Source organism: Aricia agestis, chromosome 7 (genome assembly GCF_905147365.1).
Source record: "Aricia agestis chromosome 7, ilAriAges1.1, whole genome shotgun sequence".
In the NCBI taxonomy this organism is placed as follows: Eukaryota; Metazoa; Arthropoda; class Insecta; order Lepidoptera; family Lycaenidae; genus Aricia; species Aricia agestis.
This window is the reverse complement of record NC_056412.1, coordinates 18,772,875-18,833,822: the sequence shown is the minus strand read 5'-3', so window position 1 is coordinate 18,833,822 and position 60,948 is coordinate 18,772,875. Positions and strand designations below refer to the sequence as shown.

Here is a 60,948-nt window from a genome sequence, read left to right as displayed (position 1 = left end):
CGAGCTACGAAGTGCATCTATGATGCTACGAGCTACGAAGAGCATTTATGATGCTACGAGCTATGAAGTGCATCTATGATGCTACGAGCTACGAAGAGCATTTATGATGCTACGAGCTATGAAATGCATCTATGACGCTACGAGCTACGAAGAGCATTTATGATGCTACCTTGGGCCTAACAAAACGATTAATTATTCGTCCGCTGTCTTTGAGTTTCATTTGACATTTCTAAAATAAGCAGTTGTACAGTTATTCTTACGCCGGTTGCCATGTTAGTTCCCGAACCTCTGTGGTAGGCATCATGTACACGTTCAGAGAATATTTGCAAAAAAATATTCTGAATAAAAAAAATGAGTTTGAGTACAGTTATTCGCTGTGTATTTTTATTAGTAACAGGTTATGTGTTTAGCAAGACCGTCTTAATCTTTGTATATAAAACTCAAAGGTGACTGACTGACATGGTGATCTATCAACGCACAGCCTAAACCACTGCACCTATCGGGCTGAAATTTGGCATGCAGGTAGATGTTATGACGTAGGCATCCGCTAAGAAAGGATTTTGATCAATTCTATCCCCGAGGGGTTAAAATAGGGAATGAAAGTTTGTATATAATAATACTTTTCAACGCGAGCTAAGCCGCAGGCAAAAGCTCGTCACATATAATGATATTATATGTATTAAAACTGTATAACATAATGATTATAAAATTAAGTAGTAAAGTAATTTATTCGCCTACCGACTAAGCCTACCCTCGAACATTAAAATAAAGATTAAAATATATTGTAGTGGGACCGTTGTAAATTAATTTTCGAGTTAGTCTCTCGGGTGAATTAAACGAAGCAAACGTTTCATTTAACTCCCCTCATTAAGGGAATTCTATGCCGGCGCCGCATTCAAATCAAAATGGGGCTTTTCTTTATATTAAAAATCGTAATTTCGGCGTGTAATGGAATGCCAACGTTTAATTCAATTTTTTCATTAGAGTTTTGTCCATTGATAAGCTGCACGCACGTTGTGATGGGACGCAACGGGGAGGATCGCATTTTCATACAAGGTGTTAGAGCACTGCAGCGCTTTAGTATAAAGCAAGAACATTATTCAAATAATTGGTGCCACAGAAAAAGTTGTTTTCATTTACAAGTGTATTCATGCCGCAAAATCTCAAAGATTTTTTTCACCTGTATGTATTATTATTATTTTATTCATCTGTATTCAACGTGCGCAATAAAGGTAATGATAATAATAATAATTGGTGTCGCCAATCTGAAGCTTGTATCATAATATTATAATTTACTTGCCATGTGCTATCAATTATACAAGGAAAGTGCTATCTACTGGCGTCACAAATATTAACCTAGATCTCAAAATTTGTAAGGTCCAGAAAACTGATTTTTTGACACAAGTAACTTCAGTTCATAAAGATTAAATGCTCAAGACGAAAACACGATTACTCAAAAAATGCTCGATAGTTTCTTTTTACAAAAAACCTTGTTTTAGACACATTTTTGCTTGGATCTTCGAAGTTTGCTGTCTTTTCTTTAATATTTTTTAATATCTAAAAAGGTATTGATAAAACCTAAATTTGCTCAAAACACTTTTTTCATAATCATTATAGTTCATCTTTTATTCAAGTAAAACTAACTCGGCGATGATTCCGCGCCGTCCTTTTTCACTTGGCATATGAAAGACGGGCGTGAGTGTGAAGAGAGAAGGACGATGTTTGATTTTTAGAGTCAGGTGAGCTCTTAATAAATCACCTATAATTCCTTCTTGTTCCTAATCGTGTACCTACTTTAAAAAAAAAAAAAGCCTCCGTGGTCTAGTGGTTAGAGCGTCGCTCTCGACTCCGGAGGTCGTGGGTTCGAATCCCGCGTTGGAAACATGTTATTTCCAAGTTTGGTTAGGACAATGCAGGCTGATCACCTGATTGTCTGACAAGTAAGATGATCCATGCGTCGGATGGGCATGTAAAAAGTCGGTCCTGCGTCTGATCTCTCGCCAGTCGTGTCGGTCTTCCGTCCCACTGGGTTATGAGAGTAAAAGGAATAGAGAGTGCTCTTGTGTACTGCGCACACACTTGGGCACTATAAAAAATTACTCCTGCGTACCTGGCCTGGTTTCAATGAAACCGGCCACCGTCACCGAAACCGGTGTGGGGAGTATTATTATTATTACCTACTTTAAACTAATTTCAATAAGACATAGCTTCGGAGGAATATTGTAGAATATGGCGATGATGTAAAATTAAAGATAATAAAGTAGATATATTATTTTGTCGCCGGCAAGTTATCTAGCTCAGTGAGCCGGAAAATATCGCGCGGTAACCTTAACTTCCCATACATATATTTCCATGCATTATAACACTACATGTATTTCAGTGGCCACGAGATTGTCTGTTTTTATTTTATTAGTAGGTACCTAAGCAAGGATATTATGTCTTGTGAGTTGTGAAAGATATACCTGTAGGGCTAGCATAACAACAGTAGACATAGGAAAGAATCGACTTACTGACAGATTTTATCGACAAAATGGCGGATTTCCATTGCCTAACTGTCACTTTGTCTATTAGATATGATACTGAATGTACTGTCACTTCTTGGTAGAAATTCACCTTCAATTAAATAATTATACTTTCCTTGCACTTATTCCACTCTATTTTAATATATTTATTACAAAATTGTTAAATACACGACCGGTTTCGAAAAAAATCATCATCAGGTATATGTACCTCATGATGATTTTTTCGAAACCGGTCGTGTATTTAACAATTTTGTAATAAATATATTAAAATAAAGTGAAATAAATGCACGAAAAGTGTATAATTATTTAACTTTGTCTATTCCTTCGTAGAAAGAAACTGTTTCCATGGTGACCATGCTACATCTGCAGATGTTATGCTATGGTCAGTTTCCGGGTTTTTTGACAGGATTTGTTTGGTGGTTAATACTTTAACACTCGCTTATCAAATAGAGATCATATAAGATAAGGTTCGTTCAAACTCAGAAACCCAGAAATATATACACAACGTATTTTCCTCGCTAAAGTTGCAACGTACTAGACAAGGACTGTACTTTGCTTAACTACAACGCTGGATACCGAGGGTAAGGGGGATACAATAATTTATTTATTTATTTTGGGAAACCAACAGCTTAAACTTGCAATACAATAGAATCGACATTATAGATAACTAGATGTCCCGCCGGCCTCGCCCGCGTAAATTAAGAATTTTACGGAATCCGTACATTTTCCCATTAAAAATAGCTTTTATATCCCTACTCCCTTCACTTAGTCTACTCTATATCTGTGCCAAATATTGCCATAAAAATTGCTCCTGTAGTTCGTAATTTCTAATATTTCCCCCGTTTTTCCATACATAGGATACTTTTTATCCTGGAAAAATGTACGGATCCCACGCGATAAACTAATTTTGGCGCAACGGAGTTGCGGGCGTCATCTAGTTTAGAATATTGGTATGCATAAACGTAAGCGCACATGTAGACGGACGCAGCTCGGGGCAGGCCGTAATTACTATACATTTTATGACCTCAAAGTACTATTAGCCCTAAACTAGGGACTAGCCCTAAAAACTTTTGCGACTCGGTGTGAACTAATTAAGATGTCGTTAAGTGCGGCTTAACCAAATTCCTCCGCGTCATGTTCCACCTTCTCAATGATGTCCTTAAAGTTTTGAAACTTCGGAAGTAGGACCTCTTTTTAGCTGTATCATAAAATGTCAAAGAGTTCCCAGAATTCATTTAGGCTGTTTACACACACGCGGCGGCGCCGCGGTTCCCCTCCATTACTCATCCTTGGGTTTCTATTTGCCCTTACACACGGCGCCGCCGCGGCGGCGAAAACCGCTGCCGCTGCGGCGCCGTGTGTAAACACTCTTAGACTGTGCCGAAGCCGGCCGAACTGAAACGATGCTATTACGGCTTTTTACGTCGCACTGCTGTGCCGTTCGGAGTAGGGGTAGTTAGGTATATTTTCGTTACGGAATTTCTTGATTCGGTGACCGCGCTCAAAGCCCGCGATAAAAAGCTATGCAATAGCATAAGTGTCTAAGCACACTATGCCGAAGTTCCGCGGCGGAAATTCCGCATGCTTACGTCAGCAATGTCAAACGCATACAAAATAACGCGACGGAATTTCGGCACGGTGAGTCATCGGTAATTTAAAATACACTGCAGGCGGAATCAAGCCGACGCGGAAATTCGGCTTAGTGTGTTTAGACACTAAAACTTTCTCTTAACGCTGCTACTTTCATAGTGAACTCTATACACTATACAGGGGACTCATACACACCCTTAAGTACTATCACCCTGTTTTCTTACACCTTTTTTTTTAATGAAATAATAAGGCAAACGAGCAAACGGGTCACCTAATGGAAAGCAACTTCCGTCGCCCATGGACACTCGCAGCATCAGAAGAGCTGCAGGTGCGTTGCCGGCCTTTTAAGAGGGAATAGGGTAATAGGGGAGGGTAGCGATGGGAAGGGAAGGGATTAGGGTAGGGGATTGGGCCTCCGGTAAACTCACTTAATTTTTGATCTCTTGGTTTTCTGTGAGAACGTGGTATTTTTCCGGTCGAGCCGGCCCATTCGTGCCGAAGCATGACTCTCCCACGTATATATACTGTACCTTATATTATACTGCATATCGTTGGTACAAATCAAACAACGTAAGACCGTAAGCCTCACCGCACTGATACGTTTACTTACGGAGTTACGTGGAGTATACGTGACTCTTATTAATTCTGTAAGTTCCCCAACTCGGAGCTAATCAAACTCCTGGGAACTAATAACACACTCCTGCGGCGGAATTACTGTTCACTTTTGACTTGTTATTGTTACTTATTAAAATTAAGTTGATATGTTTGAATTATTCCTTATCCTTGCCACAGACCGGGGCAAGCCAAAATCTTTTCGTTTTCGCTTCGTTATAGCACAACAGACATATAATTCTGTCTACTCTGGTTATAGAGTCGCCGATGAAAATGTACATATGCAATTGACATAAGCGTTCGTTAATATGACGTTGACGTTCGACTCGTCTTATGTCAATTCCATACATTTTGATCGGCGATTCTATAACGAAGTGAAAACGAAAAAGTTTTGGCTAAATAGCCAGTTATACTATAATAATATACAGGATGTAACAAAACTAAGTGATAATACTTTAGGGTGTGTACGTGTTCCTTGTAGAGAGTTCACTGTGGAAGTAGCAGCGCTGAAAGACCTTTTTTTTCACTTTTGTATGGGGAAACTCGTGACGCTGGGGCGCTTGCCCATACAAAAGTGAAAAAAAATTTTGTTCTTTCAGCGTACTTTCCCAGTGAACTCTATATAAGGAACTCGTACACACGTATATAATATGTGTATATTTCTTAATGTCCTTACTAATATTATAGTGGGAAAGTGTTTGTTTGTTACCTCTTCAATCTTTACGCTTAAACGGCTGAACCGATTTTGCTGAAATTTGGTATGAATATATTTTGAGCCCCCGGAAAGGTCTGACATAGGTTACTATTTATCCCAGAAAAACGTGCGGTGGTCGGTGACCGCGAGATAAATGAATTTTGGCGCAACGGAGTTTCGGGCGTCATCTTATCTATAAGTACTATATAATATAATTATTTACTAAGTATTATATTACATAATTATAAAGCGGAATTGTTTGTTTGTTTGAATGCGCTAATCTTAGAAACTACTGGTCCGATTTGAAAAATTTTTTCAGTGTTAGATAGCCCATTTATCGAGGAAGGTTATAGTCTATATTTTATCACGCTAAGACTAATAGGAGCGAAGAAATAGAGGAAAATGCGAAGAAATAGAGGAAATAGAGAAAAAAACGGAGGAAATTATTTGAAAGGGCTTATCTCACGAACTACTAGAGCAACTTTGCTGGTATTTGGCACAGATAATAAGTAGACCACGTGAAGAATCATAGGCAGTAGGCTATTAATTTTTGTGGACTAATTCGTGAAATATCTTATTTTTGCGGGTGGAGCCGCGTGGAACATCTAGTTACTCATAAATCCTAATATATATAATTTAATTTAATTTACGTGCCTATAAACAAAACCGTACAATTTCACAATGCCTACATTAATTTCAATTAACTCAATACACGCGGGAGAATCGTAACTGATTGAACTAAAAATTAATTACTTTTTGACAAGTTACCTTTATCCAATTACGACGAAAGTTATTGCAAGTTCGACAGTTTGGCAGCCGCCTCTGGGCATTTAATCAAAATGCATTCGATACGATACCGAAGTTAGAAGAAAATATAAGAAGTCTGAATTATAAGCCATGTCACTTCGAGAGGTGTTAGGTTGAAAGCTTTTCATTTTTGCCCTGAGTACATAGCACATGTACTTGAGTAAATTGCATTAAATAGCTTCGACAGCGATCTTATATTCAGGGGCATACTATAAGACTTTTTGACCTGGTGTACGATAATATTATGAACTCGATATTGAACTCATGTCATGTCAATTCCATACATTTTTAATCACCGATTGCTTAAAGAAGAGATAAAGACAAACTAGTTGGCTAAGACTCCAGGCATCGGAAGCATCACGTTAGGCACTACAATGTGTAAAGTCGAATCCAATACATTTTTGTTTTTTTTTTTAAATTACCGAATATATTTAAAATTTTGACCAAAGGCTCTGATTGTCGAATCCACTGATCACACATAACCGGGCAAGAAGGCGAAACTTCTTAAAACTTCTTAATTGAAATACCTTAATTTCAGGCCGAAGGTTGCAAGGACTTACGGTTCATTACGCTGTGAAAGTGTTAAGTTTCTTGTCGGTTCTTCTCGCTGGGTTAACTCCCGAACCTGCGGTGAACTTTATTGTAGACGTAAATTGAAAAAATATGAAAAATAATATCTTGATTTCAATTGCGTGAGACGTCATGCAAGTCTGTCGATTCAATACAAATTTAGAAATGCATCTACGCGTCGCGTTGCGGTCTGAATTGACCCTTAGTGTCGCGTCACTCCACTTCAGCGTAGTTTTTTTTTTATGAAATAAGGGGGCAAACGAGCAAACGGGTCACCTGATGGAAAGCAACTTCCGTCGCCCATGAACACTCGCAGCATTAGAAGAGCTGCAGGTGCGTTGCCGGCCTTTTAAGAGGTTAATAGGGTATTAAGGGGAGAGTAGGGATGGGAAGGGAATAGGGGAGGGTAGGGAAGCGAAAAGGGTAGGGGATTGGACCTCCGGTAAACTCACTCACTTGGCGAAATACAGCGCTAGCGCTGTTTCTTTGTAACGCCGTTTTTCTGTGATCACGTGGTATTTCTCCGGTCGAGCCGGCCCATTCGTGCCGAAGCATGGCTCTCCCACGTATCGCTTAGTGCGGTCTTGCCTTTAGACTTTTGTGCTGCGCTGAGCGTCGTCGCAAAGTGTGTGCGAACTTTAAGTCACATATTTTGTCGTAATTTAATCGTGCAGAAAGGCGCTAGGGTCGTCGTCTCCCTTCACTGCATTTATTCTCTTACTCTAGAGGATGCTAGAACATATAATTGGCGAGCGAGCACGCAAGGGGGATTCTGTAATTATGTAAGTTACATTACAGCTTAAAGGTAACGCAATAATAACTTAATTACTCGTTACCCGACTGCAAGGAGGAGAGTTGTGTTTTTCGAGTATGTAAATGGCGTATGTTGTAATTTATATTTTATATATGACACGATCTAAAGCCTAAATTACATTACAGAGTATTGGTATCATAGGACTTGTTCAAAAGAATGCTAAAAAGGCTATAGGCAACTGGCAAGTCAACGCATAACGCGTTGCCTATAGATTTCATAAGATCGCTTGGTTAAAATGGACGAGGAATACGGTGTACCAGTTTTTGGACTGTTTGGTTGGATGAGGCCTGAGCGGGGAGGGTGACACGCTAATTGATCAATGGAGTCGTTATTGGTGAATCGCTATTAGATGATGAGTGTTGACATGTTATTGGTAGATATTGAATACAAACGCCTATTGCCCAATCGTCATGAGATCTTAAAATTGTTAACTGCCTAAGCGAAATAAAGAAAAGAAATTTGAATATCCACAAAAAACCGTCATAATAGTAACCACGTGGACGTGGCGGGAATCAAAAAATAATGACGAAGACCCTTGCGAGACGTTTCTCACGGAGAATAGCGAGATGAAAGTCTTTATGGGTCGTAAATAGAAAATTACAGTTCGGTCCGAGTCAGGGTGGTCAGGGTCAGCTCGGAGTTAATATTGAAGTCGGTGACTCCGCAAGACGCCGCTTCATTAGGAAACGTTGGAAGAATGTTCGCAACATTGTTAAAACGATTGTGGTCAAGCCAAATATGCCTGTCATGATTTTGGTGGACTTGATTTTAGTAGAATACTTACACACGTATTAATAAAATTGGAACAAACATACCTATTATAATAGGTATGTTTGTTCCAGTTTTATTGCATTATTACTTGTACTAATATGTGGCATTATGGAATATTTTAGTTTTTTTATCCAAAAAAAGAACACCTAGGTACTTGAGAAATCATTTCGTCATAATTCTTTTATAAATAAATAAATTCTTTATTGAGAGCTTCTAAGGCCCAAATTGTTAGTAACAAATATCTTAAAAACTAGGTTAGTGGGTAGTATTTTATAAGTTTTGAGTGACATTTATTTTCTAACAATCTATCCAAATCTATTTTCTGGATGTTTGAACACAGCGGAAAATCTGGCCATTTTTTTGGGTTTTCGAACGTTCATATTATCTTATTTAATTGTCCCTATGTTTTCTTTTTCTTCATAATTAATTAAATAATATTAACTTCTTCATAATTTAATTAATTATGAAGAAAAAGAAAACATAGGGACATTGTATTAGTGGCCGTAGATATTCAGGAAAAAATTATAACTCTACTAGCATTATCCAGGGAGGAAACAGGGGACAACGTTTGTATGGAAAAAAGGGCGGTGACTCCTCTTAAGGTGACGTACCAAATTTTTCTCTACATCAAACTTACGTAACTAATGTAACCAATCAGGGGCCCTATTCATGTCGCTTCGATCGCCGGCTGCCATTCGCGGTTAGGGCCTGGTTACACCTATAACTGAATAGAGTGGCGAACAGTGCAAAAAGACAATTTGGTTGGCCGAGAGTCTCGCCACTCTACTTGGTCGGTGTAACAAGACCCTTAAGGATAGGTTAAACAGTACGCTGTACGAGCAACCGAAGTGACAGTAGGCAGCTACTGTGCCTGTGTACTCGCACGAGAGCAGCTCGACTCGCCTCTCTGGGTCACACGGCACACCATGCACGCTGCTGACTTCGCAGTAGACGGGCGATGAGTGTGAGAGGAGTGAATTAGCTTAGTCGAGTTGTATCTTTGATGGGGTAAGGCGAGTGGCGACTAAAAATCTTGTAGTAACACGCACTCGAGCAACTCAATGCACATGATTGTAACTCGTATGATGCGGTCACACAATGCAAGTAGCTGCACCTCAGTGACTGACTAGGCCATCTCGCATGTCAGCTCGCACGGTGTAACCCAGGCATGGCAGGCGCCCAGTGTTAGCCTGCGCTCGAAGCGACGTTCGATTCATGGGAATAGCCGCCCTCGACCTTGAACACACCGCTATATCTCGTCGAAGATACGGGCTTATTGATGTTATTACGGTCAAAGGCAAACCGAGCCAGCAGTATTTTTCAAAATACTTGAACCTACACCTAAATTCTTTATCGGTTATTGGTAGATACCAAATTATCTTGGGGCTAAAGTAACTTTTCTATTATAGAAATATTGGTTATGTATTTCTCTTCTTGTTAAGTATGTATATAGAAATAACTAGGGTGAAATGTGGCGGGCACATCAGTCTTGATCCTTAAGTTGCTATAATAATAATTATACTAGCTATTGGACCGAGCTTTGCTCGGTATTCGATAAAACATTAATAAAATGATATTTTCTAAAAATGATTCCTAGCTATATACTAAATTTCATGAAAATCGTTGGAGCCGATTCCGAGGTTCCAATTATACAGTGTGTAACAAAAATAAGTGATAATACTTTAGGGTGTGTACGTGTTCCTTGTAGAGAGTTCACCGTGAAAGTAGCAGCGCTAAAAGGCGAATTTTTTTTTTCACTTTTGTATGGGCAAGGGCCCGAGCGTCACGAGTTTCCCCATACAAAAGTGAAAAAAATGTTTGGTCTTTCAGCGCTGCCACTTTCACTGCTGCTGCCACTTATATATATATATATATATATATATATATATATATATATATATATATATATATATATATATATATATACAAGAATTGCTCGTTTAAAGATATAAGATTCTATTATGGGTAGTAACTCAAGTTGCATTCCATAATTATTTAGGGTGCGAAGTCAGAAATCAAAATTGTATTTGACAATATAAGCAATCCTCAAGTATGTTTGTCACTTCTTCTCATACTTTCTAGAAAGTGAAGTTTGAATTTAGAAACCAAATTATAATATTATGCAGCGATGAGTCTCATTGTTCGCGTTTCTCACTCAAACTTCGCTATCGTAATTAGGTGATTACCGAATGCAAAAAGTCTAACTGCCGCACTCATAGTGGAACATTAATTACTTAAATGTAATTAATTCAAAATTTTGACATAAGCCCCATACATTATCTGACAAACTCTCCATTAAATTGAAGGTTAATCGTAATTAAATGTCTCTGAGTACGGCGGTAAGTACTCTTATACTCAGCGATATAATAGCAAAACAAGGTTAGCAAGTCTAAAATTGGGAGGAAAGAAATAAACAAGCACTTAAATGAATAATTATATTCTATTTTATAAAAAAGATAAAAAAATGTTTATGTAGGTAGGTAATACTCAAAAATCAAAATCGATATCGACATCTAATGACAAAATCATCGTCACGATTACTTTAGTCACTGCACGTACTTTACACTTGGATAGAGACTAGAGTACATAATATTATCAGGAATGCCAAAAACAATAGCGTTAAGGTAGCATTGTGCACTTTTTTTGGGTTAAGTAAAAAAATATATTCACGTGACATAAGCGAATATAGAATATTATAATATTACTGCAATGTTTTAACGCTAAAGGCAACGCCAGCATAGCAAAAAGTTTTGTTCGACATAATATTTTGATTTTGGTTGGATTGTTTATTGTATGTGCTAGTTAAATGTATGTGCTCGGACCTTAGTGTAATATTCCCGCTTGTATTGGGACAGTATTTAGTAGCAAAAACATGTTTTTCCGAAACACCATCCACCGGTGTACCTAAAGCTACGACAGAAGTAGGTGCAGATAGTCTGGTTACATTGCTCCAATGGCAGCTTCTTGGCTTCCGCGGCGATATCTGTAACATGATAGTGGTAGCATAATGTAAACATCCTCTTAGTATTATGGACATTGAACATAATATTATAGTTAATGTACTAAGGCCAGGTGTAAAGTGGCTCTGAGAATTCTGGACTGATTTTCTACTTTAAAGTATCAGAAACCACTGATTTTTGATAAGAAATTCGTTGCCGTAAATGACAAACGGTGGTTGAGCGCGTGGTGCTCAAGCCGGGTGTCGCGAGTTCGAGTCCCGCTGACAGAACATAAAGTTTTCTAAGTCTCTGGGTCATGAATGTGTATTAAATAGGTTTATAGGCAAATTCTTGAATACATTTTATAGTTAATCGCCTAGTACATTTGCAAACATACAATTTGCCCCTACAGCAAGCCCCTGCATCGTATGGTCTATTATACACATAGTAGACCACACAGGCAGGGGCTCGCAAGATGTACGGTTCAACCGTGAATATCTGTAGCGAGGTCACGCCGCGAGGTTTTGAACAACACGAGAGCGCTAAGTTACATCGTCACTGGGATCAAGATACAGACATACCTTCACTGTTGTAGTTGGTGCATTCACAAACATTTCCTTCGCACGACCCGCGCTGAAAGCCCAACGCGCGACAAATTTTGTTGCAGTCGCCGTTGTTGCAGGCGCTGAGATCTAGCATGAAGCCGACGTCAGTTTCGGCTGAAATAAATATAGTCGGCTGAAAGAACATCAGTTATATCCGAAGTACGATCCAGTCATACTTCGGATATAATGTCATCCATTTTAATTTTTAATAATTTTTTTGTTGAAACTTTTTTTAAATTGTTGACGATAGGGTTTTTTTAAGAATTATATAAATTAGAAACATAGAACACAAAAATATTTTTCCAGCCCTGTTGCTTTACACTAATCCTCATACTAGGGACACATACAACATACATTATACTTCAGTATTGTCACTTAATTTTCTTACACTCTGTTTATTATTCGGGAAATCTAGTACCTGTTTTGCTCATGAAGTTATCACACTTGCAACGGTCGCCGACGCAAACGCCGCCGGTGAATCCCAGACGACGACATGTTTGTTCGCAGGCGCGGAGGTTGCAGTCTTTGAGAGTGTTGCTGACTTCGTGCGCGAAGTTGCTGCACTCACAGACGTTGCCGTCGCACGACCCGTGGTCGAAGCCCAATGCGCGACAAATTTTGATGCAGTCGCCGTTGTTACAAGAACTTAGTTCTAGAGAATGACTACAGTCTGTAAAAAAATGTAAATTTATTGGCTAATTGCATGTAAAATACAAAGATAAGCACGAATTATTAAAAGTTTCACATAGTGCTTACCTGTCGACTGCATGAAGTTGTCACACTCGCAACGGTCGCCGACGCAAACGCCGCCGGTGAATCCCAGTCGACGACATGTTTGTTCGCAGGCGCGGAGGTTGCAGTCTTTGAGAGTGTTGCTGACTTCGTGAGTGCACTCACAGACGTTGCCGTCGCATATCCCGCGTTTGAAGCCCAACGCGCGGCAGATTTTGATGCAATCACCGCTGTTACAGGAATTCAACTCCAAAGTGTAACTTACACCATTTTTAGAAGCTGAAAAAATATGTATTATTATAATTAGAAAATATTATATATTACGTCTTAAATATAATTCAGTTTCAGGATACATCCGACTTTATACGCAAAGTTATGAACAAAAACTTAGAGATTGGCAAATTAAATATACAGATTAGTGACCTACTTCAAAGTTTACAAAAAAAACTTTGAAAAAAAAAAATACATACTTACCAATCTCAGGAAGAATCGCCGCCGAAGTAACAGCAAAAGCCGCGAAGAGAGTAACAAGTTTGGTCAACATGTCTGTCCACTGTTGCTCGTAGTCCCTAACTGTGGTTCAAGTGGGTTCCGAGTCATAGTTTATTTCAAATTAGAACGGCCGTAGGGAATTTACCGGGTTCCGAGCCCATTGATATACCATGCATAATGACGTCGCATTACTTAGTGATCTCGTATCATCAGGATCTATCAAAATGTTCAAACAATTCTGGCATAATATTTTAAATTTAAAATTATATAATATAGAAAAGCTGGCAGTAAATTATCGAAACATTTACATTAAATATTAATAAATATTTTGTAGTCGCCAGAATATAAATTGTGCTGACTTAACATAGTTTTTTTTTTTTATCTATGGACGCTTCACACCACCTCAGTCTGGCCCCGTGGTAAGTACCTGAAGGACTTGTGTTACGGGTACCAGGCAACGGAAATATATTTAATACTTTTATACTATACATATATTTAAGATTTTTATTATATGATAAACATCCATGACCCAGGAACTTCGAAAACTTTTTGTTCCGTCGTCGGCGGGATTCGAACCCGCGACCCCCGGCTGAGCTACCAACGCACTCACCACTGAGCCACAGAGGTCGTCAAATCGAGATTTATTATGAGTGTCCTATTAAGCAAAATGTGTCCCCCCCCCCCCCCCTAACTTCTAAAGTAGGGATATGATAAGTCTAAAAAAATATATGATGTACATTACTATAAAAACTATCAACGAAAATTGGTTTGAACGAGATCTAGCAAGTAGTTTTTTATACGTCATAAATGGTAAACCTTAAACCAACAAACATTTTTTTTTATCTAACCTATGCGTGTGGGGTATCTATGGATAGCTTTTTAAAATCTTATTGAAGTTTCTAATATTTCTTTTTTCTAGCCTGAATAGTTTGCGAGAGAGACTCTTCCAAAGTGGTAAAATGTCCCCCCACTAACTTCTAAAGTAGGTCCCTACTTTAGAAGTTAGTGGTACCAACTACCAACGAAAATTGGTTCGAACGAGATCTAGCCAGTAGTTTTTTTTATACGTCATGGTAAACCTTAAATTAACTTTCATTAAATCAACTGAAATATAAAAATAAATCAAAAACCTTTTAATTTCATAAAAATAAACCTTATTGCTGCTGCGGAATCCTTCATGGGCGAGTCCAACTCGCACTTGGCCGGTTATATTGTTATACAAGTTTACGGGTGCCATGACGTCCCTACATAGTTAATATGAATGATACGTCAATGTAAACGTAATCGGTGACTCACTGTGTTAGAAAGAGGACACATAAATGCAGACGTAACATACTCTTTGACCAAATGGTATTTATTATTATATCCGATATAAATTCTTTGAATTTTAGGGCGCCATTCCTTACATGCGGATCATTACCCCGCGCGCGGTCCGCATGCGGGTGACAACATGATCCTGTCCGCGCGCGTGTTGCCCGATCCACACGCAGGCGATGATCCCCATGACAGGAAAAGTGCCCTTAGGGGCGTTAGGGCCTTGATTACATCTACCGAGTAGAGCAACGAGACAGTGCAAACAGAAAATTTGATTGGCCGAGAGCACTAGGTTCTAGGTCATCGCCACTCTACTTGGACCTTTTTTTTAAGTCGGGAAATGCCATTCTGCTACTAAAGCCAATGACGACCGCGCTATATTAAAGTGGATCCATTTATACACTCTTATAATATTTTCTGCCAGTTTTCGAAACTCTAAAGATTTTTATCTTCCGGACAATAGCCCCATACAAAAGCGCGGCGTTCTAAACTGATACCGGGTACCACTGGGATGTATTGTACGATGCAGTTCGAACGGATTATAGAGTTTTGACAAACGGACGCCAGAGTAAACAGAACTAACGAGTAGGCCAACTCAGAAGAGATCTCGAAATTTGTACGATTGACATAGTACGTCATAACTCATATCGGCCGGCGCGCGTCGGCGCCACGTACTAATGCGTTAGGGCCAGCGGGGCTAAAATGGTCGCTTTGTAGAATCATAATATGATTAATTTTCTTAAAATTGCAAAATGGTCACTCTGCTCGCAATCCATGTCTACAGATCGACAAGGCTTTATATGAACGTGGCGAAAAAAGGAACTAACGCTGCCATCATACAAAAATTTCATTTTATGACAGTTCTCCTTTACGTGCAGCGCCCCCGCTCACGTTCATAAAAAGCCTTGTCGATCTGTAGTAATTCGTAAGTAATTCGTACTAATTTGACATTTGTCAGTTTAACAGTTTTGAAAATTCATTTGCTGAATTGATTGACAGGAATTGCTAAATGCGACCATTTTAGTCCCGCAGGCCACAACATTGCAATGCGGCGTCGTATCGCAAAAACAACATCGCACAGAAAATATGTGATGCGATGTCGGAGCGCAAAATTTCATCGGAAGTCACTGTCGCACCAGTTCCACGATGCGTTCTGCGGCGTCGTAGATTTTTACGATGCGACGCCGCAACGCAGCGTTGTGGCCTGGCCTGGAACATGACGTTGTGACAGGTGGCGCCTAACTCACTATATTCGCCCGTTTGTTTAAAAAAATAAAAATAAAAAATGTTTTATTTCTGAGTAAATTTGAATCAAATTTTTTCAGAATGTCTACCTGATGCCTACCACCGGTTCGGGAACTACCCCGGCGAGAAGAACCGGCGTAAGAAACTCGCACGGGTTCCACTTTTTACTAAAAAAGTGAGAGAAAAATTATTCTTTTAAAATAAAGTTTACAATTTTGTAACTTAATATTAAAGTTTGAAGTCGAGTTTTTTTTTATTAAATAAGGGTCAAACGAGCAAAACGGGTCACCTGATAGAAAGCATTTTCCGTCGCCCATGGACACTCGCATCATCAGAAGAGCTGCAGGTGCGTTGCCAGCCTTTTAAGAGGGAATAGGGTAATAGGGGAGGGTAGGGATGGGAAGGGAATAGGTAAGGGGATTGGGCCTCCATTAAACTCACTCACTCGGCGAAACACAGAGCTAGCGCTGTTTCACGCCGGTTTTCTGTGAGCCCGTGGTATTTCTCCGGTCAAGCCGGCCCATTCGTGCCGAAGCATGGCTCTCCCACGTCAAAAAAGTAGAGGTACTTAATTCTGCCTACTCTGCCGACGCGTTTGGTTCGATATTTACGTGTGAATAAAATTTTACCCTTTTATTACACCAGTGTTTTTCAACCTGTGCGTCGCGAACTCTCAGAAGGTTGCGAAGCTTCTCTAGGGTCACCAGAGGTCGAGAGAAGTATTTCAGTAAAAAAAATAAAGAAAAAATAGTGTCATAAACGCATAAATCATAATATTATTATGTAGGAGATTTTTGAACAAGCATAATATTAAATTAATAAAATAAATATTTAAAATATTTTTTCATACCAGTCGCATTATGAAAAAGGTTACAATTATTGTATTTCGAAACTTATCGAAATTAATTTACACATCGAAACTTTATTATTTAAAATCACGACCTGCATTTTGCTATTCAGAGAAGGGAGTTATATCGACAAAAGGGTTTATTTAGTTAATTATTATTGACTTTCCATAAGTCATTAGTCATTACTCAATATTATTGACTCGTTAGCTCATCGACATTAGTGATGTAGCCCGGGGCTGCTATCAAATGTCCAATATCGGCTTACATGCTAATGCCTCGTAAATCTTTTATTGATTAGCTGTATCCTCTGTTATTGTTTGTGGGAAAGGAAAACATTGTGAGGAAACCCGCACATGGTTGTGTTTAAAGTTAAATAATTCCTCTGGACTAGGCCGACACACATTTTATTTTTGAACTATCCTCATTACCTTGATGAATGGCAGTCTCCCACTGTGTATTTGTCGTGTTTCTGCCACGCACAGTGAAACTGTGCACTGTAGAACGAACTGGCAGTATTTCGGGACCATCACGCGACCTGCAAATCTTCAAGAAGAGAGCATATTATTAATAATCTTAAAAGACCCGCAATACACGTTTGCCTCCAGTTTTATATAAAAAACACATTCAAAATGGTCCTGACTTTTACAGTAATATAACAAGCTTTTATTTAGTTTTACCTGTCCTGTTATCTGTCCGTCTGTAATAAAAACATAATATAAGTTAAATTTGTTCTCTTTCCCGGTTTCCGACTGAGCTGAACTTTTGCACGAATATGCAAATCTCGTGACAATGCAATGATGACGTGTAGCTGACGTGATGACGGAATTGGATGGTGGACACGTGCGATCCATAAAAAAGATTAGCACTGGTTTCAGGAACTTCAACCTCAACATAGGTTACACGATCAGTATGGCATCAGTTCAGTCCATCAGTCTGAGACGGACGCCAAAAGAAGAAACCGGAAAGTACGCAATAAAACAATGATTAGTCCGTCAATCTAACGGGTTACGCCATCATTCTGCCGTCAGTCTGGACCAGATTGATGGAGTGGATGCCAGACTGACCATTGACCGTGTACGGTGTAACCTATGTCTAAGTTGTCGTCTTCGTCTTCGGCGCTGGAGGACTGAGGAGTCATTAATTGCTTTTCAGTCATTTTAATAGTAGGTACAGTGCTCCCAAAGTGATATTGCGCATAGAAATTTTCGTAATTTCCCGACAACGGTCGTATTTCCCGAGTGTTGGAAGACGTCGCTGCAAGCGCTGTTTTATACAACTTTAAGAAAAACAGCGCTTTGCAGCGACGTAGAGGCGCCTGACGTTGCTTGGACGTTACCATGGTAACGCCATGATGGCTTCCCGGTGAGTTATAGCTTATGGCACTTATTGACGGATTTCTATTTCCTTTGAACAAGGTGCAAAATGCAAGTTTCATAGATTCGGGTGTTTTCGTAATTATGATAATTAGAATTTACGAAGATTTTCATGCGCATTATTAATTTGGGAGTACTTGATTCCGCATTTAACTAAAAACTCAGTGCAGACTCAACGAGATAGGACTATATTAGAGGTAGACAATATATATAAATACCAAGATAATATTTAATTACTTCTTTCTATTCATGACGAAATTATGGAGACATTTAAGGCGGGAATTAACATCGCTAAGGAGAATTGATTCGATTCATCGGGGATTATCTCCTTACGAACAAACAGTGACGTTATCTCCGTATCTCACTCACGAAACAGGAATGACGACGTATTACAGACAACGCACAATTTTAAGACCGCTCTGCAAAAATGTAAGACGAAGAAGGTCGCAATTGTTTTGAAATTGTTTTTATATAAGATCTAATGGGAACCCTTTGCTTTTTTGGGAAGAAATAGAGAGTTTTTGTGAGTTCCAATCTTAACCTGCCACCAACTTCAATGAAGAATTAGTATTCAGAGTACAAAACCTACAGGTGAGCCTTTTCCTTTATTTTATTTCTTTTTTTATTTTATGGTGAAAATATGAAGTTAAGAAGCCAAGATCATGAGATCTTGGCTTTTTTAACGAATTTGCGGTTAACAACTTGTAGTATATTTTAGGATCTGGGATCAACCTGTATATATAAACATGGCACTGGCATGTCGTCAAGGTTTAACAAGTGTTGAAGTGTTATCTACGGTATAATATTTGCAATTCGCAAGAAATCACTTCGTTTTATCACGCTCAACACTACCCGTGAAATCTATATATATAAAACTCAAAGGTGACTGACTGATTGACATAGTGATCTATCAACGCACAGCCCAAACCATTGGACGGATCGGGCTGAAATTGCGCATGCAGGTAGATGTTATGACGTAGGCATCCACTAAGAAAGGATTTTGATAAATTCCAATCCCAAGGAGTTCAAATAGGGGATGAAAGTTTGTATATAATAATACTTCTTAACGCGAGCGAAGCCGCGGGCAAAAGCTCGTACAAATATAAAAAGAAAACGTTTGATTATTTGTTTAGAAATTACAGGAGTGATTTTTATGAAATTTGGTACGTAACATAACAGCAGAGCTCTTGGAAGTACAAGGATACTTTTTACTACTGAAAATGTTAAAAATTTTGCAACTAAAACCTGGAATAATAATATGGTTTATACCTGACACCAGAAAAAACATTTTAAAAACATCACACAAATTTTGCCATATTTTATTTTTTCTTTTTTTTTTCGGAGTTCCTACAGAAATAAGCGTATCGGCGATCCAAAAAGAAGTAACGGACAGACACATATTCGCATAGGTACTTATTATATTAAGTTTAAATACTGAACCATCCTGTAGCGTATGTTGTTATGGTTTAGTAATAATTTTATCTACAGTCTATAACTGTATGTATGTATTATTTGCTGTTCACAAGAATTCCCACATTTGATCACAAGTGTTTCTTTGTTAAAATGTTTAACAAAGGCGGTGTAGTGTTAATATTCGCTATCATCATTTTCATTGGATGTACAGGTATTTTGGTATATTATTATTGTCATATTATTCTCCTTACTAATAAAATTAATACACAGCGATTTACTAAATAAAGTCTGCTTGTCTATTGCTACAAAGGAAAAGGAAAAGCAGACAAAGACAGCGGACCCAGAATAGTTTTAAGCTGTTTAAATGTTTCCATTAAGGAGGAGGTATATTTTAAGACTTTGTTGGAGGTATATTTTAAAACAAAGTCTTAAATATACCTCCTCCTTAATGGAAACATTTAAACAGCTTATAACTATTTTAGGTTCGCTGTCTTTGTCTGCTTTTCCTTTTCCTTTGCGCTAAAAAATTGTAATTTGCAATGCTTAAAAATGCAGCAACCGCATCTCGACTGCAAGATGCCGTCTGTGGCCGGCCTAATATTTAAGTTTAACTGTTTTCTCTTCTAGAGGTACACAGCGCGACCATAGACCAGAACACCTGTAGGATGGACTGCGACGCGGTGTGCCAAGGGAAAGGTGTCGCCTCGGGGAAGTGTGTTCATGGGTCATGCCACTGCGCAGGAGGTGGGTCTGAACCGTGAAATATAAATTAAATTGCGTTCATAAATAAATGTGTGTTATAATTTAATTTTTTTTTATTTAATCTAATTGGTTTATTTGTTGATGACGCCCGCTTTTCCATTGCGCCAAAATTCGCGCGGGAATTTTCCGAGATAAAAAGTATCCTATGTCTTTTTCCGGAACTCAAAGTATCTCCATACAAAATTTCAGCAAAATCGGTTTAGCGGTTTGGGCTTGAAGAGGTAACAGACAGTCGGACAGACAGACACACTTTCGCATTTATAATATTAGTAGGTATGGATATGGATGGAAAAGGCCTGTTTAACCACTTCCTGATAAGTGCCTGATAGGCTATCCACATTTTATCTGACAGATACTCCATAAGTACTCTATCTGTTAGGTAAGTTTTTTTTTAATGAAATAAGGGGGCAAACGAGCAAACGGGTCACCTGATGGAAAGCAACTTCCGTCGCCCATGGACACTCGCAGCATCAGAAGAGCTGCAGGTGCGTTGCCGGCCTTTTAAGAGGGAATCGGGTAATAGGGGAGGGTAGGGAAGGGACGGGAAGGGAATAGGGGAGGGTAGGGAAGGGAAAGGGTAGGGGATTGGGCCTCCGGTAAACTCACTCACTCGGCGAAACACAGCGCAAGCGCTGTTTTACGCCGGTTTTCTGTGAGAACGTGGTATTTCTCCGGTCGAGCCGGCCCATTCGTGCCGAAGCATGGCTCTCCCACGTTTAAAAGTTGTGGATAGCCTATCCGGAACTTATCAGGAAGTAGTGAAACTTAATAAATTATTATGTTTTATTTCAAGTTTTTTTCCTACTTGCGGCAGAAGCATGTATGTTTTATTTGTCACTTAATACACAATAAGCGCACAACATTTTAACAAAATCGATCTAGCTACAGGTAACAGGTAAGAAACACGTTACACATTATGAAAAACATATATTTTTTTTTAATTCTCTTCTCTTCTTTGTCGTTTTCTTTATTACCGAAGGTCGCGCCTGGAAAAGTTCTCCTCTGCTTTAGTTGTTAAGCATTTTGTTCGATCTTCTGCTTCTCTAAGAGCGGCTGTTATTTTCAGTCCAGTGAGTGTCGTAATTTGTATTTTTTTTTAATTAAATTGAATAATTTTAACAAGTCAGAAGCCATAGGTACGTATAATATACACGTCATAATAATGTTGTCCTTGAAATATTTTACATATAATGGCGAGCATGTTGTTGGTGCGATAACCCTCCGCACGTAGGGTTGCCACTTGCCAGGTCGTCAAACCGAAAAACCGGACGAATTAGCTTAGCTATTACTAACAGGTCTCGGAATATTGATATCGATATTTACACTTAAATTTTTTCTGTTGCATAGGATGTAGAATCTTTATATTAGTAGGATTTTTATATAAATAATAAGTGTTGCAAAAGTCAGATTCCCTATAATTTTGACCGGACACACCATTAAATCTAGACAGTAAGGCTTTATCCGGACTCCTACCCGCAAGTATGTGGGTCACTGCAGCGTCCGAAGATGGTGGTGGAAGCAGCCCCTACCCACTCGGCGGGATTGCGTGAGCCTACAACGCGACTCCGCGGCCGTTTATCGGGACGCCTGGCAAGTGTCAACCCTAGTCGCACGCAATCAACTCAAATTTACATGCCCGATATGATCGCTGAGTTTCAGTAAACATTTGTTTACTGGTTTAAGCTAAGGTATGTTTGACATTTTCGACTTTAATCTGTAGTTTCAAATATGTAGTATCGATTTTAGTCATTGCATTTGATAATTTTGATTGCGAAGTTAGATATCAATCACATTTACTTAAAAACTCGATACAGAACTCTAATAAATGACAGACACACATACACTTCAAAATTATAGCATCCTTCTTTTTTGCTGCGGGGTTTAAAAAGTATTATTAGACTTAACGCCAGGGTATTTTGAAAGTAGTTTATCTATTCACAAGCTCTTTACTGAAAAATGTACTAATCAGCAATATTATTGATAAGATAAACTCCGGTCAAAAACCTTAGAAACTGGCGTGCTTGATGACTATGCCAAGTCCCATTTATGTATTTTATAATATTTCTAACTTCGCTTTAGACTTTATCGAATGCGGCTGGACAACATGGTCAAGCCGCATTGAATGTGTAGTAGTAAAAACGAACAATAATTTTTTAAAATAGTATAAGTATATTAAATATTAATAAAAATGCTGTAGTCCTACTACTACCTTTAGAGTCTGTGAATATACATTTGTTCCCTTGTTCTTTCAGGGTATTAATCTTTCAGGATATGATCGTTTATTTCTCGTGTGGTCTATACACATAGCACAATCGTTACTCGTACCAAAATAATATCATCAAAATTCTGAATCACTCATGAATTACGACAATCATGATCCATTAAACTTTACGATACGATTTGAAACTGGAATTGTCAAAACAAATGACAATCACGCGGACAATCAAGCGTACGAAACCGCCAAAACTTTTTGCGTACGTGTCCATTTTAAAAGTAGGTATAATCGACAAAACAACACGACTGAAAAGTTTGAGCGTGCGAATCGTGGATCGTAAAATAAAAAAGATAACAATAAAATATCTTTTTATTCAAAATGGGTATCATGATACACTTTTTGAAAGTCGAACGAAGAAACTACGTTGCCTACCACCGGTTCGGGAAATACCCCGTGTTTGTGATTTCAGTCATTTGAAGTTTTTGATACGTTTCAGGCTCTTAATAAATCTTAATTAAGTTAGGTACTGAAAACTATAGAGAAAACTGCACTGTTAGTCAGGGTTCCCTAAAACAATTTTTTGTTGATTACTATCAAGCTAATATTTTGTGAGTATCTGCATTACGATAATACAAACAACAATTTTATCTGCGAAAAATCATGGAAATGGTACTCGTAGCTAATAGTTTTAGTCTGAAGCTATGTATTCATAAAAAATTTGCTTGATAGTTATCAAAAAAAAAAATGTTCTAGGGACTGAACCCTGACTAATGACTATATGTATTTTGTTGACAATTTTTTCTACCTATTGCCTCGTCTTCTATGGTATCTCACTATAGAATACGTTTTGAAAAAATCTATACGGTCGAATTGAAAATCATCATCCGTTTTGGAAGTCGGTTAAAAAACTAATCATCTTTTTTGGATAGAAACGTATCGCAACGTTAGCTTCTGTAAAAGCAATTACGTTTTAAGACTAGATTTAGGAAAAGTTTTATTGAAGTACAGGGATTTTTATCAATAATAGTAATCCTTTAAAGCTCCTTAATTGTTTTAAGGACTAAAGTAGATTTAGTGGGATTTGATAAGAATTTATAAGTTAAATGTTTCATTTTGCTCTATCAAAATGTAGAGATGAAAATTATTTAGCAATAAGTTCGTTTATTTAAACACCCCAAAATTAAAATTCGCTTCTAGCCATTCATCCCACTGGGACGAACATTTATGGGACGAAAGACTCATGTAGAGTAGTAGCTAGGTACTGTAAAATTATAAGCGCTGAAAGAGTAATGGAGCTTATAATATTAGTGTGTACACTTTTTATTTATTTTTACATGTTTTTCAATAAAATCCAAACGATGTATTAAATTTAAATAAACAAAGAGTTTGGACAGGAGCGGCGTCGAGGGAGTAATCAACTGAACGTGTTCCATATTTTGTTTGAGCTTCACACTGTGTGGGGTGATTGGTTGTTGAGACTAGGTATAATTATCCTTACTAACATTATAAATGTAAAAGTGTGTCTGTTTGTCTGTCTGTGTGTTACCTCTTCACGCCCAAGCCGCTGAACCGATTTTGCTGAAATTCAGTATGGAAATACTTTGAGTCCCGGAAAAGGACATATGATACTTTTATCCTAGAAAAATGTACGAATCCACGTGATAAACAAATTAGCGGTATTACCGCTTCAAGCTATAGTTATGTAAATGCCCCGTTTCTGAGGTTTTGACCGAGGTTTATCTATTCATTAGCACTGTTGATTGGCTAGTTTAAGTGTCAAAAAACTAACTGGGAAATTGACAGAGGCAGGTGGCAGACTTTCTTTAAAATTCTTAGGCTGACTGGTAGTTAAAATTACACAAAGGTCGAAAACAAAAAAAAGATAATATTTTATTTCAAGCACTGACAGCCATTGATGGTGCAGATACCACCCCTGCTGTACCCCCGCTGCTTGCAGCTCGGTATACACTCGAAGAACACGCATCCTTTGGGTGGCTTCACCATAATCTGCGCCGGCTTCACTATCTGTCGCCTCTGTATGCTGTGGATGGGGCCTGAAAAAAATAATGTCATAAGTATAGATGGGAGACGTGGTCAAAAATAAAACTAGCGACGATTTCATACAACGAGTTGCGATCTCGGGCTGGGTGATAAATAAGGATTTCTGGGTGATCCGTATCCGTATCCGTATGATAACTAGCAAAAATTAGTCTATGTCCTTTCCCGTAGTCTACTCTATCTCTGTGCCATATTATTACATAAAATCGGTCAAGTGGAAGCGCGGTAAAAGTCAGTTTAAAGATATTGTTATAACTTGTACTATTATTATCTATTCTGTGGTTACAGTCAGATTGCATTCGATCTAATTAGAAAACGAGCACAACGCTATTGGTAACTTCGCTATTTAAATTTTCGAATGCAACTTTGCTACGTGCTCTAGACTACATTCAGTCTAACTTCGCAATGTTTTCGTCGCAAAATACATAGTAATATGACCTTGTTTTTAATTTAAGTCAAACAGCGATAAGAGCCATTTGGAAAGTCTACAATAATATTGTTATTAGTTATTTTTAGTACTGATAAATATATTATAATATAATCAATTTCAAAATAATTTATATCATGTTTATTTTTATACAATAAACTGATAATTAATATAATTATCAGTTTACTGTCTAAAATACCTCAACTGATTATTTGGTCTATTGAAAAAATATTTCAAAAACAAATCTTACTGATAAAGTCGTCATTTTCTTAGTTGTGCGCAAAGACAACAGTCGTTGTTAAGATAACAGCAAAAACAAGGTGTGCCTTCATTGTAGCTATAGACAAGATTCTGCAAAACTACCGCATCTGCAAACTTATTTATACAGGGAAGTTGGAACATTCCCGTATGTACTAAAATTCTTTTATGCAATGCTGGTGCATATTCATAACAACATTACGAGATAAACAGAAACACGCAATGTATGCCAACAACGTGGTAAAGTCCCGAACGGGGAAGTACCCTGCGTAACACCCGTATATAATAAAATGATTTAATACATTGCTGGTCATTGGCATTGCATATCTTCATCCATATCGCGAGGTATACTTTAAGTCGGCAATGTATGTCGATGGATTACTATACCGCGACAATGATCGCGGTAAAGTCCCGAGGGGAATACCCCGCGATTAGAAAGTATATTTGCGCAGCAATTTATTTGTTGTCTTTAGATACCAGTTAGCGTTGCCAGACCGGATAAAACCGGACTGGCGAGAGATCAGACGCAGGACCGACTTTACATGCCCGGTGATGGATCATCTTGTCTGACTTTCTCAACCAATTTTTAAACCTATACGGTCTTAACACAAAAAACTAAACATCTATTGAACAGTTGTTTTGAGACCATTTTGTACTGAATTTTTCTCTAATCAACTGTTCAACAAGTGTTTAAATCTTTTGTATTAAGACCGATATTATCTATGAATAAAATATGGACGCTTCACACCACATCGGTCCCGTGGTAAGTACCTAAAGGACTTGGCGTTACGAGTATCAGACAAAGAAAATATATTTTACATATTTAAGATTTTATTATATTATACTTACACACATTTAATACACTTCCGTGACCCAGGAAACATCGAAATCTTTTTTGTTTAGTCGGAGGGATTCGAACCCGCGACCCCGGCTTAAGCTACCACACGCTCAAACAGAGATCGTCAATTTGGAAGCAACATTCTTCAACGCGGGAATCAAACTCACGACTTACGACGAGAGGCGCGTTTTGAATCAATGAGGCACGAAGGTGTTAGAACCGTTAGATAAGATTAGCCGACAGTGTTCTTGTTTACCCACGTTCGTCTTTTGTTAGACGAAGTGCGTTACCGTAATTAATGGTTTAACTTTGGGATGTTTTCCTCCTATGACTTATGTTGGCGATAGTCAAGGTTTAAGTGGGATTTGTACGTTTGTACGTACGATGGAAATGTTCAGCATTAAAAAGTTTTAATCTATATTTTGCTACGCTGCAGTTTGGTTAAAATTTGGTTATGAAAATGTCGTTTAATACCATAAAAATGTTGCTAAAGGCTTGATTATAATTTTGGTGTTTGAAATAAGATCGAAAGAGAAAGCCGTATTGATGTTCGATTAAATTACAATGTCGGGGATGTTGTATGCTGATGTGAATTCTTTTTTTTAGCACCTCGTTCTATATTTAAAATTCGTTCTATCGTGACACACATTCAAATCAATTCGATGCATAAATACCTAAACGACAGCGCGGGAATATTTAAATTATATTAAAATCTCTCCCTCTAATTCCGCTTACCGCTGAATAAACACAAATAAAAACGGGATTTTGTTATGTTTATTGGCAGATTAACGATTATTGGAAACGTCAGTTGTGGCGGGAAGTGTCGTAAGTCGTAACTCAGGCCCGAGACGAAAGAAGGATAAAACATGGAATGAAACAAAAACCCGAGTGAAAGAAAGAGATTTTTTTTCGAATTAAAGTCATCATGTCATTTTATGTGGGAGAGCCATGCTTCGGCACGAATAGGCTGGCTCGACCGGAGAAATACCACGTTCTCACAGAAAACCGGCGTGAAACAGCGCTTGCGCTGTGTTTCGCCGAGTGAGTGAGTTTACCGGAGGCCCAATCCCCTACCCTATACCCTTCCCTGCCCTCCCCTATTCCCTTCCCTACTTTCCCCTATTCCCTTCCCTTCCCTACCCTCCCCTATTACCCTATTCCCTCTTAAAAGGCCAGCAATGCACTTGCAGCTCTTCTGGTGCTGCGATTGTCCATGGGCGACGGATGTTGCTTTCCATCAGGTCACCCGTTTACTCGTTTGCCCCGGTATTTCATTAAAAAAAAAAATCATACTAAAAAGATGTGTAGCTGCCATGTAGCTGCAGTGTAGTGGCGCCTCCGTGGTCTAGTGGTATAGAGTGCGGCTCTTGACTCGGAGGTCGTGGGTTCGATTCCCGCGTTGGAAACATATTGTTATTTCCAAGTTTGGTTAGGACAATGCAGGCTGATCACCTGATTGTTTGACAAGTAAGATGATCCATGCGTCGGATGGGCATGTAAAAAGTCGGTCCTACACCTGATCTCTCGCCAGTCGTGTCGTTATGAAAGTAAAGGAATAGAGAGTGTTCTTGTGTACTGCGCACACACTTGGGCACTATAAAAATTACTCCTGCGTAGCTGGCCTGGTTTCAATGAAACCGGCCACCGTCACCGAAACCGGTGTGGGAGCTATTATTATTGTAGTGGCGCCTAGTACGAACTCATCTTATTAGTTTGTATGCTTTAATTTACTCTGTGCCCAACAATGACAGCCTGGCAAACGTCAATATGCTGATTTTGACCAACATTCTTCACAAAGAATACGTAATGTTGGAAAGATTTAATGGATTTTAAATAGAAAACGCTTTTTATTCTAGATATTCATAATTGTTTCCCTCGGCTTTATTTATTCGTAACATCTTGTCTTTAAGATTTCTTTGTTCCATTTGTTTCTGTTTACGAACTGGGAGAGAATTTTTTTCATTTTGTATGGGAGTTTAAATTTATTTTATTTTATTTCGAAAATAATTTTTTTAACTACGTTGCGCATTTTTTGGGGGATGGGTAAATGTTGAACTCGCGTCAGGACGACAATAGACCACTGGCGCGGTATACTAGAGGAAGAACATCCTTCTCTCCTTTCTTATTTAGTATAATACTTTTGCAGTACGGCACTCCCGAAGTCCGGCAACTTTAACAGTTATACATTCTTCATTCGACCAGACCAAAGGTTGATTCTTGTTGGTTTCAATGACTAATTCGTATTTATTTTGTATTTACTCACACTAATAAACGCGACGCTAGCTGACCTGCCCTACTAGATAAGTGGCAAGCGATTATCGTAAACGCCAACAAAATGTATGCGATTTGACATAAGTTATCGCTTTGCTAGCGAATACTAATGTCAAATCACATACACTTCGTGGCGTTGGCGTTTACGATAATCGCTTGACCGATTGCCCAGCATATTTTCTAAGCTAACAATTCGGAATTTCGATTACAACATTTTTCCAAGGCGGGAATGGAACCCACGAACTCCGAGTCACGGTCCAAACCACTGGACCACGGAGGCGTTGATGTCGAGACAAATTAGTATGAAGGGAGAACCGCCTACATTCTGCCTACGTCTTAACAAGTTTGTAACGTCCTGAGTGGGCAGTGAGATATTCTAATATAGTAACTTTAGCTTTGGCTGTCGGTCGGGCCTTGTAATTAAATTTAATTGTAGACATCTTTTAAAAATATTTTCCCCCCGAAGAAAAAAGAGGGGTGTAAGAAGTTTGACGTGTCTGTCTATTGTTTGTCTGTCCGTGGTATCTTGGTGGCATCCTAGCACATTTTGATACCGTTTAAATCTGACTAGAGTTTTGTGTCAGGTGTTTTTTTATTCTTAATAATCTGAACGTCGCTTTCGCTAAACAATAGCATACAATTAAGATATAGTTTTGATAATTTTCTCATAAAATGTCCAAGTAACATTGACGTCCCCCTTTTTTTATAAAATTAAGGGGCAAACGAGTACACGGGTAACTTGATGATAAGCAACTACCGTTGCCCATGGACACTAGCAACATAAGAAGAGTTGCAGGTGCTTTGCCGGCTTTTTAAGAAGGAATACGCGCTTTTCTCGAAGGTCCTGATTGGTCAAACCACCGAAACTTTTTGTATGAAGTATGCTGTAGATATGCGTAAGTATTTAAATAATCAATCAGTTTGTTCAGCATTTATTTTCTTCCACAAAAAAACGGCCAGCTTAATATTATGAGACGTAGGTGGGCCCATAACAGACTAAAACTATTTACAGAATATATTTTATTTATTTACGAGACAATTTTTTTAAGGTTTCAATGTAAATAGTTATGTCCTGCATCGAGTCTCAGTCCATTGAAAATAGTTACTTTTTGTAATTGAAGGATCGAGTAAATAAAACATTTTAATTAAAACGTGACGGATTTGAGTTGTTAGTAATAATATAATTAATAAATCTGTAATTAGATTCGGCTGTTTAAATCTAACATTAGTAAAACTTCGTTTTGGTTTCGATGTAGTATTGTGTTATTGTTACAAAATTACAAAATATTATTACCTACATAACATCGTAAAATAAACGAGCCAAAATTAACTGCATTCGTTTGTAAAAAGGAAACTGTCATTTGACGTATGTTTAAACTTTAGCGGATTGTAATTTAAATCAACATTTAGTGGAAGTATCAATAGTCTTCTTTATTTGATAATTATAATAGTGGCTTGGCAATGAGCACTTGAGAAATAATCAGCAACTAATTGGATTTATTGAGTTCTATAACTTCCATCGATCACATGCGCCGTTACATACTTAAAAATATTTTACGCTTACCGTCTGTACAAGTATCAACTACTCCAAATATTATGCAGTTTATTATATTTATTTTTCTTGTGTTCATTGCCAAGTCGAAGAAAACAATTCGTATAATGTATGTTATTATCACTGAATGTTGATTTAAATCACAAAGTAAGTTGTAGGCTTGGCTTGAATGGGATCTGAAAACTTTTTAAAATAGAAATATTGCATGGATAGGCTTTGGCTCCCTTTTACATTTCATGTTTTTGGTGGGCTTAAACCATAAAGTTAATATACCTAGCGGAATAGAGAAACAAAGGCCTGAGCAAGAGAGATGTCACTATCAGTAACACTGCGTGATAAAAAGAGACGTGTGATACATGACAGCAGCACTCTTTTTTTGACGTCTAGTCGGCACGTGCCGCACGTTGACAATTTAATCTCATAGAATTCATGTTCAATCATGCTTGTGTAAGTGTATAGACGTACACATATTTTTCACACAGATGAAAACCAATTTCGGTTTCGTTTGACAGCTCGAGATTGTTGCTCTATTCCGCTAGGTATATTAACTTTATGGTTTAAACTTTAGCGAATATGAGTATACTTATATTGTTAATACGAGGTGTAACATAAACAAGTAATAATAATTTAAGATATGTATGTGTCCCTTGTATTGTCTTTGTGAAGTAGCAGCGCTATCAGAGTTACTTTTATGTGTTTATTGTTTACGAGCTAATGCAGATTAGTCGTAAAATCGTAATGAAACTATTTTTTTGCAACTGAAAAAATCTCCACTCCAAATGTCCTCAAAATTGTTTCAACAATTTAGGCGTGAATAGGTAATAGACAGACACACTTTCGCATTTCTAACATTAATTGTATGAATAAAAGTACAGTCAATTTTTACTTTTTTTATTTACTTCTGAAAAGTTCTACAATCTAGACCTAGAGTGTTCTTTAGCAGTTGATGGTTCATCGTCTGTAACAGGCACAACCGCTGGCGCTGCACCAGCCTCCCCCTTGGTAACCCTTGGCTCGGCAGCTTCGGATGCACTCGTAGAAGATGCACGGTGGAGGAGTAGGCTTCGTCGGGAAGAGGATGGAACTGGACAACTGTCTCTTCTGTAGTCTGTGAGTGTCTGAAAGAGATGAACAGAAATAAAATTAGTATAGGCACAAGTTTCAAATAACTTACTTAATGTAAATAATATGGAGTTGTGTACCAATAAAGTATCACCAATTCACCATCTAATCGCGATCTGTACCATTATCAACCTGTCTGTGACTGATATAGCAAAAGCGTGTCCTCTGTTTGACTATGTTATAAAGTACAAATATTTTAGGGACTTCTAAACGGCTTTTGATGTTTTTTGACACAAGCTTATCTATTTAACAGCGCGGCGTTATTGATTGGTTAAATTTTTTAAACCAAAGCCAATTCTGTACTTTGAGCCAATATAAATGACTTTATTATTATCTATTATTATTATATTTATACAGTAGCTTTATAATTTCGATAAACTCGGGTCAAAAACCTTTATAACCGGTTATTAACAGTAATCTTACTTAATATTATAGAATATGCGAATAAGTGTGTCTGTCTGTTACCTCTTTACGAGGGCTGAACCGATTTAGATGAAATTTTGTATGGAGATATTATTATGTACTTTGAAAGAAGGGCAAACACATAGGATAGTTTTCGTTACGGAAAAATTTACAGTTTCCGTGCGACAAGTGATTTTGTTCGCAACAGGATTACTTCCTAGTAATCGGGAAATGGAAAAAGTCCAGTTAAAATATAGTTTACTTACTTTCTGAATCGTCACCCTGCACTAGTACTAAAACTACCAAGAGAGCAGCAATAACCAAGAACGACTTCATACTGCTATGTTAGTGTATCAACTGGCTAAGGAACACAGAATCACTATATTTATACCCGCACAATGCACATACGGGTTTCTTAATGGATTTGCACAAAGATACACAGTAAAGATGGAATGTATGAGTCATTGGTTGGAGGGAATACCCTGTCCAGTTCAAACTGTTATCTTAACAATTTATCCTTGACTTGTAACTAGATGATGCCGCCATCTTGTCGCAGATATTAGTTTATCACGTGAAAACCGTAAAAAAATTGGCAAAAAAATATGTTTAAGGCTTCGCCCGCGTAAATTAGATATTTCACAGACAAATTAGTCCACGAAAAATAGCCTATGATCTTTTACGTGGTCTACTTCTTATCTGTGCCAAATAACAGAAAACTGCTCCAGTAGTTCGTGAGATAAGCACTTTCAAATAATTTCCCTCGCTTTTTCCACATTTTCCTCTATTTCTTCGCTCCTATCAGTTTTAGCGTGATAAAATATAGCTTATATCCTTCCTCAATACATGGGCTATATAACACTGTAAGAATTTTTCAAATCGGACCTGAAGCGATAGAGCAGAGTGGACAGGTAGACAGATTTTAGTGTTTACAATATCAGTAATCCACACTAATATCCATACTTTCATATTATAAATGCGAAAGTGTGTCTGTCTGTCTGTCTGTTACCTCAAGCCTGAACCGCTAAATTGATTTTGCTGAAATTTTGTATGGAGATAATTTGAGTTCCGGGAAAAGACATAGGATACTTTTTATCCCGAAAAATGTACGGTTTCTGCACGATAAACGAATTTTGTCGCAACGGTGTTGCGGGCGTCATCTAGTTAGTAATATTTTATAAAATGACGCCTATAGGTATCTAAAGAACTCCATAATAAGATGGTTGCGAGAGAAATATCGCCTACAACCGAGACAAATGGAGCACTCCCGATAGCCAGCTGCCAGGTACAGGGTAAATGTAGACAGTACATCTTGTATCAGTTACAATATCATCCGGATTTATCATCAAGTATATAGTTCACAAGGAATCAGAAGAGTTTTCAAAGATCACAGAAAGAAGATTAATAAAAAGACATGCTCTTCAGAAGTGCCGGCCGCGACAACCAACCTAGCTACGCAGTAGTTATGACCAAAGTGGCCATGTGACAAGCGCAATACACACTACACAGGGTGAGGGACACTCTATTCCTTTGTGTTTTTAAACCTTTTTTATTATATTCTTTTTTATGATGTGTCCCCATTGGCTTGAAACCCATCTTTATTATGTACTAGCTGTCCCGGTGAACTTCGTGTCACTTTTAAACCTTCCCTGAACTTCTACGAATATTTTAAGACTAAAATCAGCCCAATCCGTTCAGCCGTTTTCGAGTTTTAGAGCGACTAACACATTTGAAAATCCAATTTTATATATAAGAAGATGTATGATTTCGAATATATCCTTTTGTAAAATCCTTTTACATAATAATGAATTTAATCAAGTTGCCAAATATAATATTAGCTCTAAATCAGAAACAATTCAAACAGATTCGACGCTCCCCTTAAGTAGTTCTTACAAGTTCATTTTAAACGTCTTACGATTCGAAGGACCAATAAGATAAAGGAGGATAAAGGAAAGATAAAAAGATAAACAAGCTGCCTTTGTGCCACAAGCTATATTGAATCTTCTTAATTCAAGGCCACGACAGCAATTTTCTAAGTGGCTAAAAGAACAATATCTGCTCTACACAGCTCTATGTCACTGGATAGCTACAGGAAAATAAATACAAGGAAAAATAGGTAGGGTCGTGAAGTAAAATTAAAAAAAAGGTACAATGTCAAATTTTCTGAATTGGGTTCAATGTGGACGGCCGCGGGTTGGTAATATTTCGACGGGTGCAAAGTAAAAAGAGTCATCTACAAAACAGCTACTTTTCAGGAGAGCGCATAATAGGAAAAAATGCTCCCATTTTGTCAATTTCCAATCAAATTAATTAAAATTTCTATCATTGCTTCATTATTTATTAATGAATCCACATGTATATTTAATTTCTTCTAATAATGTTTAATTTACGAGATATTGTAGTTGACTTCATCTACATTGCGCTTAAAAATATGACAACTGGGTTAACTACCACTTGGTCGTTTCTACGTGGGGATTAAAAATTAGATTAATTAAAGTATTTTTACCGATTACGAGTACGATTATCAGTAAATACGTAAAGTGTAAAACTTTATATTATTAAAATACGCATTTAAAGACCGTTTTACATCATAGACACACCAAATTCAGAACATGTTTGCGTAGTTATCTTTTTCTACGTTGTCGATTTGGTGCAAGGTGCACGATTTAGAAGAAAGTTAAAATATGAAATACTAGCTTCGCTCGCGTGGAGTTTGAAAATCGCGTTAAATGCAAATATTTCTGTAAGCTCCTTTAGAAACATGATGTTTTTCCAAGACCAAAAGTAGCCTATGTTACTCTTCATCCTTTCAAATAAGTCTGCCAAAAAACAATACGATTAGTTTTTTTGTTACAGCGTGAAGGTAGGACAAACAAACAAATAAATAAACAAACACACTTTCCCATTTAAAAATAATCGTAATTTCTCACAAGAAAAATGAAATTTTGTGTCAATACTTTAATTTCAAAAATACTTTAATTACTTTAAAACTAATTTTAAAAGTATTCAGTATCATTATCAGTAAAGGAACTATGTTGTTAATTATTATAATTTAGGCAGAGGCTTATTTAGTCTTTGTACTTGGCACTTGTAATCATGATGGGCTTATTATAACATCATAAGCATCGCCGGACGTTTTACACCATCGGAGGAGTGTATGTACGATTCTTCAGAACAAAAAATGAGTTTTTACTTCAACGATTTCTCAATTGCTTTTCACGATCACAGAGATCCTAAAACCGGTCAAAGATAAGTTAATAGGAAAACTCAAACTACAGTTAAACTTGCAAATGCTGGAATATGATGTTTTGCAGGTTGCAATTTCCCATTTCTGGACTGATGTAATTGTTTGCCTAAATTTTGTCGTAATTTACGTCTCGTGTCTTTATTTCTCAATTGCCTTTTCTTTAGATCAATACTGAACTGACGGCTTTTTATAGTGTTTAACGAGGAAGGCGTAGAACATTCACTTGATGCCTCCACTGCCGAAGAAATATCAATGGTGTTGTCTTAGAAGATATACAGTTTGAAAAGGACAATAAACTCGATTGCATGTATGAGTTATTAAACAGAAGCAGGTCATGGATGGATGAAGTGATGAATTGTATTCTGAGGGTGTTCGCGTATTCGTTAATTTGCTGAGAATCTCTATTATTGACATCCTCAGAATATTGTTTTATTTCAGACTGAGAGTGAACTTGTGTGACTGACTTAGAGTATTCAGATCATGGGGATTTATCTTACGAAGTTAACTTAAGTATACTCATTTTATCTTCAGCGCTGACACATCAAGGTCTTCTGTAAGATGTTCAATAACTTCATCGGGACAACACAGTATTTTGCTCGATAAATCTATCGCTTATGTTCTGGAAACTTTTAACTTCTTTAAAAAGTCGTTTTGGACTTTCTAAACATTAAACAACAGTAAAAAATAACAGTAGGAAATTAGAAGTCAATTAATATAGCTAACAATAAGAATTAACATAGATAGGTACTCATAAACATCACAAACAATACTAATTTACAAAAGTAAATTGAGACATCTAAATCACAATGGCAACGTAGAAAAAGCTATATGGCAGATAGCCGCTTATGCCATATAACATGACCCCCGCGCGTCCCGCGTATAGACGACCAGCGGTAGTTATCCGCATCTACATCGTGCAATTTCACAAAACAGGAGTAGATGTCTTCTTTTACGTTACAAAAGTACCAAAAATAAGGTGATATTTGAATTTTTGTTTTTGCTATGTTGTAGAACATGATATTTTAAGCTAGTTTCTACAAAAAAACAAAAAACTCAAAATTGCAGATGACTTTTTTTACTTTGCACCCGTCGATTTACAATAAAATGAGGGAGTCTAGAATTTTATTTAAGAAAAAGTTAAAATACTGTCAAAAAAATGAGGAAATAATTAAAATATATAATATTGCTGCTAAACATAAAAATAATGACTTTCGGGGATTTTGGCGAGAAACAAAAAAGATGAGCCCTAAGTCTAGTATTCCGGTGAGTGTTGACAGTATTAGTGAGCCTAAAAATATTGCTAATTTGTTTAGGTCTCACTTCACAGTTAAAAATATTACACCGCCGCTGAATAGTGCTGATGCAGGGACCGTCGTTTCTGGGGATTTTGAACGTTTTACCACCAAAGAAGTTTTAATGACTATTAAACAAATGACAAGAGGGAAGTCCCCAGGACACGACGGCCTCAGCATTGAGCATTTTCTTCACGCGGGTCCTCATCTACCGAGGCTTTTAGGAGTGCTATTTACTATTTGTAAAAGGCACTCCATCCATCCATGGTCATCAATAGGCTGTAGCATTGATGGTTTGATTCATTGGCCTCCTGTCAGATTGCCAATCCGCGTGCTCCGCGTGGCAATTATGAGCAATTGCCTCTTATGAAACGCACCAGAAAAAGATGGCCCCTAGTTCCCGGTAGCGGTACTATTCCTGGCCACGGTAGCGGCCATGGTAACGGCACTGCGAGGGGTGCTAAGAATCTCCGGGCTACGGATCGCTACCACCAACTGGACCTGGCGACGTACAACGGACGACGATCTCCGCTTAGTTGCAGGCCCATGTTGGATGCGAGTAGCAGGAGATCGGTCATCTTGGCGTTCATTGAGAGAGCCCTATGTCCAGCAGTGGACGACTATAGGCTGATATGATGATGAAAAGGCACTCCTATCTGCCTACTGAACTAATGAGGGCAATTAAAATACCAGTGGTAAAAAACAAGACTGGAGATATTTCTGATAAGGCCAATTACAGACCTATCTCACTAGCCACTGTTACGGCTAAAGTACTTGATGGTTTGCTTGAGAGACAACTTAAACAACATCTTGACATACACGATGCACAGTTTGGGTTTAGGCCAAAGCTGTCCACAGAATGTGCAATTCTGTCTCTTAAACATATCATCAAGTATTATACCAGCAGAAAAATATGTGTGTATGGTGCTTTTCTGGACCTGTCGAAGGCGTTTGATCTGGTTTGCTATGATGTCCTCTGGTCTAAAATGTCCAAGTGTGGTGTTCCATCTGACACAGTTAAACTATTTAAATACTGGTACGGGCATCAGACAAACCAGGTCAGGTGGCTTGGACACTTGTCCGATGAATATACGTTAGACTGTGGACTGAGACAGGGTGGGTTGTCCTCTTCTCTTCTCTTCAATCTCTTCAATCCTTCAATCTCTATGTGAATGAATTGATTGATGAACTTAGCAATACACAGGTCGGAGGCTCCCTTGACGGCCATATTGTCAATAGCATTAGCTACGCAGACGATATGGTGTTGCTGAGTCCATCAATCTCGGCTCTAAGGAGATTGATTGGTGTGTGCGAGAGTTACGCATTGTTACATGGCCTCGTCTACAACGTTAAGAAAAGCCAGCTGGTTATATTTAAAACTAAAGGTTGTAACTTAGACTCGGTGCCAACTGTAACTCTGAATGGAGGGGCTCTTACTAGGGTGTCGTCTTTCAAGTATCTTGGCCATATGGTGACTGAGGACTTGAAAGACGACTGTGACATTGAAAGGGAACGGAGGGCGATGGCAGTCCAATGTAACATGTTGGTCCGCAGATTTGCACGATGTAGTAAAGAAGTTAAATTAACTCTCTTCAGAGCTTTTTGTCAATCTATGTATACGTGCAATCTGTGGGTTGACTACACGCAGCGGGCTTACAACGCTCTCCGAGTCCAATATAATAATGCACTAAGAGTGATATTGGGGCTTCCGCGATTCTGCAGCGCGTCAAATATGTTTGCTCAAACTGACACTGATGGCTTTCAAGCCGTCATAAGAAAGCGAGTAGCTTCTTTGATGAGCAGAGTTCGCGCAAGCTACCGAGACTACTGCCCAAGTGTGTGAACAGTACACAAAGCCGTTATTTCCTTTATTAACCCAGTGGGGGCAATGATCGATATGACGAGTTATCAGGCGTATTGACTTTAAACCTGCCCATTCGACGCATGGATCATATTACTTGTCAGATAATAAGGGGATGATCAGCCTGCATTAACTCCTAACCAAACTAGGAAAGACAATTTCTTCAATAGAAACACCAAGTAAAGAAACACGGTCTGCCCCCCTACCATGAGCTCTTATAGCAGTTACTTTCTTATTACTTTCAGATTTCGCACAAACAAAAAACAAAGCTATGTTTATATAAATAGAGATCATGTTTTTTTATGCGAAATTCAAAAGTAATATTGAAGTATACTACTATAAGAGTTCATGGTAGGGGAGCAGACCACAGCGTATGTATTACATTTTTGAGCTATTGCACAGCTTTTATCGCGAGATTTGAGCGCAGCGACCGAATCAAGAAATTCGTAACGAAAAAAACCTAACACACCCTACTCTGAACTCTGTTGAATTTTTGGTCTTCTACCGTCTGCATCTGCCTCTGAATCAATTATATCAGTGAAGTTCATTCATATGCAGATGGCGTACATATGTAATTTGGTCGCGTTACTCCAAACCTAGGCATTGCATCACGACTAGTATTGAATTCCGCCGCCGTCCGCCATCTACCTGAGAATCAAGTTCCTTGATGGTACATCCAGTTATGTTACACTCTGTGTACAAGTTGAGGTAATTTATCAGTAGTATGAGGCCACACGACATCCACTGTTGAAGCGCTCATCTACTACTCTGGAGCTTTCAGATACTTAAAAGCTTACTACTGTAAGCTCGGTGAGTTGAGTGTGAGTATTCTCACCGTGAAGATGACTACAATAAATATTATAGAGAACTTGATATCGCCAGCAACTCCGTTGCGCCAAACTGCGTTTATCTCGCGGGAACCATACATTACGCGGGACAAAAAGTATCCTATGTCCTTTTCAGGGGCTCAAGGTATCTCCATACCTAATTTTATAGAAATCAGTCCAGTGGTTTAAGCGTGAAGAGGTAACAGGATATTGACTAATTATCATGAACGTGTGCAATTTTTTTTTAAATATTATAAGGGGCAAACGAGCAAACGGGTCACCTGATGGAAAGCAACTTCCGTCGCCCATGGACACTCGTAGCATCAGAAGAGCTGCAGGTGCGTTGCCGGCCTTTTAATAGGGAATAGGGTAATAGGGGAGGGTAGTGAAGGAAAGGAAAGGGAATAGAGGAGGGTATATGGAAGGGAATAGGGTAGGGGATTGGGCCTCCGGTAAACTCACTCACTCGGCGAAACACAGCGCAAGCGCTGTTTAACGCCGGTTTTCTGTGAGGACGTGGTATTTCTCCGGTCGAGCCGGCCCATTCGTGCCGAAGCATGGCTCTCCCACGTACAAACAATTCTACCAATAACATTGAAACGTCTTTAATCTTAACTACTTGGTTTTTGGTCGAGTTGCGACACCTGCGGCTACGACCACGTTAACGCAGGGACATTCCACGGGATCAACCACCGTCACAGATCAAGATAGATACCGCATGTCGCTCCATTTGTATGAAAACGAGCGTGCTACTTTTTTATAGCTACTGTGTCGTACCTATGATAAGAAAAGTGCCCATTATCTAGGCCATCGTTTCTATTTAAATTTCTACAGCTCAAAACGGCACTTTTAGTCATTTAGGCATTTTAAAATTCCGATTGACGTCCGATTCCGAAAGCTAAAGAAGACTAAAGAACAGACTTTCGAATGACGAGCATTGCTCATCGTTTGGGAGCGCGATATGGCACGCGAAGTACATACACATGCGGTATCTATCATGATCTATGTCTGTGGGATCAACACATTATTTCGGTATTATAGCCTTATGCTCTCACGATAAAGAATACTCTCAATATTAACTGCACCTGTTTAAATGAAATTGCCAAAAATACATACTTTCACTAAAATTACCTAACGCTTCTGTCGCAGTCGGGTAAAATTGATTTTTTTCACGAAAAAAATCTTAGAAATATTATTATTTATTACATTACATCGGCGGTCCGACAATATCTTTTGTTTGTTTCAATTTCATAACTCAAACAACGGCTGACCTGTTTCAATAGGAAAAATACATTTTACCAATCCTTAATAAAATAAAGATAATATTATTTTTCTATTAAATAATAATATAATTTTGTTAGGTATAAGTTATTTAATTGATTAAAGTTCTGTATAAAATTTTTGAATCAATGTTTATCAATTTATTTAGATGTTCCCCTAACTTTTGTTGCACCGAAAATTAACTGTCACACGAGAACCTTACATTTTGGGGATAAAAAACTTGAGAGGTGTCAAGAGACACCCGAATGGAACGAATTTATTTCGTATGTTCATTCATAAAATTAAAAAAAAAACGCCATCTTTTGACGCCCAGGAATACTTACTATCAACGCCCTCTGCCCCTAACATGCAGGTACTATTAAAAAAATGTCGCGGTCAAATCAAGGTCAAATATCGTTCTGTCTAGCCTTCAGATTTACGCCGAACGCGCGATAAGGAACTTCGTTCCAAAAACTTTCTATGTCCTTTCCCTGGACAATAAGTATCTTTCTACCTTTCCACAAAATCAGTTTAGCGGTCTAAACATGAAGAGGTCTTGGTAACAGAGTCAGACAGAGTATCGCGTTTATGATATGAATGTTAGGATTTATTAAAAGTAAATTAAACATAGTAATATGCTAAGGTTCTTTAAAATCTAAATGTGTGTGTAGCTGAAATACAAATTCAGGAAAAACAAGAAAAATACGATATAATATTATAATGATTTCTAACCTATGGATGGGCTACTTTGTACATGACTTATGTCTTTGCTTGAAAATCTTCGTCAAAGTTACATTTCATCCCCTTGGAAATCAAACGAAAAATCTGGTTTTCTTAAACGCCTCGACGCACAAAGAACATCTCTACAATAAGTGGCTTAGGCTGTGTGTTTATACCTCGATGTGTCCTTCAAGACAAAGGATTATGGACGAGTTTTTATAATTCTATAGAAAAAAAAGTCGTCAGATGTAACTTACTTAGTACTATAATTAATTGTGATAATATCTCTATCTTTATAAAAAACTTATCCTGATATTGCAACATCTGATAATGTTATTTTAAGTAAGTACCTTTATGCGCATTTGCAAAAAAATTAAGGATACAATACAATACAAAAACACTTTATTGCACACCAAAAAATACAAAATAAAAACAACTTTACATAAAACAACTATGTATAATGATTAATGTTGCACAAAAGGCGAACTTATTGCTAATAAGTAATCTCTTAGGATACTTAAAGTAATTAAAAAATCAGAACTCAAATGCCCTATTTTAGGGCACATAAGGAGTGGACACCTTATGCCTTGACACGTCTCGTCTGTACGGATCTATGACGATACATGCGAAGTATGCCGCTACTCCAGGGATTATAACTGCAGCTGATGTATATCCTTTCATCCAAACATTAAAGAATTTGCATTCAAAGTATATTTAAAAGCGAAAATATTTAATTTAAAATTACGCCAGTTTTGCAATAGGTATTAAAAACCATTTTTTGTTGAGCACACACAAATTGCAAGTTGATTATTAAGTATACACGGACATTATAACGTATCTATCTATGAATAATGAATATTAATTATTATACACAGAGAACCCGTCAGAGCGGTCACACTTACAACCACAATAAGTATGGTGTTTTGGTATCTTTCAAAAGCAATGCAGTAGGCGAAAATTGCAAAGGACACTGGGCAAAAATGTATGGAGATTGGTCCAAGAGCCTCCACTGATGAGACTTGTGGGAAATGAAAGTGCGTACTTATTTTATGATTGTAGCAAAATATTATCAAAATCCGCCCCGGGAAAACTTAGTTACACTCGGTCGAGTGAACTCCGTACCTGGCGGCCATATATAATATACAATAGTATGGCCGCCAGTTACGGAGTTAACTCGACCGAGTTGAAACCTCATGTTAACCTTACTGGAAATGGTGCATGTTTAGATATGTTTGTTATTTATAAGCTTTATGGGGGTGGCAAAGTAGCTCTTCGAATTAAATGACTTGTACGAGGGCTGCTATTTATGTATCCGGAACTGGCCACGTACAAGAACAATATTTAAAAAGTAATTACAACATTTGAAAATAGAACTCTTTGGTTGAAGAATACATTTTGTTTCATGTGACTGTCAATTATTTTTCCATTGTGGCGTCATTTTGAAAATTGCGTGTCTTCATTTGCCATGGATTTAACGCGTGAACATTTTCGTGCAATGATTTACTACGATTTTCGGCGTGGGCTAAATCAACAACAGTGCTTTATTCAACTCACCGCAACTTTTGGAGATGAAGCACCATCAAAAACCACTGTTTATCACTGGTACAGTGAGTTTAATCGTGGGCGGTCTATGCTCACGGATGAAAATAAAGAAGGTCGCCCAAAAACAGCTGTTGTCCCACAAAATATAGATGCTGTGCGGGAACTAATAATACGTGATCGTCATGTTACATATCGCGAGATAGAGGCGTCCTTAGGCATAAGTATGACGAGCATACATAAGATATTACACGAACATTTGGCTGTAAAAAAAATATGTTCGCGTTGGATTCCGCACAACTTGACAATCGATCAAAAACGGGCTCGTGTCGATTGGTGCAAAAACATGATAAAAAAATACAACCGTGGTACGTCAAAAGCCGTTTATAATATCTACACAGGTGATGAATCTTGGATCTATGCATATGACCCCGAAACTAAACACAGTCAACGGTGTGGGTGTTCCAAGATGAGCCGAAACCAACAAAAGTTACTCGTGCAAAAAGTACTTTGAAGCAAATGGTCGCCTGTTTTTTGGAATTAATGGACATGTGGCTACAGTGCCATTAGAGAATCGTAAAACGGTTAATTCTGAATGGTATACGAGCATTTGTTTACCAGAAGTCTTTGAAGAAATAAGAAAAGACAACCGACAACGCAGAATCATATTACATCACGACAATGCTAGCTGTCACACCTCAGCTGAAACAACTCAGTTTTTGGAGGGTCAAAAGATCGAATTGACTGGTCATCCGCCGTACAGCCCTGATTTGGCACCTAACGATTTCTTTTTATTTCCATACGTGAAGAACAAATTACGTGGTCAACGTTTTTCGAGCCGCGAAGAGGCTGTTGATGCGTTCAAAATGCACGTTTTGGAGATACCTCAATCAGAATGGAAAAAGTGCTATGAAAATTGGTTCCAGCGTATGCAAAAGTGTGTCGATCATCGCGGCGAATATTTTGAAAAGCAATAAAACCATATTAAATGATATGTTTGTTTCTTTTTTTAATTCCGGATACATAAATAGCAGCCCTCGTAATGAATGACTATTAACAAACACATAAGTAAAAAATGTAAAAATAAATGATCAAATACAAAATTTTTGATCGACCGCATTGAGGTGATGTATATTAAGTATTAATTTAACAGGTTTTAAAGCGAAATTATCATAGCCTAATCTAAATCATAGCGTCTGTCGATATCCAGTACCTACCTCTTTATATTTCGGCGCATCAAAATTGCGGACATCGTCTAGTAAGATTATCGCACGGGAATCGTACATTTTTCCGGGATAAGAAGAATCCTATGTCCAATTTGTCGGTACTCAAAGTGTCTTCATACCAAATATCAGCAAAATCGGTTCTGCGGTTTGGGCGTGAAGAGGTAACAGACGGACACACTTTCGACATAATATTCGTATGGATTACATTCTAGAAACTGCTGTAATTAAAATCGATAAAAATAAATATCGATAATGTCCGTTATTCTGCGTTTCCCACAGCTTAAGCTATCAGCAGTAATTGCGAACCGGAATCGACAGAACCCGTATTAATACATCAACCGTCACAACCGAGTGTAGTACAATCCGTCAAAAATAGAGCTCCGATAATAACAGAACCATACAAAGTGTAACAAAACTAAGAGCGCGTTCAGACGTGCGCGTGTACTGCGCGTGTTCTTCTATTATCCTAAGATCCGACTGTAAAATCCTGCATGAATCGTTTTTTTCGATCAAATATATTTTAAAATAATCTTTAGAACGAATAGAATGGATTAATGTTGGGTTGCCTTGTTAAAAGTAGCCGCAAGTACCTCTAATTGAGCAAAATGAAAGCCCGTAATATTAAATAGAAAAGTAAGAACTAAGAAGGAATGACATTGAGGAATGACAGGACACTACGCATAAAAATAAAAACGCCTGTTGAATAAAAATAGCAATTTTGCGGGTTCCCTACGTCCTCAAATTATGCCAGGCATAATAATTATAGGCCTGATTCCTGAACATATTTTGTCTTAAACAAGAGTGATGGCTACCCCAGTTTGCGGCTATCGTGCAACTGGCAACCATGGATTTTCATGTCCACAATGCATAAAACTTTAATTTTGCATCAAAATTATTAAAAAAATCGATGCTTCAATTTTGATGAAGAACTATGTCTGTTTACGGGCTGGCAACCCTAGGTTGCGACTGACTTAGAGCTGGCAACCATTTATACCTTATTTTGTCTCGTCATTTTCTTTTAAATGATGTAAAATTTACTGAAAAAAATATTCATACAAATTATGCATTTATCTCATGAACATTAAACTTAATTAGAGGTACTTGCGGCTACTTTTGACAAGGCAACCCAACATTAATCCATTCTACAGTGTGTAACAAAAATAAGTGATAATACTTTAGGGTGTGTACGTGTTCCTTGTAGAGAGTTCACTGTGAAAATAGCAGCTCTGAAAGACGAAAAAATTTGTTCACTTTTGTATGGGCAAGGGTCCGAGCGTCACGAGTTTCCCCATACGAAAGTAAAAATTTTTTTCGTCTTTCATCGCTGCTACTTTCACAGTGAACTCTCTACAAGGAACACGTACACACCCTAAAGTACTATCACTTATTTTTGTTACACCCTGTATACGCTCTAAAGATTATTTTAAAATATATTTGATCGAAAAAAACGATTCATGCAGGATTTTACGGTCGGATCCAATACTATATAGCATATGGGAAAATGCGCGCGGCACACGCTGAATCCGCGCAGTAGCTGCGCGCAGGCCGCGCGCGTTTTTTCCTATGGGTAGAACACATTTAGGGTGTATATGTGTGTATCTAGAGTTCACTGTAAAAGTAGCAGCGCTGAAATTAGCTTTTTCAGCGCTGCTACTATTATTATAATGTCCTTCTGCAATGACAGGCTTAGGGATATTAATGTATGTGACACACACAATACTTGGAAGTTGGAGTCCAATTTCACTTTGGAATTTCGACATGAATGCATTACTAGATGATGATGAACTGTAACTCCGTTGCGCCCAATTTCGTGTGTTCCGGGAACCGTACACCGTACATTTTTCCAGGATAAAAAGTAACCTTAGATGTCCTTTCCAGGAACTCAAAGTAGGTATCTCCATACCAAATTTCAACAAAAACGGTTCAGCGGTTTTTGGTAGCTTAAGAGCGACCGCAGACTTACAATTTCATGTTGACCGACTAAATCGCATAGTATACTGTTAGCTATGGCGGCTTATGAGAGCTCGCATTGCATCCAACTAAAACTCCTACAATTTAGTTGGATGCAATGCGAGCTCTCATAAGCCGCCATAGCTAACAGTCATACTATACGATTTAGTCGGTCAACTTGAAATTGTAAGTCTGCGGGGACCCTAAGGCTCCTAAAATAACCGGTATTTAATTTAATTTAAATTGGTATCATAAGTGATGTTAGACTCTAAAACACCTTTGAAATGAGCTAAGATCTTTTGGAACTTTATAAAAGCAACTCTTATATCGTTGGAATAAAGGTCATGTTACAGGCAAACTAAATTTGAACGTCATCTAGAAGGAGCGATAGAGGACACTGTGACAACAGAAGAAAATATGATGCCGCATTGATGTACAATATTCAGAGATCTCGCAGGGACACAATATTGACAGGTTAAGAAGCACAATTGATTTACCAATGTCCCGAGCTCAAAATGGCCTGTCGGCCATGTGAGTTTTAGCTATCGCAAACAGATGTAGCAACACTAATACTTATACTTTAAAGTACTTAATATAATATTATGTACTCCTTTATTTATGTAGAGTTTCCTGTGAAAGTATATGTGGGCCAATTCATGTCGTTGCATTGTTGGGGCAGTTCTCATGGAAATATAGAAGTTAAAACTAAATGCACGGTTATCTACCAGATACATAAAGACGCTATAAAACCCTATGTCCTTCTGACTTCTACTCCTGAAACATCAGCTTTTTTCAAAATTAATAAAATTATTATAATATGTGTTTTGTGTGCCCACGAATGCGACATCCCCAAATAGTACGTCATTTGCCGTATCGAAGCCAAAAGCGGCAAAAAGACAATCTATCAAGCTTCCACCTGGGAAGAGTCTCCGAGTGCGTGCTATTACTTAACTACATTTGTACCTCACCACAATGTGAACTTTGTTCCTATCGATATAGAGTTCTTTTTGCATCGGCGGTGCGGTACAAATTTTTTACGTTTCTCGTCATTCCGTTACATTAAGATAGGGTTGGTACTTTCAGCTGAAATTGCAAAAAATATGAAAACTTGAAACTTAAGAAGTAACCTCTTTTTGTACAGGCTCTATAATTTCGCGACTGCGGATTTTTATATTGATTCAGCAGATATGCTGCTCTATTATAAAATTAGAAGCAGATGAAAGTGCTGTATAAAATATTAATGTAAGGGCCTGTTTCACCACTTCCTGATAAGGCTATCCACCACTTAACTTGACAGATAGAGTATGGAGAATCTGTCAAATAAGCATATCCGGCACCTTATCAGGGAGTGGTGAAACAGGCCCTTAGTAATGTAAAATATACAGCTCTAATCTTTTCGTTTTTATAAACGTAAGATTTTCATGCCAAGGAAACGATACGAAAACAAAATTTCTAAAATATCCTATTCACCTACAACCTAATAATTAATAATTGTTCGCGAATCATCAGAATTTTGATATTATAAGGTTGAAACACGGATTTTATCGCGGAGCACTTTTATTAATCCCGACGTTTCGGCTGCTTATAGCGGCTGTGCCCGAGTTGACTGAGATGTCATCATCAGAATTTGTTACTCTATCATAAGCAAAATGTTTTTGTGCCAGTGCCAGCCCTATTCTGGCTAAGTAGACATTTTCTCTAATATGAGGCTAATATTTCATAGTGATAGCGCTTGTTATCAAGGTGTGGAGAGGATACACAAGGCCGCAATTTGTATGTTATATCTTTAAACGAGCATATATATATATATATATATATATATTGTCGCATAGCGACATGGATATGTCATATAGCGACATCTATTAGGCGCCTTTGTTACCTTTACGTCTAATCGATTGCGATCGCTTGAATAAAAAATGAGGTTGGCAGCGCCATCTTTTAGCAAATGTTGTAGACTTATTAATTCTCTGCTGAGATATCTGTTATTTTTATCAGATATTTTTCCTTTTTATTAGACTGTTTAATAAGTAAATAAAGGGTATTGTTTTTTTTTATTATCTTAAGATATATTTTTCATATCCTAAATAAAATAATGACCTTCCACCTTTGTTCCTTGACAGTTGCACTGTCAACTTTAAAAAAATATACCAGCTCGGGGGTATAAAAACCCTCCGGCTCGCTACATAATCCTTTTTATTCCCTTTTTTAAAGGTCCCCGTTATAGGGGTGCTCGGTCCCGGACAACTCTACTTTGCCCTGCTCGGTCCCGGACAACTCTACTTTGCCCTGCTCGGTCCCGGACAACTCTACTTTGCCCTGCTCGGTCCCGGACAACTCTACTTTGCCCTGCTCGGTCCCGGACAACTCTACTCCCGGACAACTCTACTCTGCCCTGCTCTTTCCCGGACAACTTTGCCCTGCTCTGTCCCGGACAACGGACCACTACTATCTTGCAGCAGAGTTTGGTCGCCTGGAGCCGACCACGTGCTGCTCATGCCGTCTGATTGACGCACCTACCGCAAACTGAATTAGCTGCCACCGACGGGGTCCCAAACACCTCGGCCCCAACAGCTGGCCGTCGACCCTACGCCTGTCCGGTAGATCGCGGAGACTTGAGGAGCTGGAGTCCCCCACGTCGCTGTCTGATCCCAAGATAAGTGTAGTGTCCCTACCCGTAAATTCAAAGAACCCCGGAATAGACTGAGGCTAGGCTTCGTACCCACCTTACCCGCTCTCCCTCTGACTAGGTTTCACTTCTTTTTTTTCTATTTAAATAAATTTGTTAAATTGTTAAATCCTCTTTTTATTACTCTCTCTTATCTTTTTATTGTCCCTGCTCTGGGCCAGGTGACAATTGGCGCCCACTCGGTTTTCTTTTTTTTTTTCCCAAAACTAGCCTCAGTCGTTTCGCGGTCTCTCCGTGGTTGCGGGTTCAGTTTGTGTGTGTGTTGTGCCGTCCTCGTGCTGTACTGACTGTTCGAGTAAGTTCTTTTTATTTATTTTTTTTTTCTTGTTTTATTTAATTATTTTTCTATTCCCTGTATCGGCCCGGGGTAAGAATTGGCCGCATCCTGCTGGTATCCAGGTTGTGTAAGAGGCAGAAACCGATACCTCTCTCTGCACATAATATTATATTTATTTATTGTATTCTTTTTATATTATTCTTTTATATATACCTTTATGCTAAAAAGGTGTAAGGGACTTTTCCTAAAAATTTACCTGAACTTCTTACAGGTTAATTTTTCTCTTTTGTATTGGGGAATATACCTCTAACTTTTGTGGCGCTGTGCCTTACTAATTACTTTTAAATACTACTTATATATATTATCACACTACACTTCACAGATACACACCCCTACACACCCCCACTCACATACACATACATTCTCTTGCGCACACAGCAGTGTTACCTTCTGTAACACTTATGTGTTTTGGCTTTTACCTTTTTTCGGCTTTAATTTAACCTTAACTTAGGAATTCTAAGTTAAGATAACATATCTAACCTCTAAATTCTAAATTCTCTTTGCCTTTGTTTACTATTATGCCAATTAACTTTTAACTTTTAAAACTTTTAATTTTTTTGTGGCTATAACTTTTAATTTAAATACTATATTTTACTTAAACAGTCAGTCAGTCAGTAACTTGTCTTGTCCTTTATTGTCTTTGTGTAAAGTATTAGGTTATACAATACTTTATACTTAATTTGTTTTACAAAATTAGTTAGTTTTTTTTTTTTTAATCTACAGACACAATATCTCACTCACCATTAGGGCTTATTACTATTTAAATTTAAATTAAAATCCTTTTTGTAACTTTTGGTTAAGGAATATCCGGAGGTCAATATTATAGTCACTTGCTAAAGTCTAACTAAAACTTAAATTTTCTTTAATAGCCTAGCATAATAGCTTGCTATCTTTAAATATGGCGCTACATATAACTTGTTTTATTATTATTATTTTTTTTAATTTAATATTTAATAGAATTTAAATTCATAAAAATTTTTTTTTTCTTTTCTTGCCTGGAAAAATAAAAATTCTCTTTTTTAAATTTTTTAAACAGGGCTCTCTTAATTTATAGTCCTGTTCTCTTATAAACAGGGCTCTGTTTTAAAGTCCTGTTCTCTTTTAAATGGGGCTCTCTTTTTATAGTCCTGTTCTCTTTTAAATGGGGCTCTCTTTTTATAGTCCTGTTCTCTTTAAATGGGGCTCTCTTTTATAGTCCTGTTCTCTTTTAAATGGGGCGCTGTTATAGCCCTGTTGTAATTTGGAAGGCTGGTAGTTTCCGCGTTGTAGGTTTTTGCTGTACATTATTTTATAATAATGATGTATAGTTTGACTTGCGTTGCTGTACCTCTGTTACGGACGGCAATGCTTAATGTGTGATAGGTTAGCGTCTTTGGGTCAATTATTGTGACCAGATGCACAATTAGATAGGTGAAGTATGTATGCGATATATTATGATGATGTATGAATGTATGTGAAGTATGGTGTGAACGGAGTATGCAAGGGTAGTCAATTTTATCTTCGGCGCGTGTTAACTTAATGCTGGCATCTGAATCTTCCAACTTTTTGGCAAATATTTAATCTTTATTTTTCCAAGGCCTAATAAATCTTTTGGGTGTTGTCCTTCTCGTATTCGTAGGATAATACTCGTGTGCTAGGGCGTCTCGTGTCCAGTCTTTGTGACCGAGCTGCAAAGTGAAAGTTGATGTATGTAAGTGATTTATGAATCTTTGGTCAAATTATCCGCGCGCTGACACAAGAATTGTCTCAAAATTATTATTATTTTTTTTTTCTTTCCCATTTCACCATTTTCCCCAAATGCAATTTTTTTTTTCCCCCATTTGCCCCATTTTCCAAACTTTTATTAGTTTGTATTTTTTTTTCCTTTTTCCCGAAGGGCTGTTAATCTCTTTTTTTCCAAAGAGCTGTTTCTTTTCTCCCAAAGGGCTCTTGATCTTTTAGCCTTTTTTTTTTTTCCAAAGGGCTATTTTTTTTTTTCCCCTTTGTTATTTTTAATATATATTTTTTTTTTTTCCTTTTTCCCACTTTCTAGCTTTAGCTATTTCAGGATTTTTCATTTATCATGAAAAATCCTTAGCTAGCGAGGGGGGATATGTCGCATAGCGACATGGATATGTCATATAGCGACATCTATTAGGCGCCTTTGTTACCTTTACGTCTAATCGATTGCGATCGCTTGAATAAAAAATGAGGTTGGCAGCGCCATCTTTTAGCAAATGTTGTAGACTTATTCATTCTCTGCTGAGATATCTGTTATTTTTATCAGATATTTTTCCTTTTTATTAGACTGTTTAATAAGTAAATAAAGGGTATTGTTTTTTTTTATTATCTTAAGATATATTTTTCATATCCTAAATAAAATAATGACCTTCCACCTTTGTTCCTTGACAGTTGCACTGTCAACTTTAAAAAAATATACCAGCTCGGGGGTATAAAAACCCTCCGGCTCGCTACATAATCCTTTTTATTCCCTTTTTTAAAGGTCCCCGTTATAGGGGTGCTCGGTCCCGGACAACTCTACTTTGCCCTGCTCGGTCCCGGACAACTCTACTTTGCCCTGCTCGGTCCCGGACAACTCTACTTTGCCCTGCTCGGTCCCGGACAACTCTACTTTGCCCTGCTCGGTCCCGGACAACTCTACTCCCGGACAACTCTACTCTGCCCTGCTCTTTCCCGGACAACTTTGCCCTGCTCTGTCCCGGACAACGGACCACTACTATCTTGCAGCAGAGTTTGGTCGCCTGGAGCCGACCACGTGCTGCTCATGCCGTCTGATTGACGCACCTACCGCAAACTGAATTAGCTGCCACCGACGGGGTCCCAAACACCTCGGCCCCAACAGCTGGCCGTCGACCCTACGCCTGTCCGGTAGATCGCGGAGACTTGAGGAGCTGGAGTCCCCCACGTCGCTGTCTGATCCCAAGATAAGTGTAGTGTCCCTACCCGTAAATTCAAAGAACCCCGGAATAGACTGAGGCTAGGCTTCGTACCCACCTTACCCGCTCTCCCTCTGACTAGGTTTCACTTCTTTTTTTTCTATTTAAATAAATTTGTTAAATTGTTAAATCCTCTTTTTATTACTCTCTCTTATCTTTTTATTGTCCCTGCTCTGGGCCAGGTGACAATATATATATATATATATATATATATATATATATATATATATATATATATATATATATATATATATATATATATATATATATATATATATATATATATATATATATATATATATATATATATATATATATATATATGTTGGTATATATATATATATATATATATATGTATATATATGGTATATATATATGTTGGTAAGGTTGAAACACGGATTTTATCGCGGAGCACTTTTATTAATCCCGACGTTTCGGCTGCTTATAGCGGCTGTGCCCGAGTTGACTGAGATGTCATCATCAGAATTTGTTACTCTATCATAAGCAAAATGTTTTTGTGCCAGTGCCAGCCCTATTCTGGCTAAGTAGACATTTTCTCTAATATGAGGCTAATATTTCATAGTGATAGCGCTTGTTATCAAGGTGTGGAGAGGATACACAAGGCCGCAATTTGTATGTTATATCTTTAAACGAGCATATATATATATATATATATATATATATATATATATATATATATATATATATATATATATATATATATGCTCGTTTTTATCTTTAAACGAGCATATATATATATATATATATATATATATATATATATATATATATATATATATATATATATATATGCTCGTTTAAAGATATAACATACAAATTGCGGCCTTGTGTATCCTCTCCACACCTTGATAACAAGCGCTATCACTATGAAATATTAGCCTCATATTAGAGAAAATGTCTACTTAGCCAGAATAGGGCTGGCACTGGCACAAAAACATTTTGCTTATGATAGAGTAACAAATTCTGATGATGACATCTCAGTCAACTCGGGCACAGCCGCTATAAGCAGCCGAAACGTCGGGATTAATAAAAGTGCTCCGCGATAAAATCCGTGTTTCAACCTTACCAACATATATATATACCATATATATACATATATATATATATATATATATATACCAACATATATATATATATATATATATATATATATATATATATATATATATATATATATATATATATATATATATATATATATATATATATATATATATATATATATATATATATATATATATATATATATATATATATATAATTGGAATCTCGGAATCGGCTCCAACGATTTTCATGCAATTTAGTATTCGAGGGCGATAAATCGATCTGAAAAATATGACTCTTCCTGACATCTATTGGCGAATAATAATACTATTATGTGAGCAAGTAATTGTTTTAACGACCAGCAGATGGCGTTATTAAGTAACACGAAGTCAATGAGTGTTTGCTATACCATCCAGGTACTAATATATTTATTATGTATACAATATTATATATAACATAATGAGCGACAAAAACACCAAGGAAACTCGGCCCAAGAATATTAGATTAGAAAGCTTTTGCGCATTCTGTTAAAACATGAAATATTTCGGCGCGGAAATTTAATATTGAATATTGACTGTTACAAAAATATTTTGCGGCTCGCCAAAAATATACTTTTAAATTTTGATTTTCAATACAGAGGAATCGGAGTGTGGAATTAAGCTTCGCGCATATTATGCAGAGCCGCACCGTGCCGCGGCGCAAAAATTCGCTTAAATCGATTGACTCTACAATAATAATTATTCTCAGTTAGAATTTAAACACTGTGTCGAGCCGCAGCAGCTTGCATTAGTATGTTTTCCTAGATGGATTTGAATGCTAGAAAAGCAAGCAAGTTTACACTCAAGTCAAAATCTGTCAAGGCACTGGAGCGCACTGAAGCGCAAATGTTGTGTCCCCCTAATCGTGGTCCTGCGACCCAGCCTGCCACCGACGCGCATTAGCATTTTTGTGCTCCTGCACTCCACTACGATGCGGCCCGGTATAGTGTGTGCCTACTGCCTTTACGCCAAACCATTTTGGCGGACCGGCGGCGAGTCAGACCGGACGTGTACTTATCAGAAAATAATCGTTTTTAATTAAATCGAAAGATCTGGATTACGAGTAGGTACCCATCGACATTGGGATACCGGGGATTTAAGCCATGATTTCGATACCAATTTATTTTTGGCAATGTGTTATAATGTATGACGACCTCTGTGGCTCAGTGGGTGGGCTGTCGGTAGCTCAAGCCGGGGGTCGCGGGTTCGAATCCCGCCGACGGAACAAAAAGTTTTCAAAGTTCCTGGGTCATGGGTGTGTATTAAATATGTGTATGATATAATAAAAATCTTAAATACGAGTATATGTATAGTATAAAAGTATTAAATATATTTCCGTTGTCTGGTACCCGTAACACAAGTCCTTCAGGTACTTAGCACGGGGCCAGACTGACGTGGTGTGAAGCGTCCATAGATATTATTAGATATTATTAGTAATGTATGACTGAATCATCAATTATTATTTATCATCAGAAATATGTTGGTTTATTTAAACTTCGCGCTAGTACACCTTTCCTTTGGCACTATTCCTTAATACATATAATAATATATTTTTTGTTAAATTGATAAATGGCTTAAATAGTCCAAAGGACATACGAAATTTCATTTAAGTTGTAACATCTAATATGATAATAATTAAGGTAAATAATAAATATAATGCCTAGTAGGAAACATCAAAAGATCACAAGGGTATAAAATAGTAATCGTGAACAAGACGTATCAAGACTATCAAGATCATGAAATCATGCAAAATTCTAACCGCAAACCATGGACTTCAAAGTCGACATCAGATAGTGTTAACAGTCAAAATAAATGATGAAACCCTCGTTGGCCAGACTGTATAATACGGTTCACCTAGCAACATGACGAGGTTATAACAATTATATTTTGGAATGAATTCGAACCACTCCGTCACGTTGCCATGTAAATTGTCAGACTCATAGCTACCAACATTGTCATCAATTTTTGGACAGCAAAACCACTTGTCAAGCACAAAGCAACAATTCCGGCCATGAACCATTTCACCAAGTATGCAATACTGGGATTAGCAAGTGCGTTCCCAACCCCGAGTGTCCTCGAGCCCGCGTCCGCGATTGATCACGTCTCCGGCCTCAAGGGCCCGGTAATTACAGAATCTCACCTCAATGGAACACTCGTGTCAAATCATTTTTGCTTCAGCCAATTTTGTTTTAATTTCTTTTGTGAGTATTTCTGTAGCACCTCCATAGTGGGTATCGCAGACACAATAGATTTTCAACGTAGGGATTGATAGGTTAAGTACTAGTTGCACAGAAATTTGATTATAACACAGAAACGGTAAAATTTTCTGGGGCAAAAAGTATCCTATGTCCTTTCCCGGGACATAAAATATCTCCGTACCAAATTTCAGCAAAAGCGGACGGACGGACTGACGGATAGACAGACAGACAGAAACACTTACGTATTTATTTAGTGCATTCCGCGCGGTGCCCATTAGTATTTTTAAAGGTGACCGCAATTCAATACTATTTTATTGCACTGCAGGAACGGAGCGTTTTTCCGGGATAAAATATCCCATCTCCTTTCCCGAGATTTAACGTATTTGCATATCGAATCTCATCAAAATCGGAAGAGGTAACTTAAATTTATCTATACTGCCTCGAGAGTCAAGACCACATCGAAGTATTTTTTGGATTAAAAACCAGAATACTCGTAAGTACATTTAAATATTATAGTAAGAGAATATTAATTGCTAATCCCACTTAGCTGTAGCTGTGATATTAATATTGTGCAGAATAAAATATGAAAATAATTATTCCTGAGCGACGTAAAAGTAATTTCCCTGAAGATCGATTGAGCATTTTGAATTGCCTTTTTTATCAGCCACAGTGATTAATTGCTTTTTTCTCCGACAAAAAGAGGGGTTTATAAGTTTGATGTCTCTGTCAGTCAGTGTGTGTGTCGACTTTCAAACAAAAAAATCTAGAACAAATGCGCTCCATCTGTTTGGATGGTAATTGCTAGCATGCCACAAACAGACAGACAGACACGGCAAGCTTACTAGCATTGTCGGGAGCTAAAATGGGGCTAGGCAGTATGCAATTGACTTGCTTGAATTTCATTATGATGTAGACCGTACTTAAAAAAAACTACCAATGTTGTAGGACGTTAAAAAGAACAAGACAGTATGTCATGCAATTAATATCGAATTGCTTGAGTTTCGCTATAATGTACTATTATTGTGCTACTCGTAGCCACTTTAGAAAATAAAATGTTAGCCTTTTTAAGCCGTTGATAAGGATCAAACTACAAAGTACTTTTAACCGCTACACTTCACTTCATTGTCAACTAGAAGATACAAGTTATCGATATTAAAACCAACGCTTCGTACTTCTTCCAACTTGGGGGAGTTGGCCAAGTTACATCGACTCTCATATTGTGGACTAAACTTTTACACAAACTATTAACTTTTGAAATTGCTAAACATTGTTTCATTGCTCTTGTTGGTGACAGTATATTGAGAAGGGTCTCGGGGTAAAAAATCAACTTCATAACTTGCTCGGTGGTTTTTGTGATTACCTTTATGAATTTGTTAAACTCCACTCATTTATATTAATAGGATTAAAAAATAAAAAGTTATTGCTGTAAATAGGGATGATGACAAGGTCAAAGATTAGCGAATTTTGTTAATAAAATGAAGAAATCACGGTAAAAAATAAGTGTTCCCAAAATTTCAGCTTGATAGCATTTGTATTTTTTTTGTTACGCGCCTTCAAAGTTGGATATTCAAGTCGATTTTTTTTTAATTAAATTTCTTAATTATTGTATACAATTCGATAACTTATGCAATTAAAAGCAACTTTTGTTATGAAACCACTTTCATAAACGCAATATTTAATATACCTATCAAACAAAGTTGTCTCCCGATGCGTACAAACTACGAAAGACTGACGTCATACTTTCGTATCACTTTGTATGGAGCGTTTCGGGCAGGTCTTTTTTTATGAGATATTTGAATTGTCATATCTTGGTGAATTTTTAAGCTATCAGAGTCATTCTTTCAACGATGTTTCTATTTTTTAAGTGTCTTTCAATTACCGATAAGAAAAAAAAAATAGTCATCATGCCTATTGTAATGTAATCCATATCCATACATTATAAATACTCAAGTGTGTCTATCTGTCTGTCGGTTACCTCTTCACGCCCAAACGGCTTAACTGATTTTGACGAAACTTAGCATAAACATACTTTTAATCACGGGAAAAGACAATAAATAGGTGCTTTTAATTCCGAAAAGTGTAAGGTTTCCGCTTGGTAAAACAAATAAACATTAGTTCAATTCTATTATTGTTGCAACTGAGTACTTATATTGTTTATGGTATGAACTATAATATAATTAAGGAGGATTTATTTTATTTTCTTTGCAGGAAAAATATTAAAATCTCTGTAGGCATTATTCAGAATTTTATTCACACAAATCACTAAAAGTGAAACCATTTTAAGAGTCAATTACTTTTCCATGGTATGGTATTTCGATGTCACGAGTCGGTAGAAATAAAAGTACCCAATAAATAAAATAGCTTAACTTTACAGCGATATAATATTGGCTTAATAAGCTAAACGAGATGGGTTTGCGAGGCAATCAAGGAGCGGAGCTGAGTGGCTAAATGAAGTAAGTGCATTGCCGTGTTCCCGCAGATCGAAGCCGAGTTAGCCTTAATTCAAATAACGAGGGTAAATCAAAAACTATTTTCATTTCATTCTGTTTTATTTTTATTGTTCTGATTGATAAGTTGCCGCCAGTTCTTTTAGCGTTGACAGGGACGGCGAGGTACGATAAAACTGAATGGACGGGGATGTGCCTAAATATACTTAAAAAACCGACTTCAAACAGGATTTCCTAATCATTGACCTAACCTAACCTGTGAGGTATGCTCTTAACAACAAAAAAGAATCATCAATATCAGTTCACAAACCATGAAGACATCCGCGAATAAAAAAATAATCGGCCAAGTGCGAGTCGGACTTGCGCACGAAGGGTTCCGTACGTTTTGTATGGGAGCCCCCATGCAAAACGTTAAATTATTGACTTCATTTTAATTTTATTATTAATTATTAATGTACAAATATAATTAAGGATTTTGTGAAAATTTCAAGTGCCTAACTGTTACTATTATTGATTACGAGAAAAAAGGCCAAAAGAAAATCACCAAAAATAAAATCAAAGTTTCTTGTATGGGAGCCCCCCTTAAATATTATTTTTATTTTATTTTTAGTATTTGATGTTACAGCAGCAACAGATATACACAATTTGTGAAAATTTCAGAAGTCTAGCTATAGCGGTTCTTGAGTTACAGCCTGCCTAAAGACACACAGACGGACAGACAGACAGACATCGAAGTCTCAGTGACAACCTACAAACCTTGCTTACAACCTCTCATGAAACAGAAAATGATGATGATTAACTATTTCTATAAATACGGTCATGTGAGCTTTCAAACCAAATGAAACTCTGCAGATTTCTTTCAATCTATCACTTCGTCTATTTTTAGTTTTAGATTTAGTTATTTCATTGACAAAAACCCTTTGTGGTTTTTCAGATCTAGAAGACTAGTATAGTGATCTTACCACAGCGAATTGTAAAAAAATTATGCCATAATCTGACCAATCGAGACACAAAATGAACAAGAATTCCGTTAGAACAGTTTCTATTCGGAATTCAAATAATCGAAATCCATAACATAAAACTTACAGAACTCCGCGGGGAACATAAAAAGCGGGATTTACTGATAGAGCTATTTGCGAGCTCTTTCTGCTCAGGTGATAAATGTGGAATTAAAGCGCTCCCCTGAGTTATGATGCCTTAGTACATTGTGTTTATAGCGGGGATTGCATTGCAGTTTAAACTAGTCTAAAGTTTGCATAAAATTCTCGTGTTGCGATGTTTGTTGCGCAAAACCTTCGTAACGGCTGGGACGATTTTGATGACATTTGTGCTTGTTATGTCTGTTTTTATTATGCCTGCAAGTCGGCCAAAGTCTATTTGCATACCTTAAACCATGTAGCGGATCAAACAGTGCAAAATCCTAAATCGTGATGTCGAAGTTTGCCTGAAAATTGAAGGTGAAAAGTGTTTTTATTACAAAGTGTGAAATAACAAACTCTAGCTTGGTCGGAACTCGGAAGATCTTCGTTTGAGGCTCTCAGATGTTGCCACAACGTAAATGGCAAAACTGTAGCCAAAATTCTATAAAATCTAGACAATAACAATACAACCTGTAAAGTAGTCATAATTAACATTAATTAATTATTCCCGTGGTGCTTTCCCTTTAGTTCTTTGACTTTCGGTCATTGCAACTTTGTGCTGTCTCCTGCTTTTTATGGGGAGGGAAAACTGTATACTTCCTACTCCTCATATTTTCTTCTGACTAAATTCGTTGCGGGTCCCAAGACAGCTTTAGCATGTCCCTCGGGCTCCCTGAGATCATATCAAAGGGTTTTCGTGGTTGGATATCGCTGTCGATCCTGGCGACACAGGAGATACAGTGATGGAAATGTGTGGTGGGCCAAAGCCCGATAAAAAAAATACAACCTGTAAAATTACACAACGGTTTTCATGCTAATTGTAACACGAATAGTATTGCTGTCAGAAATAAACCGTTTTTAAAGATAGGATTTTTGCAACGGATCAGACAGCCGATACAGACGGCTACAGTTTTTTAATTGTTTTTACATAAATCGCCGCTACAGCAAAGCTGTAAGCACAATTTAAATTTACGAAAAACGTCGAGTTTCGAGTGAAAATTTTAATTGAACGTATAAAAACACAATAAATCGCTTTATAAAGGATCGAAAAATATTGTTTCGACGCTCGAAAATTGTGCAGAAATAAAAGATTTGCTAAAAGCCGATTGTATAGCAGCCGGGCGGCGGCCGCCCGCGCCAGTCGGACAAGATAATACCTTTCTTTCATAAACTGTGGCTGGGACACGTTCATAATACACTCAATTACATTTTTAACTGACATCCAAAGAAAGGAGGAGGTTTTATGTTCGACTGTGGATTTTTTAAGCATCGGTCTTAATTTGGAACATTCCCTTTTTTAATTATTTTTATATATTTATTTTATTATTTATATAACCCCATTATCCCTGATAATAATAATTGATTAATGGATTATTTTCCTTTGAAAAAATCAGTCACTATATTTCATTTTAGAAAGATGCCGAATCTAAGATAAAAATTATTAGCGAAAAATATCTATCAGCATCAATAGTACCCAAGTCTCTCTACAATGGAGTTCTAGCAGACCTGAGCTCAGCGTCTAACCACCAAACAGAATTAGAAAGCGGACACTCAAAGGCGACTGTTGATTTGTTAATCAACTTACACGAACTGCGAACTATTGCATTTAAGTCAAAGTTTAAGGGTCAATTTATACTAGCACAGAGTCAAAGCGCATCGAAGCGAATTATTAAAACTGAACATAACAAATTCAACCTTAACTCCAAAGTATTAAGGCACTTTATTACTTCTGAGAATTTAAAATGGCGCGCGCATCCGCGCGGATTCGCGTGAATGCGCCCGACCAACGCTGATTGGCCTCGCATATAAGTAATTTATGCGTTACGCTCTAGAGTTAAGGTTGAATTTACTGTGTTCAGTGTTTGGGAATTCGCTTCGCTTCGACTCTGCGTTTCCACCAGAGATGTGTTGCGAGATTGTGTTTTAAGATCCAATAGCATCGCCGCGCTGAGCGATGTCACGGCAAGCTCACGTCAATGTAGCGATTCTATTGGTTCTCAAAAACACATTCCTCGCAACACATCTCTGGTGGAAACGCAGCTATACTGCCGCACTCAGAGACAATGATGATTGAACTCGAATTTTATGAAGAGTTTGACGGAAAATGTATGGGTCATATGTCAAAATTAGAGATGAATGCCGATCATGACTTTGGCCGACTAGCCGACTAGCTGATTAGTCAACTGCAAAGAAGCCGACTAATCGACCGGCTAGTCGGCCAAGCCGATCATGCTTTCGGAAGTTTGTGTAACACTTTTTACTGCTGATTCGCGGGTAAGTCACACACGCCGCCTGCGAAGGTGTCGGATCATGTTATGTTTACTTCGTTATTTTTTTATATGATATAATTAATGCTTTTGAGGAAACGTTTCATATTATAGCGTATGCAATCTTAATCTAATAATACATACCTAATTTGTAGTTAAAAACTAGTACGTATATAAAAAAATCTTTGCTAGCAAGTAATTCTACAAGCAGCAAGTAACTTCTTTTAATTTTAAAATGTGTAAGACTGGTGAAGTGCCATATGAACACATAATAAATAATCAAGGTTTTTCTACATTGTACATTAAATAATTATAGCAAAAATTAAAAAGTAATAAGCCGGACAGTCAGCGCTTTTTGCCGACTATTCGCCGACTAGTCGCCGACTACAATAGTTGCCGGATAGTCGGGGAATAGTCGGCAAATCTCTAGTCAAAGTCTTCATCACACTTAACTGCGAGCTACGTAGTATACTATGGGCTACGTAGCTGCGGCATACTACGAGCTACGTGGCTACGGGATACTATGGGCTACGTAGCTACGCCATACTACGAGCTACGTGGCTACGGGATACTATGGGCTACGTAGCTACGGCATACTACGAGCTACGTGGCTACGGGATACTATGGGCTACGTAGCTACGGCATATTACGAGCTACGTGGCTACGGGAT

The 60,948-nt window shown here is 37.7% G+C and overlaps 1 protein-coding gene and 3 long non-coding RNA genes across 4 annotated transcripts; 1 reads left to right on the top strand and 3 right to left on the bottom strand.

Moving 5' to 3' along the window:
• Positions 1-10,837: 10,837 nt before the first annotated feature.
• LOC121728568 (integrin beta-1-like) lies at positions 10,838-13,251 on the bottom strand. Its single transcript, XM_042116744.1, has 5 exons — positions 13,131-13,251; positions 12,681-12,935; positions 12,343-12,594; positions 11,901-12,038; positions 10,838-11,363 (listed from the first exon to the last, which is right to left on the bottom strand). The coding sequence occupies exons 1-5, from the start codon at positions 13,198-13,200 to the stop codon at positions 11,239-11,241; spliced, it is 840 nt and encodes a 279-aa protein (XP_041972678.1). The 5' UTR covers positions 13,201-13,251; the 3' UTR covers positions 10,838-11,238.
• Positions 13,252-19,306: 6,055 nt separating this feature from the next.
• Positions 19,307-20,143, top strand: LOC121728575. The gene is made up of 2 exons (XR_006035835.1): positions 19,307-19,552; positions 19,969-20,143. It is a non-coding gene; the product is annotated as an uncharacterized LOC121728575 (long non-coding RNA).
• Positions 20,144-30,597: 10,454 nt separating this feature from the next.
• LOC121728573 lies at positions 30,598-31,673 on the bottom strand. The gene is made up of 2 exons (XR_006035833.1): positions 31,513-31,673; positions 30,598-30,840 (listed from the first exon to the last, which is right to left on the bottom strand). It is a non-coding gene; the product is annotated as an uncharacterized LOC121728573 (long non-coding RNA).
• Positions 31,674-34,442: 2,769 nt separating this feature from the next.
• LOC121728580 lies at positions 34,443-48,548 on the bottom strand. Its single transcript, XR_006035840.1, has 3 exons — positions 48,539-48,548; positions 47,606-47,607; positions 34,443-34,626 (listed from the first exon to the last, which is right to left on the bottom strand). It is a non-coding gene; the product is annotated as an uncharacterized LOC121728580 (long non-coding RNA).
• Positions 48,549-60,948: the final 12,400 nt, after the last annotated feature.

Excerpts from the sequence above, each read along its gene's own strand:
- LOC121728568 (XM_042116744.1), bottom strand. The coding sequence starts at position 13,200 with ATGTTGACCAAACTTGTTACTCTCTTCGCGGCTTTTGCTGTTACTTCG. Across the intron at positions 12,595-12,680 it reads CAACTTCATGCAGTCGACAG|ACTGTAGTCATTCTCTAGAA; the intron begins GTAAGCACTATG and ends ATTTTTTTACAG. Across the intron at positions 11,364-11,900 it reads CACCAACTACAACAGTGAAG|ATATCGCCGCGGAAGCCAAG; the intron begins GTATGTCTGTAT and ends ATCATGTTACAG.